Source organism: Beta vulgaris, chromosome 9 (genome assembly GCF_026745355.1).
Source record: "Beta vulgaris subsp. vulgaris cultivar EL10 chromosome 9, EL10.2, whole genome shotgun sequence".
Taxonomy (NCBI): Eukaryota; Viridiplantae; Streptophyta; class Magnoliopsida; order Caryophyllales; family Amaranthaceae; genus Beta; species Beta vulgaris.
In genome coordinates, this window is record NC_079210.1 from 766,264 (window position 1) to 835,866 (window position 69,603).

The following is a 69,603-nucleotide window of genomic DNA, read 5'->3' on the forward strand; positions in this document are numbered from 1 at the left end:
AACCAATGCATACTAAATGAATCCATATCTTCAGTCGCATAACAAACCGTCATGTTCTTGTTATTGGTTGATTATACTGTGTTTTAAATTATGGAATGATAGGCTATAGTAATAATAACAATCAATAAAACAGAGTGACATACAAGTGATACATGATCGTGATAATAACAACTACCAATTTATTGTGTTGTTTTCTCAGCCATTCACTAGCCAATCATGGATGTAATTTATTCTGATCTCTATACGACTATACCCATAGAGATGCAAATTAAAGTACTACTACATCAATGGATAAAGTAACGAGGAGCAATGTCATTTCTCATTTGTCTTCAAAGGCCAACAAACATGATTGAACACCAAAAAGAATAGGCCTATCATATATAATTATTAGGTGCTCCACTTACAAGACAAATTGGGGTGGTTGTAACATCCAGTTGCTGTTGAGGGATGATAATTGAGTTGAATTAAGCCTTTATGCTTTAATTTTAAAAATAAAGTTTGAAGAATAACAGGTTCAAATAACTGAATAAGCATTAATTAGTTTATATTTAAAAGAGTTATCTCAAAATACATATGTATATATATATTTTTTTGATAGTTAATACATATGTATATATTCCTTAGACTTGTTGGAAAATGAACTTTTCATGAGGTTTCTCTAAGAATTAGCGAAATTCACAGGACACCCTCATCGATTTGAAGTTCATGGATGGCATTAACAAGTTACTACTTAGATATGGTAAAAGTTCCATTTTTGAGACACATCATAACCTCGTCAGCTTTATATCTAGTTATTGAGACTCATTTGCCCCAACTTGATGAGTCTAAGCCGAATGCTTGTAATAAGCAAATACTAGCCTTATATGCATGCTGTGCATATAAAATCATTATCAAAATTCTGTAATTTTTCTGTAGTTAGGGGTAACTTGGACAAAGAGAGTGAACACCAAAATCCTCAAGAGTTCTCATATACTTCTAGTAGTTTTATATGCACACAATGCGTGCGAACGCATATAAAGTTCTTCATATATCAACAATAGAGATACGGTGATCTTAATATTGTTGTTTAATTAAAGTAGGTAGTTACCATATATAATAGAGATTTGAATTGATTTTGTGATATTTGTTGGTAGTTGGGGGTATTTAGGTAATTAAGGGTAGACACCAAATAATCAGGAGTTCACATATAGAATAGAGATCATAGAGATACACTTCTAAAAGCCCATACATCGCTCTTCATAGCATTTTGCACTTTGTGTATGTTCCTTTCTCTTCAAAAAAGGGATATCCTAGAGATTAAAATTGAGATAGTGGTAAGTTTGTGTGGAAGAATTAATCAAAAGGAAAATGGTCCTCAGATATAGAACCTTCAGAAGAAATCTACAAAACCCATATATCTAAATCATCTCATCTTCATGCGGAAAGTTCATGTCTTGATTCGGTCATGCATTTAATTGATGTGGATGCAAGTTTTCTAATGGTAAAACACACAAGGTTAGTTGTCCGTGACATTTTGATGAAGTTTGAGTCACTGAAGAATCCATTATGTTCGAAAGCAATTACCTAAGCAATGTTACATATGTTTCATGCATAGTATGGTATAGAATGAATGAGACATGGTGTACTGTTATGGTAAAAGCTTATGATTCTTGTGTAAATATGGAGCAATGGAATCTTTTTATGGTTATTTGTTTTTAAGTTGATGATTTATTACTATTTTACATTTCTAACGTTTTCTATTAAAAAGAAAATGACGTAGGAAGGTTAGCGGAAAAATTCGATGATGAAGTTCATCATAATAGCCTGAAATGATTTCTACTAATCGGGCCGACGGATTCCGATTGCTTATTGTAATATCTTTCTGGAAGCGGAACAGGCCAACGAGTCAAACACACCGCTACGCTGTGATCTATAGGCTTTTTAAGCCATCCGAGTTCGTTTAGGGCCCGAAAACGGCATTTTAATTATTTCTGGATTTTATTATTTCCTAAATTTCATATTAGGGTTTTGTATTAGTGAAAGTATTGGGTCAGACCGTCTGACCAATACATATTGTCAGACGGGCTGGCCAGTACTGTACAATTTTAATTTGCTTTGTTACGCAGAGCGAGTACCCCTACTTCTCTCATATTGAAGAAAGCCACTTTTCAGAATTTGAATTTCAGAAACTCCACTCCACTCGGCGCATCTTTCTCTCTCCTCATCATCTGTTTCAATCTAGGTTTTGGAAAGTTGAGCTATTGCTAAGTTCTTTGATTCAGTGACAATCTCAGTCACTGAATTTCAGAAACTCCAACAATGGCGACAGATAGTTGTGAGGTGATGGAAGAAGACATTTGACTCCAACAAAAAGACCTCATGAAGACCTCATAAAATCAAAAAGACCTCATGAAGACATTGATGAAGAAGACGATGGGATAATTACAACAAAAAAGAAGGGAAAATTTTTAAGAGAAAGAGATGAACTCCAAATCAAATAGGGGAGTGGTCTGACTTTTGAAGGTGATAAAAAATTTGTGAAAGAAATTGCAGCGAAGCAGAGGTGACGGGAGGAGAGAGAAAATGATGTTCAGTCTTCATTCTTTTCCTATTTTTCAATTTCAGTTGGACTTTGTTTTGTTTCAGTTGGACTTTATTTTGTTTCAGTTGGACTTTCTTTTCTTTCAGTTGGACTTTCTTTTCTTTCATTTGGACCAACTGAAAGAAATAATAGGCCAACTGAAAGAAATAATAGGCCAACTGAAAGAAATAATGGACTAACTGAAACAAAATGAAGACTACCTGAAGAAAAATATAGACTACCTGAAAAAGAATAAAGACCAACTGAAACCCAAGTAAGTCTAACTGAAGCACAAAAACCCACTGAAAAACAAAGAAGACTAACTGAAAACAAAATGAAGACTACCTAAAAAAAATTGGAACTACCTGAAAAAAAAATGGAGACTACCTGAAAAAAAATTGGAACCACCTGAAAGTCGTCCGACCAAGATTATGGTCGGACGAGTCCGACACAATACGTTCTCTTTGTATTAAGTATTTAAACATTATTAGGTCATTATTGGGAGGCAGTTTTTGATCTTTAATAATATCTCAGAGTTTCTACTCTTTTCTGGTGGATTACGGATTTCTACAGGTTTATCGCTTGTAAATCTGTTTGTTCTTGATCGAGATTAGCGCTTGCTTTTCTCTGAATTTTCCGACTGCGTCAGAAAATAACATGAGTCTTGAGTAAACTCAAAAAACCAAAAAAAACATAGCTGATTTTGTAAGTTGCTTGAATTGTGATACGCTCACAATTTTATTAGTGAACATTTGAATTTGATTTTTTTTTTTTTTGGGAAGTTCCTTCTATGTATATTTGGGAGGGGTCTTATACTATATTAGCATCTAATAAATTCGAATGTAATTTTGATAACTTTTGATTATCTTGTTACCGAGACAAACTTGTAAATTCGCCTAAGTGGGTGAAAATTAAATTATTAGAAAGAGAATTATGGGGTGATTTTCTCTTGAGCATTCATGAGAACCACAGTGAGTGCACGACCGCTTTAATAAGCTACATTAATAATGCAGAGTTCACGCAATAATATGAGTGTAAATGTAACATGTGTTGTGGAGGCCTCAACATAACTTAGAGTTCAAGATCAATTCACTTTAAGGGGGCGTTTGGTTGGTTGAGTGGAAAGGGAAAGGGTTTGAGAAAGGGTTACAAGGAGAATGGAAAGGTTTACCCTTTGATTTTCAAAGTTGTTTGTTTAGATATTATCAAAGGAAACCCTAGTATTTCCCACCACCACAACTTTTCCCCTAAAACTACCACCACCCATGTAAAACTACTAACTTTCCCCCTCCTCCACCTTCCCCTCCCCGCCGCCGCCGTCGCTCTTCCCCTTCCTTGTCGCCGGTGCGCCGCCCCTTTCCCTCTTCCGTTGCCGGCGCGCCCCCCTTTCCCTCCTCCGTCGCCCCTTCTCCTTCCCTTCGCGGCCACTGATTTTTACAGTAAATCATCTTTTCTCTTTCCTCCTCTCTTGTAGATCTAGACTTTTTCGGCAAGGAAGAGGTGTTTTCCATGGATGGTGGTGGTTTTCGTGTGGATTGTGGTGGTTTTCGTGTGGATGTGGTTTTTTCGGGTAGTGGTGGTTAATTTCGGGTTGATGGTGGTGCTTTTAGGTGGTGGTTTTGGTGTGGATTGGTGGTGGGGTGTGGTTTTAGGTGTGGAGCGTGGGGTGGGCTGGTGGTTTTGAGTTGATGGTGGTGTTTAGGTGGTGGTTTTGGGTGTGGATTGGTGGTGGGGTGGTGGTTTCGGGTGTGGAGCGGCGGTGGGGTGGTGGTTCAGGTTGATGGTGGTGGTTTTAGGTGGTGGAGTGGTGGTTTCCGGTGGAGGGGTTCTAGGGTGGTGGTTCCCGTGGCAAAGTGGTTGTGGTCAAATATGATGGTCAAGGGTTTTCCATTCCCCCATTTCTAAGTGGAGGGGGTGGGAATCAAAATAGAAGGATTTGGGGTAATGGAGAGGAAAAGAGGGGAAACAAAACCCCCAATCCAAACAAGTTTTAAGGGAATGGAATCAACTAATTCCCTTACCCTTTCTTGTAACCCCCTAACCAAACGCCCCCTAAATCTTTAAAAGCGTTAGGACCTTATCGTTCGCTTCAAGCTTGGGTTATTGCCACTCCATTAAGCGTTCAATCTAATAATATACTTCATCCCTTGCAATTAATATGAAACTTTCAAATAAGAAATACGATGCAATTAGAAAAAAAAGAACAAAGTAGTTGCTAAGTGTTCGTCTCATTTTTGCCCGAGTTTTCTCTTTCTTTTCTTTAAAGCCATTCATGGGAGATTATCTTATGCTGGTTCATATATTGGTTCAGTAAGAATTTTATATTAGCCAAGCACACAGGGTGCTCGTCTCGATTCGGTTAGAAAAGAAGAAAAGATTGATGATGGGTGACACAAGGAGGTCAAGTTAGTAATATGAGCCTGGCACAATTCTAACTCACTCAGATTGAACCAAAGCTTCTTCATTGTGTCTATTACTGGTTCTTCCTCCCGAGTTGAGACCGATCATTCAAATAGACAAGGTAAATTAATGAGTTCGGATATTAATGAACTCTATAGAAGAGTCATCTATCAAAACATCACTCTGAATTTGGAATCAAATAATTGTCCATCTTCCCCATTGAACCAAATATTTGCCAAAGTGCCCCGGTCTCTATGTGCAGTGGGTTATAGTTCTCCAAATACCGAACTCTTCATAATATTGACGTTTAATAGCTTTATACATTTTGTATAAATTGTTGCAACTTACAAGAGACTTCAGGGTAAATCCTACTACCCTTGTGTTTAACATCTTCAACAATTAACCTATCTATCATCTGTAAAATCTTGTACAAGTTTGTATGAAAGAATCAATGGGTTTGTTTCTGTTCAGAGAGATCCCTTGCGACATTTATCAATGGGTTTGTTTCTGTTCAGAGAGATCCCTTGCGACATTTAAGTACACAATCTTCTAAAAATTGGGTAAGCTGAGAAGTATACAATTGTGGGTCATTCCGGAAGTGATCTACATGAGGTGTGGAGATAAAGTTGCAAGATCTGACCTCATGACCAGATTTTCTCTGCTGCTCTATAAATGACTCAACAGAGCTTGCAGGGATAACCCTGTCCGAAGAGCTGTAGATATATAACTGCGGGCAGCTTGGCTGCCTAGACGACAGCAGTCTCATAACATCAGTTAGTCTCCTGCAATGATTAAACAGTGATAAAAAGAGTATAAGCATGTTGCTTGCATCAAAACTTCTAAAACTATGTATCGAATAAGATAGAAGAAAAACCGAATGCTAAGAATGCAGTATAGTACAAGAAAGAGTTAAGATTTAAGATACATCTAGCAACCAGTTAGCTAAGGAGTACAGATACATCAATGTACAATATGCACCTAAAGTCTCAAGCATAAATTGACACATTGTACATTCATGTGAGAAGTCACAAAACATTATTGAGAAGAGAATTCATGGTTTGAGTGTTATGTTACCAAAAAGCTACATTTAGGCTCTATGTGGTTGAATGGAAGAAAGTTTCCAGTGGAGAATAATATTCAATCAATTGCAAAGAAAATCACAATTGTAGATCGGTTTTCTTTTGTTTTGTTCCGTACAATAAAAATTAGAGAGAAAAGATATAATAAATGAGAGAATAAAAAGAGGAATGTAAGGTTTAATGTGCCATCCTTCATCTGGAAAGAAAAATGCTTTTGATCTCAAGAACTATCTTCCACCCTTGGTAAAGCTACGTTCCACCTTATACATATCAAACAACGGACATCAGGTTCCACGAAAATGTTTTCTCCTAACCAAACACTCTATTAGTATTTAATATATCGGTCTTAATATCAAGGAGTGAAGTGGAAACATGATCTTTTTTTCATTCAATAAGAGTACGAGACAAAAATTGAGTTATCAAATACGTAATTGAGATAACAATGATGAATTTATAGGTAAAATCGTGAAGAAACTTCTCATCCCACTGTCCGTAGGAATACTTATCCACCATCAGATACCCATCGTTCTTCATAAGTTTCCATTACCACTTTAAAGGTAGTATTGATTGGTAATGGAAAATTTATGAAGAGCATCACGTGTATGGAGATGATGTTTCATTACCATGGACATCTACATAAACTCTCTTTTACAAAATTACATATAAATCCATCACCATTTGCCACCATCGAGCGCCAGTAACCAAACAGCCACTTAAGCATAGCAAACGGCATAAGAAATGTAAAGCCCAGAAGAGGATAGAATTAGTAATTACCTGTTCACTGGAGGAATGTTTAATACAACTTTAAAGAAATTCTCCAAAAGTACAAGTAAAGCTGTTTCAGTCACTGCAGGTTTTGGCTCAATAACAGTTCTTGCGACAACAGATCCCTCGGCTGAATCACATGAGGTTGATAACCCCTTTGTAGCTACACTTTGCTTTTTCAGAAAAGCAGCAGAAAAACCTGAAGCCCATACCTGCTTATAAAGAGAATATTGTTAGGAAAATGGAAAACTCCCAAAACACTTGAATGTTAATACTGTGTTTGGTTTGCCAAACTCATTCCCAGAGCATGTACAAGCATTAACGTATGAGCAAGGTGACAAAATTCAAACATACAAGAAAAGGCATTAAGAATCCCTCCAGATCCCTCTTTTCCGTTACATATCTCCAAATTTCAACATCTCACTAAGTAAAACCATAAAGTGCCAACAATCCCTCTACTTTTCCCATTACACCAATCTGACTTGGTAACTATAGTATATTAGTATTACATATCAGAAATACTAGCTCCTAAAAGTAACTGGAGAGGTACCTGATCCAGAGAAAAGATCCAAAAGCTGATAAATTGCAGTTGACAATTGACATACAAGAAATATCATAAATTTAATGAAAGAGGAACTAGAGCTAATAGCATAGGACTAATTCACTAGACAAATCAACTAGAAACACCATTTCAATTTCCGTTCATATATGAAAATTCTAACTAAATGTTTCAGCGTATCACCTGAGGATCAGGGGCTGCAACTGGAGCCGAATCCACAACACAGCCTTTGATTCTGCCTACTAAAGAAGGGTCCTGTTTCTGAAACTTCTCTAGAGCTACTCCATATCTGTTTAAAGTAAGTAAGAACAGATAATAAGCAAATATACAAGAAAACCAAAGGAATTAAATAGGGGAGAGCAAGAAAAAGAAAATTGGAAACTCACGTTAACCAACCAGTGTTGCTGAAGGTGTGGAAAACAAGATTCTTGCCATGCTCCTCCTCTAGCCAATCAGCTAGATGATCTACGAGCAACTCCACATCCTGCTCAGCTTTCCCACCAATCTGGTAGCTGAGAACCTCAGACATTGGAAAAGTGAAGGTGATTACATGAAAGCCCTTTGAAGTATACCATTCTGCATATTTAGTCAAATGCTTCTGCTTTGCTCCCAACCATCCCAGCAAAACCACCACTGTCCTAGACTTTGCAGAGGAACAACTTGACTTGCCAGCAACATCGACTGTCATAGGTTCTGGCAAATGCCATCTGTACAAATCCTCGGAAGGCACACTTGGACTAGAATAAGAATACGATTTGGGTTTCGAGGCCTTGGCCAACTCAGCAGACTGGTAAAGGTTAACAAATGCATGAGATGATGCCACCGCATTTCGAACAAAACCACAACTCGACTTTGGCATCCGATCATAGTTGATATTAGGCACTGGTACACGAATTCTGGACACGAAGGATAATCTTGCAAGCTTGGAGACTGAAATGTTAGACACCCATGAAATTTCTGAACTTGAGGCTGAGTCATGGGACCGTGAAGCCAATGATTCAGAAGCAACAGAAGGTTCAGTTTGTTTAGAATTCGTTAACTTGTTGGGAAGATCAGTTGTAACAGATGCCACAGCTACAGCAGCAGCTGTAAATAGAGGCCGTTGAACTCCAGACAAGGAAGCCATGATGCTGAACAAGATCAATATCAAGCTATATGCTCATAGAAACTCAAATAGATCACCAATCAAAGTAACCCACGAAGCGAAGATAACAGCCAGAGATCACCTACAAAGATTCAGTACTTTAAAGATTATATCAAATCAGATGTGACAAGTTGACAACAACAGGAAAAATGATATTTTTTTTTCTGATGAATGACTTGGTAAAGAGCTTCGCTTCCAAGAACAAGGGAAAAGCAACTACTAAAAGCAAATTAAACAAGACATGTATACATATACATTGATCATTACCTGGACTTTTGACCGCGTTCAATAATATCGGGCTGTCAAGATTGTCGACAGCCCGATCTTGCTATAAACAAACCCCAAGTGGCTAAAGAAGATTTCCCTAAAACGGTCAAAGGCCTTTCTTCCTGGCATATGAACAAAAAAAAAAACGTTTAAATCACACATAAATTGACACCAAAAAGATCAAGGTGTAAATCAAAACTTAAATCTCAATAAAGTATATATAGTAGTTGACTAGTTGGGTCCAACCTTCCAAGTCATATATGATATACTCTTATATAACTAATTACTTAGCAAGATTACGTGACAAAACATGAGGACCATATTCTTTTCCAAAAGACACACCTAATATTTTAAAGGGTAAACAAACAAGCAAAGGTCATGTGAATAAACCAGCCAACTTATTGCAGTCCATGAATAAAGGGGCCCTCTTTAAACCACACATTCACAAAAAGAACTTGAAAAAGACATTAGTAACCTCCACCAAACAACCATTTCTCCGAACTCTTATTTTAAAAAAAAAACTAGTGATTTACCACTACTATATGTGATTCATGTGAATAGTGCATATTAATATAGTCGCGTTTTTTTGTGTTACCACTATTATATTATATATTTATATGTGAATAGCGCATATCATAGTGGGCGTTTTTGTGTCAAACTTCCCAAAACACCTATCTTATTTAATTTGTGAAATCCCAAAATTTCACAAGATGCCACTTTTTATCTCTTTAACTCCTTTTCTTTTGGGTGGAGAAAATTTATGGGTAGTTGCAATTGGCAGTTAAAGATATTGAGATAAGATTATCAACCTAAAAATCATAGCATGGCATTATGGCATATTCATGTCATATCCTCACATACCCATATCCCTTAATATGGCATAATTCAAATAATGGGTATGCAATTGCAACTTGCATTTAGAAAGACAAACAAAACAACAAATCATAATCATGAAGAATCTATGATGATGATGATGATGGTGATGATGGTATGATGGACTAAAGGTGAATTAAGAACAAGAACAAGTAATAAATTGTTGAAAAGGAGAAAAGCCCAATTCTTGATGGTGAGTTGGTGATGGTGAACAGGTAGGACCCCTATTAAATCAAATTAACTCAGACCCACAACACAAACTTTGCCCAATATAACCCAAAATTTTCATAAATGTGATTTTTCAAACATTCAACAACACCCAAAATTGAAAATAGTATCAGCATACAAATTGATTTAAAAAATGTGAAAAAAAGCTCACAACTTTGAGATTAACATAGAATAATAAAAATTGGGTTTGAAATTTGAATCCAATTTGAGTAAAGAATAATCAAATTCTAACAAATTGAATCAAAATCAATGCAACTATCTCCACCCAACATAGAAAGAAATTGACGAACTCTTGAAAATAAAAACGAGAAATTGGGGAAGAAAAAACTAACCTGATGTTCAAAATTATGTTATGTTCTATGTTTTCTCTGTCGTTTGATGATTAAACACAGAGAAAACAGAAGGAAGATGAAGACCTGAAAATGCGTTTTCTTCGGAGAAAAAAAGGTTGTGTAAATTGTGTTTAAGATATGGTAATTACTTTGGGTTTGGTGGGTGAGTGACAGAGTGGTGGTGCCGGAAAAAGCGGCTGTTCGCGTAGAAGTAAAGCCCTCCAAAGTATAAATGGCTTGGCTTTAAATTGGACTGACTGATGAATCCCCTAAAGACTTGGAAACAGTAAACTAGTAAAGGAATATCCTTCGAGAATCAAGATGTAAGGCTGTCCAACTTATTATTTCTTTTAGGAAATTTTCACCATATACCTCAACAAAAAAATATATTCATCATATACCTTTAATATTTTCAAAATTCGCCGTATATGGTACACCTCTTATTTTCTTGATAATTTACTATGTGCCCTTAATAATAAACGATTATCAATTTAAAATTCATTAAACCTTGATTCCATTACTAAACTTTTTTTCATCTCTATTTCACTCATTTACCCTAATAAAATAGCATTGAAACAACATATAAATTCATCTCTATTTCACTCATTTACCCTAATAAAATAGCATTGAAACAACACATAAGACCAAAGAAGAAGTAAGAGAGTTATGGTGGAAAATAACTAAAAGGGGCCATTTGTTGTGTTTTAATAGTGTTCAATTACGACTAACGGCTCAAATGGGGTTTAACTGTGATTTAGTAACGGAATTAGGGGGTTAATGATCAAAAAAAAGTTGATAATCATTAATCATTAAGGATACATGGTGAATTATCAAAAAAATTGAGGGGTATGCGGTGAATTTTGTAAATATCGATGGTATATGATGAATAAAAAAATTGTCGATGATATATGGTGAAAAATTTGTTTCTTTTATACACTCAAGTAGTCGGGTATACGGTAAGCATAGTACGTGCAAAACTGAATAGATATAGCAGACACTAATAAATTGTGTGATGTAAGTATAATATGATGAAATTGACAAATAATAATAAAGAAGAATAAGCGCTGAACACACTTGATTCACATGGAAATTTGAGATTTGAGAGGAAAACTACAAATTGCACTAAGTTTGTAATAGGAGACGATGATATAAGAAGAATATTCAATCTTTTTATACTCTCTAACCTTTCTTTAGGGTTCTTTAGTATTTCTAGATGAATTTGTAAATTTTTGTTGGTAATGTGAATGATGAAAAATCACAAATTACACTAAGTTGCCGTTCATTTAGATTGAGAGAATTGAACAGAAATTAACTAAACTTAACTGAGAGAAACTGAATTGTAATGTGGAGAGTAACTTAACTGATGAATTGAAAATAAGTAAAAAAAAAACACAGGGTATTTTCATTGAAACCGTGAACAAACTTGATTAACATGGATCTTCTAACTTCTTTCTTTTCTCTTACTCTCCTATTTGAGCATGAGTTCATGTGACTCCAACCTCTTAAGTCTTATCCAAGAGTGTCTTTGAGTTAGAGTGGTGTGTTAACAATAAGGAACAGAACCTCGAATACAATTGAGCACCGTGGTTACACCGATTATCATTTCAAGTCAGTAGAGTACTCCACGACACACCAATTTTCTTATTGTTATTGTCAAAGGATCAACTCAACCAAAAGCTTAAGCTGATGGTTGAGGTCACATGAATAGATTTATACGCTATCACGCCCCCTCACGCAAGAGCCCTTTGGGCTTGAAGTGTAGATGCAACACAAGTCTCCTTCATACCTGGCGCTAAATATTCCACTGAGAAAGGGGGTGGATGAGATTCGAACCCGTGACCTTTTTGTCAGGCTGGCTCTTGATACCATGTCAAAGGACCAACTCAACCAAAAGCTTAAGCTAATGGTTGAGGCCCGGGAATAGATTTATACTCTATCAGTTATATCTTATTCTTCATATTTAATTAGCTTACAAACATCTATATTTCCAACAACACAACGGAGGCACGATTGCTTTTGTTTTGTTCATCCTTTGCTTAGCATGTAGGGCAGAGTTAGCTACAGACTTATAGCATGTAGGAAATGGAAACTGTATTTTGGGACGGAGGGGGTATAAAATAGTTTAGCACAGTGGGTGTTCTAAGACATATCAAGCAAGTTGTAATTTAGGTATACGTCTTTAAAATTCTACCCAATCTTTGTGCCTGATTTGATTAGTTTCCTTACAAAAGAATGTGATGCTTTGCTTGCGTTAGTTGACGCATTAATGGTCCTTTTTACTTAATTGGTTGTTCGTCTAATTCTCATTCTAATTGTTGTCATTGAAATTTCAGATTATTCGTACTTAGCAAAAGATTCTTAACTCACAAGGACCTACAAGGCACTTTAGCGATGATATGCCATTCGCTTGTTTGCACTTAATTAGTGAACAAGAGGAAGGATATTATCATTTTAATTAGTGAACCCAATTCATAAGAGAAGATGTTTAATGTAATCAAAACAAACATAAGCCGTGAAATTTTGAAAATCTTTGGAGGCAAAGAGAGTATAAAAGAATACATTTTCCGTTGATTTCTATATATGTTCCTTAAGGAGGTTCAAATCGAATATTTAGCCTACTCTGATATTTTGGTGATTACATCGATATGTTAATTTAGCTTTAGCTAACGATTAATTGTTGTAACACCCCCAAAATCCATACACGTCTAAAGCTACGTCGCATCGACTTTGGGAGTGTTACCGCCGCGATGGAACACAAGGCATAATTAGAAATACGGTAACTCAAATTTATTGTCTCAAAACCAAACTGCAGCGGAATAGAAGATGTAATTACAACTCGGGAATCATAGATGACCCCTCTTTACTCAAACTCAAAACATGTAACAATGTTCTATAAAATTCATTAATGATCAAACCAAAAGTTAACTTCAAACTACAGTCTAGCCCCCATATGCTTGATGTCATGCAGCAGCACCAGCTCACCTAGTCTGCTCCCCATTGAAGTATCAATAGTTCATCACAGGACAACAAACACATAATAACACACAGGGTCAGCTATGCTGAGTACGTAATGAACCATTGAAACTATATGAACATAAATGATGCATACATTACAACTGTTATATGAACCTACGTTATCTCACATCCTTTAATCTTTCATTATTTGGCATCGAACGGGCACCGTCATCTTACTAGAATCATACGGGCTACTGAATCCTTAATAGACAACTTGGTCTATTAGATGAAATGCAAATACGGTTTTGTTCCGTCTCACACCCATCACCTTAGTATGCATACCCCCAAGATCGTACGGAACCTTCCGCCTACTTGAGTTATCAAAATATAAGGACACTACTGTCGTCACAGTAGGCCTGCGTAGGAGTGTAGGACAAGTCCTACACTCCCCCCATTGTTCTATACTTGTAGGGAGTCCAACTACAAGTATCGCCATAATCTTCTTTTATTACCAATCATTCTTTTATAACTTTAAGGAGTCATTTACATACTCTCTTAATTACCAAACTCAATCTTATCCCTAGTAACACTCTTGTTACTCTATAGATCAGATTAATATGCTGATGTTACACTACGATAGAACTTCGCATTTCAATGCAACATATTTCAATGCATCATATTGATTTCACGTTATAACGTCTAACAAACAATCACAATCAAATGTTCCCTATCATGGTACTAGGTTCCAATAACATGAATTGCAACCTAAACATGATACTAAGCTTTGAAAGTAAACTGGTACGCGTACGTACCTTGTAGCGGAGAATTTTCGCTGACTTAATAGAACGAGCCGCTTATGAAATTGGGACCTAAATCGTCAAAACAAAGCTTTTAGTGTTACGTCCTTGATAACACTAACAACTACTACGTACTAAGACCATAACGATCTAACGATTCGAATTACGCAATAGTTAAAACCTTATTCCAGAACTTTCGTTATAATTCTAATCTAGTGAATTTAACGTCTTTTAGAAGTCAGAATTAGTGAGTAACTAAGTTATTTAGTAACATTAGTCCACTATTTTACCAATCCAAAATGTCATACGTCCAGCCTGTCTTATGTCCAAAAGTCAAGTCATATGTCCAAAAGGTAAGTCATATGTCCAAAAGGTAAGTCATATGTCCAAGAGTAAGTCATATGTCCAAAAGGTAAGTTCCATGTCCAAAGAGGTAACTTCCATGTCCAAAGGGTGAGTCATACGTCCCAAAGTCAGATTTCATGAAACAGGTTACTCTTGAAACAATAATAACTGTAACTAATAATAAGACACACTTTTCCTACTTTCAACTTATTCCAATTACAAACCTAATCAGAATTTATACTTAAAACAGAACAATAACTTAACTAGTTAACAATCTAATAAATTACTAAACACTCTAATTATTAATTATAAATTACAAACCTTTCTTAACTACGAAAACAGTAAATATAAGAATAATTAATAAACTGACATACTAAGTTAAGTACAAAATTATACCACTGACTTTCGCCGGCACAAAGATTCCGGCGACGGAACTCCGGTGGCCTCTGCTGTCCAAACTCACACACGCGACCCCGGTTCCTCGCGCACAACCCTCGAACACCGCGACCCCCCGTCGCAGCACTCGAACCACACGCACGCCGCACGAACCCGCGGACGAAAGCCTCGACACACCCGCGCAACCTTCGACACGCCCGCACCGAAACCTCGCCTGAAATCGCACAAACCTCGAGCCAAACCACGCGCAGCACCAACCCTCGCGCGCTCGAACCACCTCGTCGCTCGCACCAAACTCTCGAACCGCACAAAACCTTCGACCCCCTTCGCACCACACCCTCGCCTGAGTTCGCACAACCGCAGGCGACTAGAAGGAGGAGGCGAGAGGAACTTCAGCGAGGGTTTGAGAGAGAATCCGAGAGAGAAAGAGAGAAATCTGAAAGAGAGAAAGAGAAAATTCGAAAGAGAGAGAGAGGGGCAAAGGAAGTCGGCTGAGGAGAGGGAGAGGAGAGGTTTTTAGGGTTTTCTGAAATTCCCTTCCTTTTCTTTTTATACTCCCTTCAAAAGATAGTCACCCTAGGTCAAGTGAAGACTAGGTTATTCTTTTAAAACTCCGAAAATTCCTAACAAATTCATACTGACAATAATTTATTCCTATTAATTTGTAAATAAATTAAAATACCTTTTTATTAATTCTTTTATATTTTCTTAATTAGTACGAAATTAGTATTAAAAATACGGAGTATTACAGGCTTCCCCCCTTAAAAGAAGTTTCGTCCCGAAACTTTGAGGTAGCCCGTCTTAACGACGATCTTTTGCACTTCTAAGTCCCAAATTTCACAAGCGTTTTCTAACGTTCACACAATAGATAAGCAGTTTTCACACATAACTAGCATATAACTAACATAATCAACATAATTAACATACTTTAGGGTGAAAGCGCGAAATTCTATCGCATTCTTCCCCCCTTAAAAGAAAAGTTACGTCCCCGTAACTCACGTACCTCTTGGAAAAGCTCAGGGTACTTCAGACGCATTGCATCTTCGGCTTCCCATGTGGCTTCCTCGGTAGTTTGATTTCTCCACAACACTTTGACAATTCTGACGTCCTTATTCCTCGTACTTCGCACTTTGCGGTCTAGGATCTGGACAGGTTTCTCCTCATAGGACAAAGTTTCGTCTATCTCTACGTTTTCAGGTTCAAGGACATGTGACGCATCAGGTACGTATCTCCGGAGTTGGGATACGTGAAACACGTTATGGACCCTTTCTAGTCGTTGGGTAAATCCAGGCGATAAGCAACTTTCCCTACCCTCGCCAGTATCTCATAGGGTCCTATGAACTTAGGGCTTAGCTTCCCCTTTTTCCCGAATCGCATCACTCCTTTCATTGGGGACACCTTAAGCAACACTTTTTCCCCAACTTCGAAATTTTCGTCCCTTCGCTTCTGGTCCGCATAGGATTTTTGCCTGTCCTGTGCAGTCTTAATCTTTTCTTGAATGACTCGCACTTGATCCATCGTCTCTTCGAATCTATCAGGTCCTAACACTACGTCTCACTGATGTCGTTCCAACACAAAGGGCTACGACACTTTCTCCCGTACAACGCTTCAAATGGTCCATCTTAATACTAGCATGGTAGCTGTTGTTGTATGAGAATTCTATGAGGTCCAAATGGTCTTCCCATGACCCTTGGTATTCTAAAGCACATGCTCGCAACATGTCCTCTAAGGTCTGAATAGTTCGTTCTGTTTGACCATCGGTAGCTGGGTGAAAGGCTGTACTCATTAATAGCTCACTACCAAATGCTTCCTGGACCTTTTTCCAGAAATTCGACAGGAATCGAGAGTCTCGATCTGATACTATACTTGTGGGTACTCCATGCAATCGAATGACATTTTTCACATAAGCCTTGGCTAAGGCTTCCATACTCCACGTATCTTTCATAGGTATGAACCTTGCTGTCTTGGTTAGTCTATCCACTATCACCCAAATGGTATTATTGCCTCCCCCTAGGTAAGGCGACAACGAAGTCCATGGATATCGAGTCCCATTTCCATGTCGGAATGTCTAAGGGTTGAATCTTTCCCTGAGGTCTCTTGTGTTCACTTTTGACTTTCTGGCATGTTAAGCATTTGGAAACAAACTCAGCTACTGCTCTCTTCATACCAGGCCACCAAAACATCTTCTTGAGGTCCTTATACAACTTATCTCCCCCTGGGTGGACAGAATACGTCGTGTTATGACCCTCGCTCATTATCTTTTGTTTCAGCTCTTCACACTTTTGTGGCACGCACCACCTACCCTTATATCGTATGCTTCCATCCTCATGGATCGCAAACCCCTCTGCTTTGCCCTCCTTAAGCTTTGCCTTGACTCGCTCAAGTTTCACATCCCCAGGTTGACTCTCCCTTATCTCTTCTAGGAAGTTAGGTTCGATGGTTAGGGCACTCAGCAATCTTTCTACCTCCCCTTCATGAACAACTTCTATCTGAAGTCTAGAGAATTCCTCACAAAGTTTGTCGGCAACGACTAATGTATTCAGGCTATGGCTAGACTTGCGACTTAACGCATCAGCAACAACGTTGGCTTTACCCTCATGGTATTGGATGTCTAAGTCATAGTCCTTGATGAGCTCTAACCATCTGCGCTGCCTCATGTTGAGGTCTTTCTGGGTGAAGATATATTTAAGGCTTTTGTGATCGGTGAAGATACGGCAGGTTACCCCATAGAGGTAGTGTCTCCAGATTTTGAGTGCAAATACTATGGCGGCCAATTCTAGGTCATGTGTTGGGTAATTGACTTCATATGGCTTCAACTGTCGGGACGCATAAGCTATAACTTTCCCGTTTTGCATCAGAACACAACCCAACCCATTTTTGGATGCATCACTATACACATCATATCCTTCGTTCCCATTAGGCAAGGTTAGGACAGGGGCTGAGGTTAACCTCTTTGAGTGTTTGGAAGGCCTTCTCACTGTCCTCATTCCAGGTAAACCTACAATCCTTCTTCATCAGGTTTGTCATAGGTTTTGCTATTTTGGAGAAGTCTTTCACAAATCTCCTATAGTAACCGGCTAAACCCAAGAAACTTCGTATATCCGTGACATTCTTTGGAGTAGGCCATTCACTCACGGCTTTGATTTTCGCAGGATCGACTGATACACCCTCCTTAGAGATAAAATGACCCAAAAATGACACTCTTTCCAACCAAAATTCACATTTCGAAAACTTTGCATATAAGTTGGTTGTCCCTAAGTGTCTGCAAAATGACCCTCAAATGATCCTCATGTTCCTCCTTGTTCTTAGAATAGATCAGGATATCGTCTATGAACACTACGACGAATTTGTCTAGGTAGGGTCGGAAAATTCTATTCATAAGGTCCATGAAAACTGCAGGTGCATTGGTTAACCCAAAAGGCATAACGTAAACTCATAGTGGCCATATCTGGTTCGAAAGGCAGTCTTAGGTATATCATGATCAACAATCCTCAACTGATGGTAACCAGACCTTAAGTCAATTTTGGAGAACATCCCGCACCCTGAAGTTGGTCGAACAAATCATCAATCCTAGGTAATGGATACTTGTTTTTCACAGTGACATTGTTCAACTCCCGGTAGTCTATACATAACCTCAAGCTACCATCCTTCTTTTTCACAAATAGACGGGTGCTCCCCATGGCGACATGCTAGGTCTAATATACCCTTTTTCTAGAGTTCCTCTAACTGGTTCTTTAACTCATTCATTTCTGCCGGAGCCATCCGATACGGGGCTTTCGAAATGGGTCCAGTCCCAGGTACTTAGGTCAACGGTGAACTCTACATCTCTCCTTGGAGGCATACCAGGTATTTCTCAGGAAAGACATCCTGGAATTCTCGGACTATGGGCACATTCTTCGGCCTTAACGGATCATCCTCCACTCTTCTCACTGAACACATAAATAGGGGCCAACCTTGTCTACGTAGTTCTTAAGTTGTAACGCATTGATAACTTTAATTCCTGGTTCTCAGGTATCTCCTATATGACACTCTTTTCCCAAGGGTCCTTTAGTTCCACTTTTTGCGCATCGCAATCTATCTTAGCCCTGTACTTCCCAAGCCAATCCATCCCCAGAATGATATCTAGGTTTGATAAGTTAAACTCTATCAGATCAGAGGGGAAAGTATCCCTCACCTATCTTTAATGGCACTTTTAGGAATCTTTTAGAACAATTAACAGTCTCCCCAGATGGAATGACTATAGGCATAGAAATCGACTCAGACTCGACCAATGTTAAATTTCTAACAGTTGCATGGGCAATAAATGACAAGGATGCTCCAGAATCAAATAAAACTTTAACAGGAGTGGAGTTGATAGAAAATGTACCCGTGACAACGTCTCTACGAGCCTCTTCTTCACTAGCCGTCATCATGTACAGCTTCCCTTTGCCCTTATCTTGGGAACTAGTTGCATTGTTAACATTAGAGACTTGGTTGCTGGTGTTGGTAGCGGGTTTGAATAGTTAGAATTCCCATTGTAATTACCTCCCCCGTTACCATTCCCGTTACCATTTCCGTTTCGGGGCTTGTCCCCATAGTTCCCCTTCCTTTGGCCATTGGGGTTTAGCTCTGATACCAGTTTTGTAACACCCCCAAAATCCATACACGTCTAAAGCTACGTCGCATCGACTTTGGGAGTGTTACCGCCGCGATGGAACGCAAGGCATAATTAGAAATACGGTAACTCAAATTCATTGTCTCAAAACCAAATGCAGCGGAATAGAAAATGTAATTACAACTCGGGAATCATAGATGACCCCTCTTTATTCAAACTCAAACCATGTAACAATGTTCTATAAAATTCATTAATGATCAAACCAAAAGTTAACTTCAAACTACAGTCTAGCCCCCATATGCTTGATGTCATGCAGCAGCACCAGCTCACCTAGTCTGCTCCCCATTGAAGTATCAATAGTTCATCACAGGACAACAAACACATAATAACACACAGGGTCAGCTATGCTGAGTACGTAATGAACCATTGAAACTATATGAACATAAATGATGCATACATTACAACTGTTATATGAACCTACGTTATCTCACATCCTTTAATCTTTCATTATTTGGCATCGAACGGGCACCGTCATCTTACTAGAATCATACGGGCTACTGAATCCTTAATAGACAACTTGGTCTATTAGATGAAATGCAAATACGGTTTTGTTCCGTCTCACACCCATCACCTTAGTATGCATACCCCCAAGATCGAACGGAACCTTCCGCCTACTTGAGTTATCAAAATATAAGGACACTACTGTCGTCACAGTAGGCCTGCGTAGGAGTGTAGGACAAGTCCTACACTCCCCCCATTGTTCTATACTTGTAGGGAGTCCAACTACAAGTATCGCCATAATCTTCTTTTATTACCAATCATTCTTTTATAACTTTAAGGAGTCATTTACATACTCTCTTAATTACCAAACTCAATCTTATCCCTAGTAACACTCTTGTTACTCTATAGATCAGATTAATAATGCTGATGTTACACTACGATAGAACTTCGCATTTCAATGCAACATATTTCAATGCATCATATTGATTTCACGTTATAAACGTCTAACCAAACAATCACAATCAAATGTTCCCTATCATGGTACTAGGTTCCAATAACATGAATGCAACCTAAACATGATACTAAGCTTTGAAAGTAAACTGGTACGCGTACGTACCTTGTAGCGGAGAATTTTCGCTGACTTAATAGAACGAGCCGCTTATGAAATTGGGACCTAAATCGTTAAAACAAAGCTTTAGTGTTACGTCCTTGATAACACTAACAACTACTACGTACTAAGACCATAACGATCTAACGATTCGAATTACGCAATAGTTAAAACCTTATTCCAGAACTTTCGTTATAATTCTAATCTAGTGAATTTAACGTCTTTTAGAAGTCAGAATTAGTGAGTAACTAAGTTATTTAGTAACATTAGTCCACTATTTACCAATCCAAAATGTCATAAGTCCAGCCTGTCTTATGTCCAAAAGTCAAGTCATATGTCCAAAAGGTAAGTCATATGTCCAAAGGTAAGTCATATGTCCAAGAGTAAGTCATATGTCCAAAAGTAAGTTCCATGTCCAAAAGGTAATTCCATGTCCAAAGGTGAGTCATACGTCCCAAAGTCAGATTTCATGAAACAGGTTACTCTTGAAACATAATAACTGTAACTAATAATAAGACACACTTTTCCTACTTTCAACTTATTCCAATTACAAACCTAACAGAATTTATACTTAAAACAGAACAATAACTTAACTAGTTAACAATCTAATAAATTACTAAACACTCTAATTATTAATTATTAATTACAAACCTTTCTTAACTACGAAAACAGTAAATATAAGAATAATTAATAAACTGACATACTAAGTTAAGTACAAAATTATACCACTGACTTTCGCCGGCACAAAGATTCCGGCGACGGAACTCCGGTGGCCTCTGCTGTCCAAACTCACACACGCGACCCCGGTTCCTCGCGCACAACCCTCGAACACCGCGACCCCCCGTCGCAGCACTCGAACCACACGCACGCCGCACGAAGCGGACGAAAGCCTCGACACACCGCGCAACCTTCGACACGCCCGCACCGAAACCTCGCCTGAAATCGCACAAACCTCGAGCCAAACCACGCGCAGCACCAACCCTCGCGCGCTCGAACCACCTCGTCGCTCGCACCAACTCTCGAACCGCACAAAACCTTCGACCCCCTTCGCACCACACCCTCGCCTGAGTTCGCACAACCGCAGGCGACTAGAAGGAGGAGGCGAGAGGAACTTCAGCGAGGGTTTGAGAGAGAATCCGAGAGAGAAAGAGAGAAATCTGAAAGAGAGAAAAGAAAATTCGAAAGAGAGAGAGAGGGGCAAAGGAAGTCGGCTGAGGAGAGGGAGGAGAAGAGGTTTTTAGGGTTTTCTGAAATTCCCTTCCTTTTCTTTTTATACTCCCTTCAAAAGATAGTCACCCTAGGTCAAGTGAAGACTAGGTTATTCTTTTAAAACTCCGAAAATTCCTAACAAATTCATACTGACAATAATTTATTCCTATTAATTTGTAAATAAATTAAAATACCTTTTTATTAATTCTTTTATATTTTCTTAATTAGTACGAAATTAGTATTAAAAATACGGAGTATTACAATTGCAGTTACATGTAAACTAATGTTACATGCTACCCGTTTAAATAAAATTAAGAAATTCAACTACAATAGTAGTTTAGTGCAATAAAGTTTATTAATGTACCCAAATTAGCAAACAAGACATAACGCAATTAGGGGTGGGAATGAGCCGAGCCGAGCCGAGCCCGAATAGAGCTCGAGCTCGAGTTTCATAAACGAGGCTCGGCTCGAGCTCGAGGCTCGTCGAGCCTCAAAAATGAAGCTCGAGCTCGGGCTCGTGCCATGGAATGCGAGCTCGGCTCGAGCTCGTTTGAGGCTCGTGCTCGTTTAAGGCTCGTTTGAGGCTCGAGGCTCGTTTGAACTTTAGAACCACTGCCCATTAGAACTTTAGAAGTATTTTTTTTCTTTTTTTTTTTTTTAGAGAATGTGAGACTATTTGCTTTGGTTGTATTTTTTTTCCTATTCTAATATATAGTATATTTTTATTGTTTTGCCTTTTTTGTATTAATTAATAATAATACTATTTTTTTATATTTTTTCTAATAAAAAAATTACTCGAGCCGTTCGTGAGATTTTCGAGCCGAGCTTTGCTTAGCTCGTGGCTCGTATCGTTAGGTGACGAGCCGATCTCGAACTCGAGCCGAGCCTTGGCGAGCCGAGCCCTAGCCGAGCTCGAACTGTTCATGGACAGGCTTGGCTCATTCCCAGCCCTAATCGCAATACATAATATTCGAAATTTACAAAAATCTAATTCAAATTTTTTTTTTTGAAATCCTTACAAAAAGATCCAAAATTTGTATCGATTCACAAATCTGAATTTTTTGTCTAATTATCATGACTTAGATCAACTACAACACCCTGATCTACAAATCAACCAGATCCAAAATTTGAACTGATTCACAAATCAGAACTTTCGTTATGTTAGAAGTTGCAAAACACACAACGTGATTATGCAATAGAAGCAGTATATACTAAAGAATCTTATCCTTCTCTTTCCCCTCAAAAAAAAAAAAAAAAAAAAATCTTATCCTACCATAGCATATCACTTTCAGGATAAAGCATTAAATTCAGTTTCTTTTTCTTCCCACCATGTATCCTAAGGCTTAAAAGAGTGCTCCACGTATCTCAATCTTTCAAAAATACGGTGTTCTCTGAGGGCCACAGGCCCACATACCTATATCCGGCAATATATCCGGCAAAATAAACCCATACCTGTTGATCCGACTTGACATCCGTTTCCACCTGAAAACAATGTCTCGAATAGAATCGAAACCTGAATAACCCAACCTGAAAGTAAAATAGATCCAAATATGACTCGGATCTGAATCTACCCCATCCGGAAGTGACCCGACTCGAATTGACCCGATAATGATAGCTCCAACCGAACCCAACCCGAAAAATTGTCATATTAGTTACTTTTTAAACAAATTTAAGGAAAAAATTATCATCAAATACTATATATGGTTTAGCCACTATCCATTAAGTATTTAACTTACTCTCATTAGTCTATATATGTGTTTTATTTATTTGCGAGATTGAAAACCTAATTAACCCGACCTGATTTACACAGACCCGATATAACCCAACCCAATATGACCAGAACTCTCATAATCCCGAGACAGACCTGTGCCCGACCCGAACGTAAACCAAACGCAAAATTGACTCGATTATAACCCGACCCGTATGACATGTTTGCCACCTCTACACATACCCTTTGTGTTCAATATGGAGGAACTTCGTTAGGTAGTCAAATCCTAATTTATGTCTAAAATCCCATTAACGATAATGAAATTAAGAAGTGTCGGGGTTTGAAAGAGCAGTGGGTTGCATTAGTTCTTATAAGGGGCTTTAACATATATTAAGGGGTGTTTAGTTGATGAAATACTACCCATAAGTTAATGATAGGTGATAATTCTTTGCAAAGACCGACTACAGGGGTCACTCAAGCATAAGTTGCAGGTACATCACCTAGAAGTTGAGACATACAAATCTTTGATCCTAAATACAATACAGGTAGTCTGCACATTAAAACTAATACACAGTTTAGATTAGAAGATGATGACCTCTGTTGGGCGAGGCGATTTCCCAATTTCTATGCTACTTTCGCCGAATGATAAAGGAGAGTGGAAATGGTGGTTTTTTTCAGATACAAGTACAAGGTAAATATTCATATGGTGGTGTAACATCTCAGGGTACAAGGTTATAAGTAATTACTGTAAAACAGAAACAAGTAGACTTCTGTATGTATCAGGGGTAGGCCTATAACAGGAACATCATGATACAAGGAAAGAAATAGATAGCCAACAACAAACTGCAATGCAAGATTGAGGTGATTCAGAGGTAGTTGCAACCACACCTTTTATTACCAACTGCTAACCAATGGCGAAATTGATTTTAATTCAACATTGAAATACAGAAGAAATAAGAATACAACAGTATTCATCTATATTACTTTCAGAACAAAAAGAACTATATTTTTGTTCTTTCCCATTTTTTGCACACTAAAACAATTGATCTGTAGTACTTCAGATTATCTAACACTAGCAACACTGGTATTTTACCAACCAATCCAAGAAGAAGAAGGGTTTCTTACCTTTTCTAAATAAATTGCACAGTATGTAGAGAGAGCAGAATACTACACCAATACAATGAGTGCAATATTCTTGCCAATTCATGAAACTAGCATAAACCTCCAGCCTCAATCGGATACACTATACAGCTTTGCTGCCAACTCGATAATCAAAGGACCATCATTCAAGTGCCCATATCAGTAGGCATTGGACCCATTTTCACGTCTTAAATAGCATTTGAAGACCAAATCAAGATTTCTCTCTCGTTACTGACCCGTACAGTTGCTCGAAATGATCCAGATTCACAAAATAATCCCAATGCTAGATCAACTAATCTGTAAACCCAATTGCTCAAGCTACATGAATGTCAGAATCAACTTGTTTAGCTCCTAAATTCAATGCCCAAAAACCGATGATTGTTATAAGCATCCGAAAAACAGAGACCCTTCTCATCTGATTCTATGTGGATATGTGCTGAATCAATGAGCACCCTACATGAAAACTGTCTATCACCAACTATAAGGGAACAATGCCCATATAAACCATCTTTAGGTGGTAGATTCAACAGATATGCTCTTGGAGCAGAAAGGCGATTTTCAACAGAAACAAACTCTTCCTTTCTTCCAGCTGACAAGATGAGGCGATGCTGTCGCCCCAACAGCTCCGAAACATAGTTTATTTCTCCTTTACTGAGAGCATACCGTACACGTGTAGATGAGACTTGGCCTCTCTCTTTCTTATCCCGTAGGGCCGGATTAATCGTGTCTTGATTCTTGTCCATAACAGAATTTATTATATATGCATGTATCCCGTATTTGTCACATAACCTCACCAGTTCAGATGCATCACCAGCAGCTTTATATCCAAACCTGTAATTTTCACCTATCATGACAGACACTAATAAGATTGTTGAATCCAAATAATTACATTCATTAATAAAATAAACAACAGAGCTTTGTCCAGGAAACCTGCCACAACCCCACGTACACCAAGCTCCTTAGATAGCTTCTCCACAAATTGCTGAGGAGTGAGATGCCTAACACTTGCAAAATCAATCAAGAATTCCTGTGGAGGAACATTATTACAGAATGGAGCCCACGAAGAAAGAACCCGATGGCGGTCACATTTAGCAACAATAGGAGCCCTGTTTATAAGAAGTAATTGTTCAACAGAAACAAGAGCATCAGAACCTTCTTTTTGTCAATCACATCAAGCAACTACTCGAGAAGTAAAAAAGGAACTGAGCTCAGTAACTATATGTTGCATTAGGGAACTAAAGATCAAAGATCAATACAAGTGTATAACTAAATTGATTAGAAAAACAACACCGGATTGTTTTGGCATGAGGAGATAACTGTTATATAGATGCAACGACAGCAAGGGTGTCCAATAAATCCCCAAACAAACGTTAAAGCTGCATGGTAATTAGAGAAAACATGAATATGCAGTAAATGGAATTTGGTTTACATTGCACAAAGGCATACTTTCACTCCCATAAGCTCTAAATTCCCATCAACATGGAAATAAACGCTCTCCCAAGCATATGAATTAAAAAACCCTGGGCTACGATACACCCAAGCATATGAATCATGAACCACATTGATAGAGAGCAAATTAATAGCATAAACGAAGAAAATTTAAGCAAACAAATAAACCATACAGTAAGCTTTTACTACCTAGGTGGCCAGCCAAACACTTCTGCCATCCCTACAAATGACAAAAGAAATGGAGCACCAGCTTCAGATGCTTGAATGGCAAGTTCCCTGTGACCAATATGAAGGGCGTCGAACTTCCCCAATGCTACTATGCCTCCTGTTAAATGAAAACCAAGAGGAAAAGCCTTTACACAGTGGAAAGAGTTAAAAAGAAAACAGCTAACCGCAGAATCTCTATGAACCACAGATTATCTAGAGCAAATGCATACATTCTAACACTGATGTACTGAAACACAAATATGTGATCGCCTTCAGTATCACAGACTAAGAATGGCTTATTGCTCACCTGGATTGTATGATCCTTCTTGAACCACTTATCTACAACTTAGTCCTTTCTTTCAGTATATCAATCTATAACCTAGAATACTAGTTTTTAGATGACCTTCCTTTCCTATATAGCATAGGATACAGCTTTAATTGACTGACTTTTAATCCTCCTTAGTATACTTAGTACTGATTATAATGTCTCATGCTTCCTGTTAAGAGTTCCCTCATAGTCGCAACATTTGTGCTAAGAATTAAATACTTCCTCCGTTCTGTTTTAAATGAGACATTGGGTGAAATGATACTATTCATTGATCAATTTTGACTCCAATTTATCGCTATTATATAAAGAAAAAACATAGTCAAGTGGGATCTTGTTAGATTCGTCTCGATGCATACTATCAAATTATAACTTTTTATATTTTTTTACGTATACACAACTAAAGATATTAATGACTAAAGAAGCGCATTGGGTTGCGTGAAAAAGCAAACGTTTCATTTAAAATGGAACGGAGGAAGTATGTAATTAATGAGTTATGCACACTTGAGTTAGCAATCACATCTAACTGTCCTCATCCTTGTGTCAGATATTGCCCAAATTATGCATATGATAAACCCTGCGTAAGCACCAGATCAGTGTTACCTAATTCCCTAATTCCCCCGCGAATTGCGAATTAAGAAAAGCGGTCGGTTTTGGTTCATTTTTGGCTCATTTTAGGCGAACTGGCGAATTCAAAAGGCGGATTAGATAGCGAATCAGGTAACACTGCACCAGATTACATAAGCAGTTTTGATCACACAAAGTCTTCCTCCATTATCTTACAGATTAATTTGCGACGCCCAACTGCAAAGTCATAACAATCAGACACCACCGCAATCCTCAATTTTCATTAATATGTATGAACGAAATAGGCACATTACAAAAGTACCAACAAGAAGTTAATTTTTCAGAATAAGCACCTTAATGTAGATACTCCAGAGAACTTTTCTTGTCTATGTGCCAGATTACTTTAATTTGGGATGGAGAGAGTAAGAAGTAGTGTACAGTGTATTAGGATACAGAGAAGGGGACGAAACACCAAGTAGTACATATGGGGCCAAGTGAAGTGCCAATTAAGGGAAATTTGGAGGAGGTTGCAGGCTTTCGAAAATTCAAATTATTAAAACAAAAAGACATTCTATTTACACTACCAAATCAAAATGTATCAAACAAATTAAGTGATAAGAAGCCAAAGGGCACCTGCTATTGATGACAACCCTTCAGATGAAATCTCACTATCATCGTCCTTCTGGCTTCACAGGGGGAAAAGTGCAAATAAAGAAGAAATCAGATATTAACATGATGACATAGCAAGATCAAGGAACGAAGAGAATGTGAGACATCATATCAGAATCATATAGACAGTCTTGTTAAAATAACTAATTATGGTTATTATATGTTTGGAGGAAGGATTCTTTTGCTTCCTCTCTGTCCATTTTCAGTACCCACATAACCTCTATTTGAGCATTAGGTTCTCTACATCTATTTCTCAAAGCACTAGAAGACTTGTCAGGAATTAAGAGGGTTTGAGACAGACACCAGATAGTAAACAACTCCCTCCTTTGCCAATAATAAGCTATATGATAAAAAAAAAAATGCTGAAGTTTTACTTGGCTCCATCAAAGTATAGCACTTTGCTCTTTGTAAACTGGATTGGTCTACTCAAATTTGGAAAAAGAAGTAGCACATTTATCCTATCAACGGTTTACGCTTTCCTAACATAAAATTTACTCCTTCCATGTTATTTGCTTTATGTTATCTCTATTATCTTATGGGCTGATCAGCAAACGCGGACTTAAGTGCTGAAAATCCCCCTGTAGTCCTATAAAAGATACCTAGGTCAGTTCATCGGAATCTTCAATATTAATAGTGCAGGCAAACGTAACTACTATTATTTCTGGACAAAGGAGTACATTAAATAATATTTCTATTGTCACATAATGTCCCTTCACATTCATGAGGACAAAGGAACTCAAATCTGAAATCAAGGGGTTGTGAAGCATGATAAGCTAGGAGAGAATCGAGATTATGAATGTTCATCTCCATTTATGGGGCCTTCTAAGCACCAGCGAGGAAGCAAGAATGCCCATCACTAGAGCACTCCTAGCCCAAACTTCCAACTTTTCACTAGCAAGCAGGTATGAAGTGAAAAGGTGCAGTATGTGAGTCAGGGTGGATTTGTTCACAAAATCAAGTTCAATTTGCTATCGTACTAACCAACTGCCTTGGCAAGTCCTAGAAGTCAATTTATTAACAAGATAAGAAGCTATAGAGGAGCTTTCTTGATAAAACCTAGCGAAATGAAGCTTCTGGTTTATTTCAGCTACATTAAACTAGTTTTTTTTCATTTCAATCACCAATATAGAAGTGCTTGATAAGAATCCCTTCAGTTAACATATTTCTCTTTACAGCTACCTTTTGAAACTATATATGTTTTGTAAGCAAGTATTTCGACTTTCAGCTAGATTTCACCTCCCACTTTCAGCCAACTTTCGAATTTCATTTAAGTTATGGATATCAACTGATTAATGAATGTCGCTTCCCATTTGCAACTAACATTTCAAATTTTCATCCACCTTTTTAGCTAGCTTTTCATTCTCAACTAGTTTTGGTATATACGTCCAGAGCTTTTCAACAAGTATCTTTTCACTTTCAGCTAACTAACCAAGGTTTCAGCTCATTCACATTAACACTTATTGATCTCAAGTGAGTTCTTTTTAGCAAAATAAAGCGAAAGCCAGAAAAAGTACCAGCACGGCTTTAGTTTCATTTGCCTCTACATTACACTCAATGATGAGCTAAAGCCTAAAAAAACACCCATTTTTCCCTAACGGCATCGCCTCCGGAAAGCAACGATTCACTAACAGGATCCTCTCTTTTGACCATATGTATAATCATGAGCCATATTTGGCTTAGCATTGTGAATTGAACCATAGCTTATTCAAAACCACCCACTTTTCATCATCATCTTACCCAAAAAGAGACATTATCAAATCTATATACTGTACAATAGTTTTTTCTCAAAGGGTACCCAACAAGAGACATTATCAAATCTATATACTGTACAATAGTTTTTGCTCAAAGGGTATAAAAATTCCACACTAAAGATTACGCATTGAATGAACTAGAATCTCAAAAAACAGAATTTTCATAATACATCACCTATGTCTTAATCAGTAGAATATAACACTAATACCCACAAAACTTATAAACTTAGAAGAACAATTAAACAATACAACAGTCATCATTTATCTTAAATTAGTCATAAATGTGATCATAACATCAAAAAAATTCCAGAAAATTGGCAAAAAAATAATAAAAATAAAAACCTGAAGGATGAATCTTCTAGTATTGGGACTTCGCGGGGAAATTTAGATTGAAGACAACTGATGAAAGGGAAAGAAGTGGCAATAGAAGAAGAAGAAGAAAAAGCAAAAGAAGAAGTTTTTGCTAGTAATTTTCCTATTGTATTTGTGGTGGGTTGAGAAAGTTGGGGTTTAATATAGGAAGAAATTAAGAATTTGGGAGAAGAAGAAAATTGAATCCCAAATCCCTCACACTCTTTGAGTTTAAGATGCTGCGAAATTCTGCATCCGCAACTCATAGTCTCACACATTCCAATTTCCAGGAGAATAAGCGATAAAACTTTAAAGGGTTGAATAAGAAGTGGTTTCAAGAGTTTTCTATTTAGAGGACCTGTATTTTGTAAACCTCTAGTAGTAAAAACTATAAACTACTTCGTGTATCTGTATATGGTCACACACTCATATGGTGTAGACTGTAGAGTTGAGGATTGGAGGGAGAAAAGTGGTCTGTTTTAGGCTAAAACTTCAGGGGGTTCAGGTGTAGACCCAATTTTTTCGTTTCAAAACTTGTTATTTTGGGTCGGATAAATTGAGTTTTTTGGGCTATTATAAAATGCGGAGAAATTTTAACCTAAAATTTTGAATCAGGGTTGTTCATAAACCGTCTTTTTGCCCAGAAATCGGATAGCGACTGAATCACTGAGCGAAATATCATGTCCGAAAACTCTCTAATTTTCGTGTCGGTGAGCGTCGATGTTGAATACCTATAATTTGGAGAACTTTTCTATTCCTCTCATTGGCGTGTTTATGGGTGGTTAACCATTCCGAAACGGTTTTTTTTTTTTTTGAAATGTGATTAATCGTTTAGACCCTTGTTATCACTAAGTGATTAACTTTTTTTTTTTTGTTATGATTGAGTACTCAAATGTTAAGATGATATATTACTTAATTTATAAATAATATTTTTTGGATTTTCAATCTTCTAGGCGCATATAGATTGATATCATAATAAATAAGTAATGTTGTATAACAAAAAAATGCTAGTGTGTATGAAAATTGAGTGATACTTGTTCCTTATATTAACAAGGTTATATGTCATTTTAGAATATATTATATAAATTTTTCAATGACAGACACGATCATCGATGACATCCAGGACTTTTGCAAATTCTATTTCACATTGTTGTTCGATACAATTTAGCATAAGAGGGTATTTCAATCGGTTTTAATTTTCATGTAGAACTGACATTACCATGACACTGCTCATACAGCTCCCCTTAATGAATAAATTTGCAATAGAAAACAAAAATTAAAAAATCAAGTCCGCAACTTATTACTAAAAGAGAAATAAAACCTAATATATGGATACAAATATATCTCCCAGACACAATACAACCTTATTTAAGTACAAAAATGCCTCGAATCACATCTAGAGAAATTTCTAGCTTATCACCATGAAAAATATTAGGACCAACTCCCACATTCATGTTAAGGATGGTTTTTACCACAGGTTTACTTAATGAAAGTTGTAGTTGTCACCCATCTACAATAAGTAGGTAGCTATTCAAATTGGATATTTAATCATGTTGATCCTAAAAAGTTGTAATTCTCAGAAAACAATGAATTTAGACTTAAGAATCACCTTATTCAGAGTTGTATGCTACTAGTTATGTTGTCTGGAATATCTCTAAATTAATTCTTAACAAATAAAATTAATTTGATTAACCACTCATGCAAATATACACACTGAAATTTTGCCTGCTATTGCGTAATCAACGCTTGAGCCTTTTTTTTATAAAGGACGCAACTATAGTTAGGACACTTCTTGTTTTCCAAAATTTAATAAGAACATAGAAAAGAAATAATCAAAATTCTGAACCAACGAATTTTGATCTGTCCTACCAAAAATTTGTGTGTTTCAATTACACAGTAGAATCTTGTAATTACATTAACTGATTCATCAACTGATGCATCAGAATTTCTAGCAGAATCATCCACTGCTAAGATTTTCTTTGGTATAGAAAGACTAGATAGCAGAAACCTCATTAGTTTCTGCCAAACTTCTTCCATAGATTTCAACTTCAATTTCGTACTCGGACCAGCGGTTTTCCTACTAACGGAGCTGCTGGTGGAGGACTTCATTCTCCTCTTCCTTTCCCGGAAGGCTGGCTTCAGCCTTTAGTACGCGCCGCTGCAACTCTGCAAGGTATGAGGCCTTCACCAGAACTTCATCCGACTCATTGCCCTGTTTGAAATAATTAAGAAATGCATTAATCAGTAACCTCCTTTCAAGTAAATAAATCTATATATATCTAAAACACAAGACAAAAAAATGTCATGCTGCCACATGTACTCTCCCCTCTCCCACACAATCAAATGAAACATTAAGAAATAAAAATGTTTGTTTCAAGACTCGAACCCATGACCTCTTAGTTGATATGTTAATGCAATAACCAACTACACTACAATACTCATGTTGGTATTTGTGAGGGAAAAAATCATTTAAAGACAAGATACTATTTCTATTTTTGAAAACTGCAAATGCACGTTGGTAAATAATCCGAGGCGTATCGCCTAGGACAAGAATTAGTTAATATTTAGATAATGTATAACAATTTTGGGAAGTGAGTTCATGCAAAACATACTATCAAATCAAAATACGCGTTCAAACTCCAAAAACTTATCGATTCTTGTTATATGATCCCTCCATTCTTAAATGTACTTCCTGGTTTGACACTTTGCCTAGAACAGGTGCCGAATAGGAAGACTTTATAAAGGAGAAGAAAAGTATGCAAAGGCACATGGGAGATTGGTGATGTGGGGACTAATCATTAGTAAGAGAAGAGATTCTATACATATCTAAATTGGAATCATCTAGATGTAAAATATAGAAGAGTGGTTGGCCAGCTTAAGCGAATTAACAAAGATGCCTCCAACACTCATGTTACAAATATTTAGACAACTAGCCATTCCATAAGAGAATACTGGGTTGATGGAAGTAGAAACAAGAATTTGTTAACAAACATCCAAAGGAAGGAGTACATATTAGGAATTAGTTAAGAATATAAGTTCCCTTTTAAGTTAGGATGATATAGAAATTAGATGGCTTTCACTTGCATGGGCATCACAGAGCATATGATTCAATTAGAGGAAGTTCCAATGTAACAAATCACAAATAGACATATCAAAACAAGTCAGTGAAATGTAACAAATCAAAAGAAAAGAAGTCAGTACTGCTAAAATGTAACCAATCAAAAGAATAAGAATATAAAGAAGAGTAATAGACAAACCAATTGGAGGATAACAGAAGTTATAGAAAAGAAGAGTCAGTGATTACCATTTTCTCTCCCAGATTAAGCAGCAAGGCAATATTTCCAGAGCATTTTCTGACTAGCCAGCCACGAAGAACTGCAACAAATTTCAGCCAAAAAGGACACAAAGCAAAAGCTTTAAAAGTTCAGATAGTTTGGAAAAGCATGATTCACGAGTAGCAGTTGGTCAAATTAAATAAATCACCAATTTCGTCTTTTCAGAAACAGAACTATGATCAGCAATGAGAGCAAAATAGACAATGGAGGTTGAATTACATGTACCATACCATTCTCCTTAGCCATCCCTGCTCCAACCCAAAGGCAATGAACCACACTATATGGTCTACTTAATACTATAAGTCTGTTATCTAATAACATTACCACAAGCAGAACCAAGAAGATTTGAAATTACCTGATTGCATCACTATTGTTGCATTAGTAGATTTCAAGAACTGTTATCTTTTCATCCGACCCTTTATCTGTTTCTGTATGGTTATGGCATCTCTCTGTCTCAACAGCAAGATAGCAAATTCCTTTCTGGTCTGTTCACCGCAAATAACTGCCAAAACAATTATGTCAGCTATTTCTGACATCCTCTATAAGTAAAAGTGTAAAAATATATGCTCCTTGTGTCCAAAAATGCTCCTTGTTTATGGGTAACCAACTTAATATTCAATATAATGTTAATTTACAGGTTATTTTGATATTCAACAAAGCCACCAAATCGACTATTGATAATCAAGGATGGGTACACATAGGAGATCTATGGTACTTCGATAAGAAAGGGCAACTCTATGTAATTGACAGACTCAAAGAGCTCAGCAAGTACAAGGGTCTTCAGGTTTTCTACTATGATCATAACTGGAATAATTGCATAGTTGTCATCATCTTTCTTTTTCCCTTTTAAGCATGTGTTTGTATTTTTGTAAGATAAAATGGTATAAGAACGTGTAGCTCCAGAGGTGTACTATTGCTGCGGTTGCTGCCTTTCATTGAGTATGTGTAGCCAATATAGGTACTTTAAAAGCCTACCAGGTGAAAGTGATTACCTGCTGCAAAGTTTTATCAAGGATTTGACTCTTAAAACGCGATACATCCTACTGCACTTCCCTCATTTCATTGCTTATTACCCAGAGGTATACATCAATGATGTTCCTTACTTTAAATGACAATGGAAATTAACTCTATGACTTCTCACTTGTGAATTCCTATTTGCATGCATGCACCGGATGCAGGACATTTCATTGCACTTCCGTCATTTCATTGCTTATTACCCAGAGGTATACATCAATGATGTTCCTTACTTTAAATGACAATGGAAATTAACTCTATGACTTCTCACTTGTGAATTCCTATTTGCATGCATGCACCGGATGCAGGACACAGCCTTTGACCTGAAGCCCCATAACATGTGCTTTGAATTTTTTTTCTTGGTCTTCCATACTAAGACACCCAAAACTTTTGTCCAGTGCTTCAGTGTATAAAGGGTCATGTGAGCTTTATCTCCATTAGTCTGTTTCTTCTATGTCCATACGGTCATGTGAGCCGTATGAATGGTGTCACACAGAGGTCCTAATATATGCAGCTGCAGAGTAGATCCTTTAGTTTCCATAATATATTAATGACTTTTCTATTCAATCATGCATCATTTTTTGGGGTAAGGTGAAAATATAAAGGACATTTATGTCATGAATCTGTTCCTACTTCCTAGTCAACAATTATATACTCCCTCTGTTCTTTTTTTACATGTTAAACTTTCAGTTATAGAAAGTTCCAAATTAGATGTTACGCTTTCACTTTGGGTAATAACTTCTCTCTATCTCTCTCCTATCACATGTTCACATGGGACCCTTTTGTTTTCTTTGCCTCTATCTCTCTCCTCTTCAAAAATTATCTAGGAGTCCGTAATTTTAAAAGTGTAATATGTAAAAAAAACGGAGGAAGTAGATAAATTGGATTCATACCTAGAAACATGAATTTGTGGACAAGATATGAAAGCTACATTTCCGTGTTCATTATTAACTGTATTCTGGTTAGTTATCATACTAATAAACCTTAAATCTGGTCGGATCTTCATTTCAGAAAAGAAACTTTTGATCCATTATGGGGCACATTCTAATGAGCTGATGCCTCATGCAGACAGCAGTAAATATCCGTTTAAACAAACACTGCATATTTACCATTAAAGGGGACCTAGAAGAGCTGTTAACTTTTCATCAAGCTAGACATTTGTAAGAGAAAAAGCAGAGGAAGTAATTGCTTGTTTCTACCCAGTGAATTGTATATATATCTCAAGAAATTTTGTGTGCGACTAGGCTTCACATTTTTCTTTAAACTTGTTACTCAGAACAGGGTTGACATAGAGTATGTTTCCCTTTGTTGTTTTACATTAGGTTGCCCGAGCAGAACTTGAAGCTGTTCTTATTTCACATCTTGAAATTCTAGATGCTGCTGTAATCCTGCAAGTTTCTGCAACTAAACAGCCACCCGACCCAAGGCACTATGTTTTCAGTTTAGTTTTATCTGACAGTTATATGCTTTCCCGATTATTAGTTTTCCTGATGATGAAGCGGGAGAAGTTCCCGTGGCATATGTGGTTCGATAACCTAAAAGTTCCGTAAAGGAAGAAGATGTGATGAAGTTTGTTGCAGATCAGGTATATGACAAGACGAACACCTTTTGTAATTATATCTTTGTATATAACCCTTTTTTGTCTGAGAGGATGGTCAAACTAAGACTGTCAAAATCAAGTTGAAATAATTTTTTATCATTTGGATACTTTTTCCAATTACTTGTTACAGGTTGCACCTTTCAAGAGATTAAGGAAGGTAATCATTGTAAGCCCTATACCAAAGTCAGCCGCAGGAAAGCTTCTTAGACGAGAACTCATTGAAAAATCGCGGTCCAAGTTATAGAGCTACCAGAAACTGCAAACATCATAACTGATACTGTATATTTGCTGTGGAATACCTCCTTTTCTGAGTTAAATCTAATGCAACCTCTCAGAAAGACATTCTGAAATATGTTTGTGCAGGATATTTTTTTTTTTTTATATATGTATAAACAGCGTTATATTCCATCATTCCTTGTATATGTAATCTGTTAATCAGGAAATGAAGAACATCTTACTAATATCTTAATTTCGATTCTATCTGCTCGTTATTGGGAATGGTGGAAAATAATTCTTAGCAAAGTGTTGTAAGTTTGTAATCATGCTTGATAAGTTAGTTTAAACAGGAACCTTTTTCTCTCACTTTTCAGAACTCATTAGATTGACCAACTTTTTCCTTCACTCTCAAGATAAAGAAAGGAACAAAGGAGTCCCCACAAGAAGTTAGAAATTTAGTTAAATTGGTGTGTCGTGATATGATCACTATTTTGAAAATATGATTTGCTGTGTATAGGGTGCGAAATTTATTTGTAGATTCATTTTCCAAGGTTAATACAACGAACCTCACTCATGCACTTGCGGATGAAGTTATGGATTCACACAAGTCATTATCCAAGCTAAGAATAAGAGAGTAATGTATTTTTGGTATGAGAGAAAGAAGATCAAAAGCTAGGATCAAAGGTCACACTCCCAAGAGAGGAAACTAAAATATGGAATATTATACTCAAAGACATAAACTTTGGCCCAACTACAATTATTGACACAAAATTGATACACTAACAAAAACAACTCAAACTTTTCTTTTTTTAAAAAAAAACCTCAAAAATGCCAACTTTAGATAAATAATACTACCTTCATTTAATATTATTTGCAACAATTTGACATAAAGTGTGAGAAGAAAATGTCTAATCGTTGCAAATAATATTAAACGGAGGTAGTATAAAGAATAAATGCTATGGGCTGTGTACAAATGCACAAATAACCAAGCTTCATTTCATGCTTTGTCTGGGTTAATTTTTCATTATCACAAGTACTAACTAAATGATATTATTAACCAGAGTTACAGATATCTGGAGGAAAAAAATAAGACATGCCATGATTGCCATTCCATAACAGACAACTTACCATCATCCGCCACAGGCTCTACACGGTTTTCATTGTCAATGATGGTGAAAGAGACATTTCCTAGCCACAAGACGGCAGCGAGCATCACAAGTGCACTCTCTTGGTCATCCTTGGAGACATGAACTACATCAAGTGCTTCCTGAAAATGATGCACATAAATAACATGAGAAAATTCCAAAGACATATCAACGTAAATCAAAATTCCAAAAATCTTTACAATCAATTTTTTAATCACCAATCTGGAAATCATTATGTACAAAAGAAAGAAAAAGAAATCAGCTAACATAACATTGCGATAGTGTTCAGCATTATCCACACCAGTAATGCTGTAATTGCTTTGTCTCAGATATTTATAGTCCTCAACACTCTTCAAATTCAATTTCTCTGAGTATCAGGAATAAGGTATTAATAAAAATGATATAGGAAATTAGGAATGGTACATCAACACATCTTCCGGAACAGGAAAACAAAGTCATCAGAATACCTCTAAGAGCAGCAGGAGCTCCGGCACAAAGTTGATAGAATATATGGTAGGAATGTTCACCTACTGCACATTGCACCACCCTGGACTGTTTACAAAACAGGTCAAATCAAAAACTGACAAATACAAGTTCCGCTAGATCAAGGACAGGGGAAGAAGATGAGCAAACCTTTTCAAGTAGGACTGCATCCTCAAAGCAAATTATGCAAGCAATCACAGAAAGAATGAAAATGAGAAACAAAAAGAAAAAGCAATTACTTATTGAGGTCTCAGATATGGCTGTCTTTCTTGAAGTTGCATGTGAAGATTATGGTACGGCATAAAGCCATTTTGCCAGTGAGAGAATTGATTCTTCAACATCTTGAACGCCCTGGACTTCACATCAGATACCATCTCCATGTTAATATCGGAATCAAATTTTAGTTCCATTGGGCAAAGACCAGAGAAAAAATCACCATCATCCTTGGCATATTCAGAAACTACAGTATGGAATCTCTCTCCTAGTACAAATCCCTTATGTTCCTCCACTTCATCTAAGCACGCAGATGGCTTATACAAGAATAACGACTTTGATCTCGATTTGTTGGTCCAGGTCTCATCCATGTCTTCGTTGAGCGAGACTGCACATTCTTTTTCCTGTTTGTCACTGACATTAACAGCACGCATTTCTTTGGTTAAACGGATAACCTCTTCGCAACGATGGGTAAATATGTCTTCAGGCGAGAATTCATTAACTTCGCCTATGAAAGAATAGCCACGTCTTGAGATCTCACCTTGAACGACTAATGCAGGAAGAGGAAGAACGGGACCCACGAAATCTTCACTGTGTCTTACCTTGCTTGACCGCTTCATACTGCAGTGAGAAGGGTTTCTTAACAAGAAGGGAGGTGACTGATTATGGTCAGGAATGACTGGAAATTCCAAAGGCACTTTCTTCTGATCAAATTCAAGAACATCAGCATACTCTGGAAAAGCCACCTCTAAGATATTCATGGGTAACCCAGTCCACATCATTCTACTGACAATCTCATACACACTTGCTGGCATGCTAACATCTTTGAGAAAATCAGCAACTCTTTCTGGATCACAGCTTAATGAATTTAAATTCTCACTCATGAATTCATGGAAACGTTCATTAGAAGATTTCTTCACACCTGAGACAGCCGGGACATTCCTAAATTTTGTAAACAATAATTTGGCAAGGTTATCACTCAAATGGCCATAGAGGTACTGAAGTTTAATGTACCGATACCTCCTTGGAAATTTATTATTCTCATCACCCATAGCGCATAACAGGGAATCTTTAAGAGGAGTCACTTCTTGATGTGCCCTCGCCACATTCCTCGCCAATTTCCAAGAAGCACAATACTGCTGTGTTTCAAGTTTCCCAGTAGACATCAACCGGATAAGTGTAAACCCCCCGTGCTCTCCAGCATTGGGCAATAAAGAAGAAAGATCCTTGTTAAGGATGCAAAATCCAAGAACCAATTCCTGTTTCTGTTGCCATTCGATCCATTCAGGAAGATCATCCTTTGCAAACTCCTCCCTCAAAAGACAACTGCCACAGAGGCAATTTTGACCAGCCAGCGGTAACAGTGACGGAAGTTCCCATGCATAGAAGGAATTAGATAATTTTAAAATTTGACTAGATAAAGATCTTTTAACAGCGGATTGAGGACGCCCATAGCAGAAAAGATTGAACTCTTTGTTCCAAAATGATCCTAAGATAATACCAGAGGCCCCTGCATGCTTATCTTGCGGATTTGATCTCAGCTCACAAAGAGACAAAACAGTCATGTAGCGTGGCTCATGCAGATTGTGGGCCCATCTCAGCACCGGCATTAGTGGTTTACGAACATCACATAAAAATAGCCATTGCTCAGATGCCACGGTATAGAGGAAACCATCACTTCCAGCCTTTGAAAACACAACAAACTTATCCTTCTCATGAAGACAGTCACTCATTTCTAGCATATTAATTCTCAATAAACAGCTCTGTTGACATTTCCCATATCTTAAATCAACCACATAGAGAGCCTTTGTATTAGCCAAGACTAAAATTCTAGGATGCCAACTGAATTCACAGCTAAACCACCCACTCCCTGCCAATTCACCCAGTTCATCCCACACAACACTTATTCTTTTCCCTCTAAACCTTGTATCCAGACAAGAATCCATATCAAACAAAAACAACGCTCCACTTTCCAACAAAACCACACATTCTCCCGGCAAATGTGGGTTCCAACAAGCATGTGCCACCATGCTACTTGTAAATTTCTTACTACCCATAAAAACCAAGGTAGGCTTATTAGAATTGAAACTACTTCGAACGCTGAACCAATTAGCAGCATACATATTACAAGCCAATAAGAGACCAACACAAGCAGAGCCACCCACATGAGGCAAAGCGCAATCAGTGATAGGGCATGCTGTTAATTGAATAATCTGATGATCAAATTTAATTGGGGAAGTCAACACAGAGCCAAAATCAACAGCCAACTTGGAATCCCTTACGAATAAAACAAGAAATCCAACAGAATCTAGATTGGAGCCCGTCGGGAAGAAAATAAAGACCTGGTTCTGGTTGTTGGGACAGTAGAGGGGCTCAAGACGATTGTTGGGGAGGACGTTACGATGGTGGTTGGAATGAAAGGAAGCAGAGATGACAGTGGCAATGGTAGGAGGGACAGCAGAGTCATGGGTAGCAGAAGTCCGAATAAAATGTGGTAAAGATAGTTGGGGAGGAGGAGGGAGAACAGGGGGGGATAGATCACAAGAAGAGAAGATAAGGGACAAAGACTCTGGGACGGGGTTGAAACACAGAGGTCCCAATAAAGAACTCGAATTCGAATTTGAATTTCCGTTCGTAAGGAGGAGGGGAGGAAATTGGACTGAGGAAATAGGAAATAGGGACTTCCATTCTTCTGAGTATTGCATTTTTCTTCTACAATAAAGACATCAGGATAAAAATTAATCAATCTTCATATTTGATTTCAATCAAATACAACATAAATTCATACATATTAATACATAGGCCCTGTTTGGCAATTAGCGGATAGCTGTTAGTTGTTAGCTGATTGCATTAGTTGATTTAACTAGCTGTTTGTAGTAGTTGTTTGTATAAAGGTGTTTGGTAAGTAGCTAATATTTGATTGCTACATAATTGTGTAAAATGACCAATAAAGACATGTGTATAATATGTTGACCTTTTATTATTTATTAATGTAATTTTCAACAACTTTAGGACATAAATATAATTAATCCACTTATTTCCAAACCTCTAATGTCAAAAAACTTCTCACCCCAACTTTTTCAAAAAGAGCTTTTTCGGCTCAATAAGCTAATTGAAACTTCTCTTTACCAAACACTCAAATTACATGATTGACTAATCAAATCCTCTAATATAAGTTCAAACCTCTAATTTTGCCTCAAACCTCTCTTCACCAAACAATGCCATACTCCAAATTACCAATTAATAAAAACGAACACTTTAATCTTGACCTAAATTGCAAAATCACTAATACTATTTATATATACATACATATAACTATATAAAGCATATAAAAGTATGAAAATTGAAAAAAAACATTAAAAAACCTAAAATTTAAAAAGAAAACTTACTGTTCAAACTGAGTGTGAACCAGTGGGTGACTGGCTTAGCATGCGGTCGCCGGTTGGTCGCCAAGCAGCAGTGAAGATTTCTGGCTCCAGGCGATCGCCGGTCTCCGGTTGCCGGTAGAGTTTGTAGAGAGAGGGTACTGTGACTTGGCTGTGGAGTGTGGACAGAACTCAGGAGGCGTTAAGCAGGAAGAGAAAGAGGGGGAAAATACATATTTTTTTTGTCTTGTAATTTTTAGATTTTTTCCCACTTTAAACACCTTATAAAGTTGATTTAGATAAAAACCAAAATTCAATCCAATATAATCCAAATTGAATTAGTAATTTGGATTGGACTGAAATTATGTTCAGGTTGATTTTATTTTTTTTGAAAAATTGTATTTTCGAATTGGATTGGACTAAGACTGATTGGACACGAAAATCCAAACTAAAACGAACAATAAATCGGTCCTATAATTAATATTTATAATTGGGTTAAGTGATTGTTTTTAAAAGGCTCAAATGGTGCGAAATCCCTTTCTCTTTCCTTAAAAGTAAAATTCTAACTTGCTGCTGTAAAGTTAAACCTGATATATAGTTGAACATGTTATGCTATTATTGAACCTTCTATTGTGAGGAATTATGAGTTTATAATGAATTTCTAGTTGTTATAATTTATTAATGGATTTTTAATGAGTTATTTGAATTACTTCTATTGTCGAACACTTTATTTTGATGCTCGTGCCAAATTTATTTCATCGAAAAAATAGAATTTAAAAAAATGGATAATTTGGGTTGTTTTGGTTTGGATTCAAACTCTAATCGGTTTGGTTTTGAATTGGAAAATTAAAAACCAAATTTGGATCGGATTGGCGTAATCCAAATCGTACACCAAACTTTCACCCCCTAATCATGGATTTTTACCTAAAATATTCTAATAGATGGTAATCTAAGATGTTTTTTTTTTTAACAAAGTGTTTATAAAATGGTTGTTTAGAAAAAGACGACATTATAAGGTTGTTAAACTAAATTAATCCTTTTTAATCATGAGATACAACTTTTAAGTTTGCGATATGATCGATTATATTTGATCCCTAATTTATTTAAGTTGTGGATAACAAATTATTACAGTTTGACATTTTGCATTATTGTCAAATTTCACTTTGATCATCTTTTGTGATTTATACGTGAATAAAAACATTTGGGTCATCACCACTTTTTGCTTTCATGTGTTGTCTTGTGCATGTACTTCATCTTCCACAAAATTGGTCTTTGAGGATCACACAAATCAATTCTCTCACTACAATTCCCACTTGGGCCCAGTGCTTTAGCTTAAGTAAACTGGCTTAGTTCAACGATCTAAATTCAAGCTAGTTAATCCAACGGTTGAGCAACTTGCTCAATAATTTTTTATTTGCTTACAAGCCCGTTTTTTAGCACCATTAAAATCGTTCTAACAATTTAAAAAAAAAGAAAGAGCATTTCCAAACGAAGGAAAAACTTAAAGAGGTTGGGACAGAGCCAAAAATATAATTTAGGAGGGGATTAATAAGTTATATTTTCGAAGGGGGTCAAATATACAAATTAACCTATTTTATTTATAAAATTTACATTTTCAACCTTAATATTTAGGAAAATTCAAAAGTTGACCGAGACAGGGGATCCACCAACTCATGAAGTCGATGACATGAAAATATCCTTAAAAAGCTACTTTGAACTAAGTACAAGAAGTCAACTACCATGGAAAAAAGACTGGTTTATTTATTGACCTTCAACTTTTTTCTGATCCAAGAAGAAAAAATATGTGGGATAGATACTAAATGTGCAACACCCTCTTCATGAATCTTTGTAGCAACTCACATACCCTAACTGTAAAAAAAAAAAAAAATTTGATCCTACATGAAGCCATTTTATGGAAATACTTTTCAGCCAACACCAAAGTGAAAATTTCTTTTCTTTCTAACACCATATTACAAAATCATTCATTATATTCACAACAAAAATCGATTCGACACACGAAAAACAGTAGTTATATTCTTCTCATAGAAAATATAATCAGCTTGAACATTTCAATGCACTCCTACTAATATACCAGTGTGGCTCAAGACAACAACACACAAACCAGTGTCATTGCCTTTATACTGTACTCCAGATTCCATACAAAGAGAAAATTTTCAAAACAAAAAAACAAAGGAAAAAAAAGAGCTGAAAATGATACACATATACCTTATACCCTACCATGCAACTTCTTTTTTTCTTGAGCAAGATCAGTGCTGAAAATGTGATCCAAGCTCAATTTCATAATTACAGAGGCCTTTATGTAATTTTGGTGTGACAATTGAGATTTGAGAAACCTCAAGTTCATTATAACTAGTACTAGCTTAACCTTGTGCTGTTTCTCCTAGTCCACCATTTCTTTTTTAACTTTTCACCCACCTTTTCTTCGTTATCAAGTTTATTCAAAATAACTTTAGTTTCACGCAATCTCGTACCATAATCCTTCTTCCACGTTTCAAACATCTGTTTTAGCCTTCGCAGTTCTCTGTCTGGGTTCAGAGAAGCATCCACCTGACCCGACTTCACTTCCACCAAGAACTTGGCGTCATCTCCAAATACTTGTTTTCTCTGCTCAAACTCCTCAGCCATTCGACTAATCACACTCAAACTAGCACTCATAGGTCTTACCCCATTGCTTTCATGACTTCTTAGGGTGATATTACCTCCGGTATCACCACTGTATTCTCTCTCTTCACTTGCATTAACTGATGCATCAGAATTTCTAGCAGAATCATCCACTGCTAAGCTTTTCTTTGCTATAGAAAGACTCGATTGCAGAGACCTCATTTGTTTCTGCCAAACTTCTTCCATTGACTTCATCTTCAACTCGTACTCGGACCAACGGTTTTCATACTGTCGGAGCCGCTGATGGAGGATTTCATTCTCCTCTTCCTTTTCCCGAAGGGCGGCTTCAGCCTTTAATACACGCCGCTGCAACTCTGCAAGGTATGAGGCCTTCACCAGAACCTCATCTGACTCATTACCCTGTTTGAAATAATTAGAAAATGCATTAATCACTATACTCCTTTCAAGTAAATATAACTAATCTTTAGATAATGAATCACAATTTGGGGAAGTGAGTTCATGCAAAACATACTATTAAATCAAATACGTGTTCAAACTCCAAATAATTATGGATATTTGTTATATGATCCCTCCATTCTTACATGTACTTCCAGGTTTAACACTGCCTAGCACGGGTGCCATAGTAGGAGGACTTAATAAAAGGAGAACAAAAGTATCCAAAGCAAATGGGAGATTGATGATGTGGGGTCCAACTGTTAGTAAGAGAAGAAATTCTATAGATATCTAAATTTTAGACATCTAGATCCAAAATATAGGACAGTGGTCAGCCAGCTTCAAGCGAATTTCCAAAGATGCCTCCAACACTCATGTTACAAATATTTAGATATCGCGCCATTCAACAAGAGAATACTGGGTTGATGGAAGTCATAACTGGATGAATGTGGGATCGAGGTGAGAGTATTAAGGGAATAGAGGAGGTGGGCTATAGAGTAAGTAAAAAGGGGAAAAAAGTAGAAACAAGAATTTCTTAATAGACATCCAAATGAAGGAGTACATGTTAGGACTTGAGAATAAAAGTTCCCTTTCAAGTTAGGATGATATAGAAATTAGACGGCTTTCACTTGCATGGCAATCACAGAGCATATGATCCCATTAGAGGAAGTTCCAATGCAACAAATCATAAATAGACAAATCAAAACAAGTCAGTGAAATGTAACAAATCAAAAGAAAAAGAAGCGAGTATTGGTCCGTTCAGAAGCATTTATGCTAAAATGTAACATATCAAAAGAAAAAGAACATTAAGAAGATAAAATAGAGTAATAGACAAACCAATTGGATGAATTACAGAAGTTATAAAAAGAAGAGTCAATGTTTACCGCTTTCTCTCCCAAATTAAGCAGCAAGCCAATATTTCCAGAGCATTTTCTAACTAGCCAGCCACGAATAACTGCAACAGAATTCAGCCAAAATGGACACAAAGCAAAAAAATTCAGATAGTTTGGAAAAGCATGATTCATGTGTAGCAATTGGACAAATAGACAAATCACCATTTCCGTCTTTTTGGATACGGAACAATGACCAGCAATGAGAGTAAAATAGACGATGGGGGTTGAACTACATCTTACCATTCTCCTTAGCCATCCCTGCCCCAACCCAAAGGCAATTAACCACACTGTATGGTCTACTTAATACTATTAAGTCTTTAATCTAATAACGTTACCACAAACAGAACCAAGAAGATTTGACATTACCTGATTGCATCACTATTGTTGCATTAGTAGATTCCAAGAATTGTTTTCTTCTCATCCGACCCTTTATCTGTTTCTGTATGGTTATGGCAGCTCTATGTCTCAACAGCAAGACAGCAAATTCCTTTCTGGTCTTTTCACCGCGAATGACTGCCAAAACAATTTTTAAAGCTTTAATATTTCATAGTGTGGTGATATGGTCTCATTGCCTCATTCTCATCTGCTTTTAAAAAAAGAACTAGTGAACTAAAAATGTGATGAATATTATATACAATTTCATGCTGATGCGGATAATTGTCAAGAAAGCATGCTGTTGAATCAAAATATCAAAGAAAAGGTCCAAGAAGGAGAAACTTTACATGACTGAAGTGTGCAAATTCCTTTTCTAGTTTCTTTCACAAAGCTCCGAGCTATATAGCCTCTGAAACAGCTTTGAACACGCAGAATGCCATGAAATGTACGATTTCTTGTGTCTTCAAGCACTCCAATCTGAGCATAAGATATACTCCCCCGTAAATATGGAAAACTATCACCAACATATTTTTAAAAAAAGGAGGTAAAAGATTATCACATTTTTTGTAAAGCTACTTATAAAAATATCAGGCAAACAAATACCATATCTATCCAAAGACCTTCCTTTCCAAGATACAGAAGAAATCATAGAGAGAAGTCCTCTAGAACCTTAAGCTTCTTGTCATATCTCATAATCATAGCAAACAATTTATTATTTACATCTATCTAAAACAACCCTGAAATTTTGTGGAGGAACAAGCACTACATTTCAACCTTGAGAAACTACTGATTGACCAACAACAGGAACATCCATCAAATGTTCATATTGAACAACGCCTCTCTCGGTTGCAAAGACAACTTGAAGGTTCACAAGATTTTGGCTAAAATTTCAGGGAAAGTATGCTAACACTATGGCTTATCTAAGGTAATAGGAAGTAAGGAATACTAGGTTTTATCATGAAATCTTTAAAGCCAATAGAAAGAAGTAATCATATTTTCTGTATAAAATGAATTAGGAATTTGGGTTACGGACCAATTTGAAATCAAACAATTCTATGACAGAAAATAGTAATCGCTTCACATCTACCCAGATAGACGCAGTAACATCTCTTGCATACAGCTTGTTCTATCTGAGAGGATGATAACACCTTCCTAACTTGCTCAGTCTCCCACCAAGAAATAAAGAAGGGTTTCTTTGACATCTCGCCCTATCGATATCCTGGCTCTCATTCAAGACATATTGGCCTATTATCCGTTGGGATACTTACAAAAATATTTGTCTCCTTTCAATTTGGAAACCCGCTGAAACAAATAAAGCAGAGTTAGTCACATCCATTCCTAAATTGAACAATTCTCAAGACCGAATCAATTCCCATCACCAACCTACTAGCCTTTGTAATACTAGTTATAAAACAGTTGACTAAGACATAGTCAGTAGACTGCGACCATTACTCAAAAAGTCTCTTGTATTGTCCTAGTTTTAAAACCACGTGCCTTGATAACGAAGCAAACACAATCAAATATATATGATCAGAATACATATGCAATTAAGCATAATCATATATTACTCCCTGTCTACCCTCAAAATCTGAGATGAGAACTCCAATAGAAGGTTCGATGATCTATATCAAGATTCAAGGCTGATAGGCACACCTCATTCATGAAAATATATAATCCTTGATCCCAAAATTAGACCAACAGAAAAAAAAACGATAAACCAGCAGCTTTTCTGTTGCACTTCTCTCTTCTCCTTGAATCCCTCCATTACATCTCTCTCTGTCCAACAACCCCCTTGTAGATTTAAAAGCTTCTCATGGTGCTAATTAAGGTTACCTTGTGTTAACACTTAGTATGCATAAAATCTTGTTTATTTCCCCGATGGGTTGAACACCACAAAAAGAGATACAAGGGTAACACGCAAAAATCTCTGATGCATGTCATGCATCTCTCCCCTCCCTCCCTTTCACTATAGGGAGTGATGCAGATACGGTGGAGCTTTGAGCCTTTGCAAGGCAAGGGTGAGATTAGAATAAACATTGAGCCTTCGATAGCTTAACTTTTGACATGAAGGTAAGGGTGATAACAATTTTTAAGAGGATAGTCTTACACTAATTTATGGGGACAAGGCCAAGAAATCATGAAAACATCACTAATGTTCCACAAGTCTCAAGCTCCCTAGTAATTACAAAGCTTGCTACATGGTGCTATTTTTTATAGAAACCTCAAGGATGTCCTTTCTATGCGGATTTTGGGTTAATTTTTACCATTTGTGGTGATTTTTGTTTAAAAAAAGAATTCAAGACACTTTATGTAGTTCTGAATTTAATCGTATCGCTGATAAGCCATAAGCCTTTCATGTGAGACCGTTTGATGCACATAAGATCTCTCTAGGGATAAAGTATCATAATGAACAATAGTTCTTTGAATCAAACAAATTTATTGTACCTAACTGCCTATATATGTGTGATAGGGTATTAGAACATTCACCTAGAACAGCATACTTTTTCTTACTTCACATTAACCTCATTTAAGACACCACTGCTTCACTGAAAAAGTGAAAAAGAAAATAAAGGGGAGGGGACAATTGGTAAAACAAAAAAATGCCCTATATATATTTTCAACTATGAAAGATAAGTTCTACACCTTATAATACTTCACATAAGTTTAGACAAGTTCATACAAGTATAAGTTCAATTCACAAGTAAGAATAAGCTCAGGTAAACTGAGAGTTTTCATCCTCTAGGTGAATAGAGCATACTCTAACTCAAAATCTAGTACTCCATTCATCTACTATTATTAGCTTGCGTTTAAGGTATGAAAATGTATAAGCAAACATCATTCATCATGATCGCAAGAAACCTCCCAGATTCTTTCATATCAACCCAATTACAATCTAAAATTGTGAGATCTACATATTCTTCTAATAAACATTAGATACTTGACAGATTAAAGAGCATCTAAACAAGAAAATCTGACCAACTTTATTGGACATAAGGAGTAATAATAGTGGTTATAATAATTAAACAAAATAAATGAAGGCAAACCAAAAGATAATCTTGCCTGTCCTGTTCGGAAGAACAGTTTTGTGTAACCAACTTGATACATATCAGGTAGGATATTGAACTGATGAAGAATAGCAACTGAAACACTCAATGGATCTTGAGTCGCGACGCTATCCAGAAGAAGAAACCCATACCTAATTTAACAACATGAAAATTAGAAACACTGAGAATGATATGGACATATATGAGGAGCTATTCCATGATGATTGAAGACAACAACAGCAAGTGGTCCATACCTTCTCGCAAATTTCTGGTGCGTCATTCTAGTAGGAAAGCCTGACCTCGAAATTCTAACTACTTCAAGAACACCACAGCATCTGAGTTGTTGCAGTACAAGTCCTTGTTCATAAATACCAGGAGACTGCAAGTTGTTTGGCTTAATGCATCGGATGAAATGGGGTGTTGTGTTTTCTAGGCGTTGCATTAGCTGGAATAGTTGACCCTATATACACAATTTATGCAAATAGAATGATTAACAGTTGAAGAAGCTTACACTTGCAGTTCTTTTGATTTCCTCCAGCCGTGAAAAAAAGAAATTGAATGAGATTTGAGATTCCAGGTTATTAATAATAACCAAGCATCTCTCTTTTTCTTCTTCACAAATTCTTAGATGCAAAATTTTAACATTGTTTGAGGTGCAACTGCACAAGAGCTTAAGTACAGCAATAAACAACCAGCAAGCCACTTAGTGCTTGAACGGTTTGATACTGCAACCAGATTACCAACCTTATATATAAAGCAAACGACAGGACATATACCTTAAATTTTGTGGCAACACTCAACTTTTGTGAATCAGCTCCCCCAGACTTGAATAAGGGGCCAACAACAGGTTTTTCCGACTGTACCAGCATACTTGAAGCAAATTTCTGTGGAAGGAAAGTCTCACAAGAAGACAAAAGCTGAACAGAGCCTAAATGCATCAGGTCTCTGTTCTTCTCCAAAAACCCTGTTGTGTCATACATAACCTGAAACAAGTAGCAGTGTCCCACCATAAAAATTATTGAACATATCAGCAGTAGGTTTACAAGTTATGATCTTCGATTTATCACTTTTATTCTTCAAATATTGGAGGAAATATATTCCTCATCAATATGAAAGAAAGAAATGAGTTCGCTTATCACAAACTTGATGACCAAAATCACGAACAACTAGTATATGATGATGACAAAAGCACTACTTTTCGACATTCATCATCTCCAACATTCTCAATTGATCAAAGAAAGCACATGAGACTACAAGAATGCCAATGTTCATTACCTCTCCGGCATAATGAGCCACTGTAAAAGCTTTCTCACGCTCTCCTTTGAAACATGAGTTGGACTTCAAATGCTGCTTCAGCTTATTAGCAAAACTTAGGTCTGTGCCATTTGGAAAAGTAGACTCCTCATCAAGCAAGGACAGCAACCCAAGTGGTTTCTGCAATATGAAAGGAGTCAACTGCCACTATGCCAGTATATTTATGCAGCATATATCATTTGGAATCATATTTTGCTAAAGGCAGTAAATTATGGCTTTGTTCTCCTCACCTTATTTTTTATTTTAAGAAAAATAAGTTGAGTTGAGGGATAATATATTTATAATACGTTAATTCAGGGCCACTAAGTTCAGAGCCAATAAGGGATACCCTTTACAGCTATAAAGTTCTAATAAGTTAAGCTCATGGCGAATAAGTTCAGATAACTTCAAGGCTAATAAGTTCATTCAAAATCAAACTATGTGAAATTCAGATGAAGAGGACGCTCCCTAAGTCATCTAACCACATATGACAGAAATCCATATATTACCTTTTCAAAAAGATTGAGACAAGCTTGGTTGTCTTCAAATTCAACTTTTGTCCAATCAATTCCATCCTGGATGTATTCCTGACCAAAAATAAAGAAGATCTCATATATATATGTTTAGAAATATTCAAATGCTGTGTAGAGGGTACATCAAATCTGTTGTCAGTCTGATATTGACACTACTATCCTCGTCATCATTGAAAATAAAGGAAGAATTATGTACGAGTACGTTGAAGCAAGCCAAAATCAACCAACCCATGAAGCCACTGTAACTGGTGCCTCATTAATCTTTCACAAGTAAACGACCAAAAAATTAAGTATCCACGTACAAAACTTTAAGCAAGTATTGTAGCTGGAAAACTTTCCAAAACAATCAGCAGTTTAGCAGCACACATGGGCATGTTATCTATCTCAATTCTATAAGGATGCATTATAGTCTCAGATATTGACATTTCAAACTTTCCTAACAAACTCACCTCCTGCTCTAATTTGAATAAATGACGATTGAAGTGCTGCTGCAATCTCTCATTCGCATAATTGATGCAGAATTGCTCAAAGCTATTTTTCTGAAACAAAGGGTGCACAAGATGAATATTGAAGATAGTTAAAGAGGTGAATTGGAAGACACAAATATAACAACGTAAACCTAATAAATACATGAATAAAAGCATACATCAAATGATTCAAAACCATATATGTCAAGAATGCTGATGGATTTTCCAGTGTGCCTTTTGCCTACACCAAGAGACTTGTTGATTTGTTCTACAAGCCAATCAAACAAGCAAGAATAGATAGATTTTGCCAATGCATCACGAGTATCAATCGCCTGAAAAAGAAAGTACACTTAAGTCAACCCATGCTCATTCTATAATCCCTGATACTGTTTAAAGTATTTATCCAACCAGATTTTAAATGCATGAGACACGATATATCGCATAGCCAACTGTTTGGTTAACAACAAATGCCAAAAAAGAAAAAACCCAGACAGGCATCATGTCCTCATATATCTAAGGCGTAATTTTGGCATCTAGCTCCCTGTGACATGGTGAGACCCTCTCTATTCCTAATATAATAATATTCCTAACTGTTAGAAACATCATCCTGCTTCCGCTCATATACGTTTTCGATGTTAATACTTTGATAATTCAATCTAAAAAGACTGTAGCATGCATTACAGACCATAAATGGAGCCCAACAGAATTCAAATGAGAGACAAACTAGGCTACCAAAATATTAGGATTCTGAAAGTCTGTCCATGTGCAACGATTTCAACCATAACCATCAGAAAGAAATACAGTGTAGTCAATCATATATAAGTAATTTGGAAAGATTGCTGCTCTTAAGATTTGTACAATAACTGCCTAAATCAGAATAGCTCATAAGATTAGACCTTGCGTACTTTTTAATAAAATTCTTTGCATTTAAAAAAGAGTACCGAAACTGAAATAACTTCACTCCTATTGTAGGGCTTGACTGTATAGTCAAAAGTGTATAACTGTATACACCTGATTCTACCTTGCCTTAGAAGAAGCTTCGTAAAATACATAGGTGCTGATATAAAATTTTATGATTCACATCAGTTACCTGAGATAGCTTTAGCTTCTGAACGATATCATCATTTCTCACTCTCATTTTTCTGGTAGACAAAGCAAGCTGGAGCTCCTTAACTTTGCAACCGATCAATTTCGCAACAGTAAGAAGTGCTGGAAAAGGAAAAACAAAATAAGTCAAACTTATATCAAAAACAAAAACATTTTAAAAGGCATTTTAGAATTAACAGAAGGAAGATTTTTCTTCCGATGGTGATGCAAAAAGAGGCACTTGCATAACAAGAAAAAGTACTCTCTCTTTGATTCTTAATTTTTTTCTCTTCCTTTCTCCAACAATTACTTATAGAAAGGTATCAATTGGCCAAAAGTGAATAAGGTTAGTGAAGGCATTACCATGATTGAGGTAAAACATGCTATGGGATGTGTACAAATGCACAAATGATCAAGCTTCATTTCATGCTCTGTTTGGGTTATTTTTTCATTATCACGAGTACTAACTAAATAATATTATTAAATAGAATCACAGATATCTGGAGGAGAATCATAAGAAATGCCATGATTGCCATTACAGAACAGACAACTTACCGTCATCTGCCACAGGCTCTACATGGTTTTCATTGTCAATGATCGTGAAAGAGACATTTCCTAGCCACAAGACGGCAGCGAGCATCGCAAATGCACTCTCTTGGTCATCCTTGGAGACATGAACGACATCCAGTGCTTCCTGAAAATGAAAATAATGCACATCTATAACATGAGAAAATTCCAGAGACATATCAACGTAAATCAAAATTCCAAAATTCTTTAGAATCAATTTTTTTAATCACCAATCCAGAAAACCTTATGTACAAAGAAAAAGAAAAAAAATCAGCTACCATAACATTGCGAAATTGTTCAGCATCATCCACACCAGTAATGCTGTAATTGCTCTGTCTCAGATATTTATAATCCTCAACGCTCTTCAAATTCAATTTCTCTGAGTATCAGGAGGACAAAGGTATTAAGAAAAATGATATAGGATTGGTACATCAATACATCTTCCAAAACAGGAAATCAAAGTCATCAGTAACAAAAGTCTCAGAGAAAAAACAGAGATCGATCAGAAGATCTTCAAGCAGTCAATCTCTATGAGGTACCTCGTTGTGCAGAATATTGCAACAAGGTTTTTGAATACGCACTAAGAGATTAAACTTTTGCAAAGACCAAAAAAAAAAGTTGAAAGTCCCCAAAGTAAACGGGAGATAATAGTATTAAATCAAACATATAAATAACCGATAGAAGCTCATCGATATATACTAAACTCTCAGAGCTGCAAATAACCACACAAGTCTTTTTCATTCCACTGAAATTTATGTTTTTGCAAAATGAAATGATGGAGTTTAGACACATGTGATATGAGTTCAAGATGCTACGTTTACTAGAAATATGAGCGCACAACGAGGTGACAGCCTGAATCTGAATGTTTGCTATCATGATGAGATTCCAATATCAGGAGAAAAGAACTTTGACATTATAAAGGGGAAATTAGAAAGACAGTATCCTAATATTCAGGCTATGATCAATGGCATAGTAGACCCCACCTAAGTGGGTCCAGGAAGAATTCATTTCTTCTAGATTTACACATCTAAACAGGATATTCTTACTTATGACTTCTATCAAAGATTTTCCTATGCCAATGGGCAAGACTAGAATACTTCACACAGAAATGTAAAAGAAGTAAAAGATCTGTAGAAATATAACAAAAACAGATGAGACATAAAATATAGACGGGAAATCACAGAAGAACACGGATACTATGTAAGGACAACAACAGTGCATATACCTCTAAGAGCAGCAGGAGCTCCGGCACAAAGTTGATAGAATATATGGTAGGAACGTTCACCTACTGCACATTGCACCACCCTGGACTGTTCACAAAACAGGTCAAATCAAAAACTGAGAAATATAAGTTCAGCAAGATCAAGGACAGAGGAAGAAGATGATCAAACCTTTTCAAGTAGGACTGCATCCTCCAAGCAAATTATGCAAGCAATCACACAAAGAAGGAAAATGAAAACAAAACAAAAAGCAAGTGATTAGTTGTGAATAAATGTGTCAATCTTAATTATTATTGAGAAAATAACAAAATAGAGAAGGAATGTGCAGATTCTCAAAACTTACATGTTTGGATCTTGGCCCCAGATATTTTCCCAGTTTCACTGAAGAGGATCTCAATCAGCTTCCCCTGGCCCACATTAATTGAAGACATTGTATGCTCTCAATACTATGCCTCACTTTCGGGAAACTTGAAGCCACTCAATCAAAAAAAGTTGACTTACAAATCGACTGGAGTTGTCATTTCTCAAGGTCTTTGCATTGCCAAAAGCTTCCAAGATGGGATTAGTTTTTAAAATTTCATACTCTATCCCACTACCACCTCCCAATGCTGCCAAATATTGCATTGCTATCTTTGCTGTTTCTGTTTTTCCTGCTCCACTCTCACCGCTGCATAAACATATGAAGAGGTTCAGCAGCAATACGCTGTCTGCTCATATTCCAATTTTATTGAACATCTTCCTTTCAATTATTCAAAATCAAGTACAAAATTTCCCTTCATCATCTCTTGACTGAAAAAGGCTCCAACTCAGCTTTACAGTTCAATAAGCAGACAAACGAAAACTGCTACAACTGCTTACCAATGAACTTTTATAATCACACTAATTACCTGGTTGTTGACTTCAGACGAGTGTTAACATGTGCATATTTGAGTGAGATTTAACCAAGAGATGTAAGATTGTGGGACTTGGGAAAGATGAGAAGGTGAGCTTGCATTTAGCAAAGAGCGAGAATAATGAAATAGAAATTACGCTAGCTTAGGAAGAACAAAGGGAATACTAGGTATACATCATGTGGAAATTAAATCAGGTTATTTATCAAATGAAGTTGACCAAACAGGCACAAGTATCAATGGATGAAAGCATAATTAAGTTATCTATATGTACCAGTACTAGGCCTGGTGTATTGTAGTTAGTCAAATCCAATGATGTAAAAGAACAATATCTTATCAAAATGTATCAGAGCAAAAGGCCTAATAGACAAGCAGAAACATGAAATGGCAAATCAGATCTACATTATTGCTCCATAAAAGAATCCATTGTCCTGCTTGCCAACATATACAGAATACACGAGCATCAACAAGATAGACCTCCAGAATACAAAGAATCACATAACTAAGGAAGTACAACAATAAGCAATTTATCTGCATTGCAGAAACTAATCTCAGAATACATCCTTTCATGTCCTAAGAAAAAAAATTATGATAGTAACACCCACCTAATGATAATTGACTGATTCACTTCATCTGGCAACCAAAAAGAGAAGGCAATGTAAGAGAGTGATAGGATGTACAAAAAGAAACACATAGTTTATCGTAATCATCTTACTACACAAAGAAATGGACATAGCCAATCACCTCTTTTCATTTCTCGAAGGGCAGTATCTGCAATTGCATATACATGTGGATTCTGAATGGATTTACGCTGATATGCTTCAATATATTCATTTCCATATAGTTGAACTTTTTTGAAAGGATTGACAGCAATAAGCACAGGACCTGCTTTAGTCTAATATACATTGAAACAACAGTTGTGAGAAAAAGACCACCTATACAAATGCTTTGCCAACAGCCAAAAGAAAAGCACTTACATAAATCAAATCTCTGTCATATCTGTATCGAAGATTGTAGAGAACTGTTGGTTCACTCAAATAACTTAGTTGCATTAAATCATCCACGCCATCAAGAATATCAGGATTTGCTGGTAATAAGCAATCATTTTGCACCTTTAAAACCTAAATTTGGAGGTCAGGAAAAAAGTTTAATCAACTTTAAAGAAGCACAATTAGATAGAATCTCCAAATTTGAATCACTAGTTACCTTTCCTTCAGGTAGACAGATAATACTTTCTGTTGCTGAAGCAGATATAATCTTTCCAAGTTCCCAGTTCCCATCAGGGTGTTGGTACCAAGCATGAACATTCTGAAAGGGCAAAGACCAAGAGTAAGCAAAAAAAAAAATCATTTCTAAGATGGCTTCCACACCAGAAACTCGTGTTACCATTTCAAGATGAATAGACACAAGTCACATAACATCACGAAAAACAACATGTCTTATTCTTAAACCTTATCCAATAGCTATATGTTTCATAACTGAGTTTGCTACAAGTGGCAATATAATTGCTGTAAAACCATTTAAACGTCATACACTGAAATGAACAAAATAAAAACAAAAAGCTTCTTGATATATAATTGTAAGTTAATTGTTAATTGAAACTGAGTAAGACTTTTAATACCTATGAACAGATATATTCCCATACAGACCATGCTATACAGCAGTAAGGAAAGAATAACTTGATGGAACTAGCTGACAACCAAGTGTAAAAACAAATAATAATTCACAGAAAAAAATTTACTTTGGTGGCTTGAAATACTTCCCAAGCTACAATGTGGTGACCCCAGTGGCCTATGATTAGACATTAAATGAAAAATCACAAATTTGGTGAATTTTCTAGGCTTTATGAGGCAATTTGACAAATATTGGCGATTGACTTACTTACCTGTATAACTATTAAGCGGCATGTAAAATCACACCTCTATCTTCACTTGAAGACGGGATTATTATTTTCATCACCACATTATCCTTGATCTGATAGGGAGTTCTCCCACCATACTACTAAATTACATAAAATCACGAATTCACTCCTTTTCATCAGTATCTCAAATTGACATGTGTGAGGCAAAATTGAATCTTCTAGTTAAAAGAGAATTGCCTCCTTGAATTATCTTTTTCAGAAATTCCTCCTGAGTTTACATATTACCAGTAACATTGTTCTTGAAGAAATAATTCAACAGTATTTCGTTAACAATAAGATTTAATTTTACACCACAGCATCAAATTCAGATACTCAGAGGAAAGGGAATCCATATTTTACCTAATGCAGCATAATATCTGTCGCACAAAAAGTTCAGAAAATAAATTATCTCGACTTTCAAGAAAGGGGACATGTGAGATTTACATAGCATATGAACGTTTTAGATTGTTGAAGGGAATTCATTAGGACCAAATTAATTGAAGCACCTCATAAAACCTATACAATGAACTGGATTGTAAATCTCTACTGATTTTCCTATGATAAAGCTATGAAAGTCAGGCGACTACACTATAATTAGGCAGTACAATATCTGTTGCTTAGACCTTAGCAATCCTGTCCTAGTTTCCATGCAGTTTCCTACACAGCTTAAAGTTTCATGAAGCATTGATGTATTTAAATTAGTACAGCGAAGCATAAAATGTTGAGCATGTCCATAAGTTCAACATATTGACTCAAATCATGCAAACAATTGTATTTAGTAATTAAAGCAGCACAAGTGCTACAACATATAGGATGCTTTGTTGTTGTATATCAATTCTATCAGTTTAAAAAGTAGGTAATGCATTGAAAATACCAGCAGTGAATGAGCGTGAAACACGTTTTTGGGTGGGAAGGAATTATGTCAATGACACTCTCATTAACATCGAAAGGAAACAAGAGAAAACCAAGAGAACACTGGGGGCAAAGAGGGGAAGACAGTGAACTAAACCAAATAAGTAGGAAAGATAGAAAATTCTTTCCCAACTGCCATCCTCGACCTCAACCAACAAACAATAGAAGTACTATAACCAGTGTCATAAAATTGGCCTATGTTTAGAATTGCGAATTAGAATGGGCGATTGGGAACAAAGTTTTCATTTTGCCAAATCGCCGAACAAGGGGGCTCCTTCCTAAAAGCAATACTCTAAAACCCAAATTCCGTTTCTAAACGCGTTCCGCGTTCCCGAGTGATCTGCGAATTATGTGAAACTGATCACATATATTTCCGTTCCATACAAAAGAAAATAAAATAAAGCACATGCCTAATCAGAACTTGTTTACAATTTTAGGATTGAGAATATAGACATCAATTCTATATGATAACGTCTAAGTTGGCTTAGCAACCAACAAAGTTTAGAGGAAGGGAGAAACTATGCAATAAATAATAATCCTGATATAAGTGGATCACCAAAACAATAAGAAAAGAACACTAAAAATTTAAGAGATGGCCCACTGAAGTCTCCTCAAAAGAAAGCACCGAATGTAATTTGGAATCGAGTAGACTAATTATCCACCTATCAGGAAGGCCACAACAATTGTTGCAAATCATACGATGACTAGATGAGGTGGTAAATGAGCCTTGTGCTTATCTTATACTGATAATCCTTACAGCAGTACTTGCAAAAATGAGGTTCATATACTTGAACCACAATTCTAGCAATATAGGCTCAGACAAATTGATTCAATAAGACATGTAGCTGTAGCCAGAATAATTACTTTTCCATACATCAATAATAACATCGACTTACAGAAGGAAGATCTGACCTTGACTACATAATAAATATCTCAACAACAAAGAGGCAGTCAGAGCTGACAATCAATGAAACCTGCTTAAGTGAGACATAAACCAAACATAAATGAAAAAGAGTGGCTACTCCATTCAAAGGCAAAGAAGCTATGCTACTATTGCTGCAGCTAACACGGAAAGGAGGGTGATGCAACAATGAGAACTTGTAGCTTGTAGGACACACAAGCATCATGATCATAAATTTGGAAATTCTACAACAAACTACAACGTCCAAGCAAAGCATTCAAGCACAGGCATGATTACAAAGTGAAATATCAGAAAGCATGAATCCAAAGCTAAGCTTCAAAGTATCAGGAACAGCTAAAATTGATTTAGGAAACTCAAGATGGATAATGCAACCCCAAAAAAGAAAACGATCACTATGCACATATCATAGAATTCAGGCTAGAAAGGAGAAGGCAACTACCTTCTTTTTTGCATAAGAAGTAGTATCATTCCACTTTGACTCAGCAATAGATGGGACCGAAGGCAAAGGCGAAGAACCAACATCAGAATCTTCATCTGACACTGGCGCACCCCTTTCTCCATAAGGTGAATCATCATTAACCTGATCCCCTTGTCCAGCAACATATTCAACCCCTTCTAAGTTGCCATAGTCAGCAACACCCCCATTTGAATGCCCTGTCCTCTCAGATGACTGAGAAGCAGCTGGTGATGATTCCATCAACCTAATTCCGGCTGGCAACGACTTAATTGAGTTAAAAGAGGGTGGCACCCGACCTTTGGGCGCCTTCTTCCCCGACGAATTCCGTGATCCTGAGGAAGATTGAGTCCCAACAGGAGCCATATGCTAAAAGATCAATAATTCCTCAAAAAAGAAGTTGCCTTTTTTCAGCAAAGGGACTATCAAACTTTAGCAGAAGGACCCACTTTGATCACTTATCTGTTCAGCACAATAGGGGAGGAGGGGTCCTAGGTACCTTCTTCAATCCTTCAGTAATCTCCTTTAATCAAACCCCACATTTTTCAGCCAAGATTCATATCTAAAGAAATACTTACAATTGTATATAGTATAACCCCCCAAATTGACCCACTTGATATTCAATACAACTACTTGTCCCACCAATATCAGTTCCAAATCAGATGCAGCCACAAACAATGAGACACAAATTATACTCCCAATTCTCAAATACCCAGAATAATTCTTTGCAATTACCAAAAATGGATAATCACTTGAATGAAAAAAATGATTGCAGAACTTACAAAATTGGAGTCCCAAATATGGCTTTGAATAAATACCCACCAAAAAGATAACTCCTTTTTGAGTAAATAACTTCTCAGGATTGAAAGTAGATCTCAGAATTGACAAACTGACAGTTAAAAATACCCAAATTCTTGGAGATAACACAGCAACAATTCAAAATTTACCTGATTTCTCAGCTAAATTACAGCTTTTGTGTCCAAAAATCAGAAGAATTCTTCAACCCACAAACAAAAATAACATCAAAAACAAAAAGGAACAGTGAAAGTAGGTGTAGATCGTTGAAAATGTAGAGAAACTTGAAAGAATACTTAAAAAGATTGTAACTTGAAAATTGGGTTATTCTTTGAAGAATTGAATTAGAGTTTTTGTGTGGGAGTGAGCAAGCTATAACAATAAGCTCTGTTTCTATCTCACTCTCTTTCTTTCTCTCTCCTGAATTGTGGAAATGAAATGCAGAAAAATGGCAAAAGAAAAATTGGGTTTTTTTTATATTTTTAAAATTTGAAAAGGAAAAAAAATTATGAAATTCTGGGTTTTTCGGTTTCAAATCTGGAGATTTTGAGGTGGGAGTAATTATGCCGGCTCATAAATCAAAAATTCAAATTGACTCCTGTCTGTCTGGTAAGAGTAAGAATATGGAGTTATATATTCTCGTAACTGCCCTTTTGTTTCTTCCTAAATAAACTATACATTTTGTTGTCAACTTCTTTCAAAAAACAACATTTTATTGTCGTATAAACTAATAAATTTGGGGTGGCAAATAAGTCTTTCTTCAAAAAAAAATCCATAAATTCTAATATAGATGTCTCAAATTTAAATTATCATTTATAATTTTTTCGTGATAAAATACCTAATATATTTATATTTTTTATAAAAAATCATATGACCTAATTATAGGCATCTCGAGTAATTATAATTTTCATTTATTTATCCTTTATTTTGGGATTATAATACTTCTTTCGTTTTGTTTTAAATGAAACATCGGGTGAAATGACGATATTCATTGGTCAATTTGGCTCCAATTTATCGGCATTATATAAAGAAAAATATGGTCAACTGAGATCTTGTTAGATTCCTCTCGATGGGTACTATCAAATTATAACTTTTTATTTTTTTTTCATGTGCAAAATTAAAGATATTAATGATTAAAAAAACGCGTTGAGTTGCGTGAAAATACAAACGTTTCATTTAAAATAAAACGGAACGGAGAAAGTATTAAACATAACTTGATTTAGTGGTTAAGACTCTCAGTATATGCAAGTTTGAAACCATTGGATCAAATCTTATATCATGTATTTTCTAAATTTTTATTATATGCAGGATACATGATTTGTGTAGAAAGGTCTTTTAATATATTTATATAAATGTTGTATAATAAACTTAAACTCAATCATACTAATAAATTACAAACTATTTTTTTCATTCTTTTTATTTTTTGAAAAGAATTGAAAACTGAAACCAAACTGCAACAACGAACCAACTGTAAATTCTTTCTCTAGGGAGCATATACATAACATTTAGCAAAGAATATTACGAGGTGCATGAAAATTTTGTACTTGATGATTCTAAACTTATATTACAATTCAAAAAAGCTTCTTTTTTCTGAAGCTGTGGATTTTAAAATTTTGAGTAAAACAACAAATTCTATGAATTTTTTTCTCCAAATCCCCAATATTTATTGATCATATCATTTGAGTAGTTCTAAGCACCACACGTCTACACCACAATGCTCTTCGAGTTAATGAAACTTGTTTCTGTGGCATGCAAAAAGGAGTATACAAGTCCAAAAATATGGCTTTCAAATAGAAAATATGTTAAAATTTCCATGCAATAAATATGTGGGTGGCTTTTATTGGTAATTTTATGGTCAAAACTAGATGACATTTTTAATTTTGGTGTTGAATGGTGCCTGAAAATTCCACCTCTTAGCCAATTACGACTGGTTCGACTTCCTCAAATATGTTGACAAATTCCAATTTATTGCACAAACAATGAAACAAAGGCATAAAATTAAATGCATCCACATTTTCTATGATGGTGATATCTTATCACAGTTTTTTTGTTTTTCTACCCCATTTTCTGGTTGACAAATGTTTTATAGTTTTTTTTAAGTTGAAGAGCATCAAATAATAATATACTCTGAAGTCTTAACTACTAAAATGATTAATCAGAAGGGTAGTAGTTAAAGACTTGAAATATACGGTATGCTTATTGCTTACAAGCTACAATATGGATTGTGAAGGTTGGCATATTACATTATTCTGGATTTTTTGTGTTGTACTTTATGTCTTTTTAGAAAATCTACATCGTAATTCCACCTTTATCAAAATCTCTACAAATAATTTTACGGTTTTATATAATCGTCTTTATAATGTCTTTGTCTTTTATATTACTTATTGATTAATTCCATTGAAAAATTATTAGATATCTAAGAGATCGTTTGGTTCACTTCAAATTCTACTGGAATTTGGATTTCCTAGGAAATACGCAATAGGATAGTTATTTGGTATGTAAGAAATAGAAAATTCATGGAAAATAGAATTCTCAAGGAAATGGAAATTCCTATGAACTGTAGGAAATTAACCACCACCACCCCCACTGGTGATTAGAAACTCCCGTATCAATTACAAATTCATATGCTCAACCAAACACCAAAAGTCGTTTCCTAGGAAATAGATAAGGGAATTAACTTCCCATGAAATAAGACTTCCCATTGAAATTAAGTTCCAACGATAACCAAACAAACTCATATTTATAAACTCATTTTAAGATTAGCTAATTTCATTAGCTTAAACTACTAATTTTAAGTGGGAAGAAATTGGTTAAAGTTTGTACTTATTCTTCACTATATAACCAAAAACTTTAAACACTGAGATTAGTTTTAATCTAAAGTAAAATGTTTGGAGAACATGGATCATCTCACTGACAATTGTTGTTAATCAAGATGTAAAGGTAGGATATCACTAAGACACTTAATAAATCATAGTGGTGTTGTGGAGACTTAGAATAAAATGAGAGTACAACATAGATTTTTAATAAACACAACTCATTAGTAGAATAATTGCTTATTGTTCTACTGGTATTATCGTGATTTTACATATACGCAACAATAAATCACGTGAAAAGAAAAAGGTAAAATATAAAGTAACCTACTGTTGCGATTTTGGCCAGAAACGTAGCAATAGTTTGGCCTATTGCTGCGGTAGAAAACCGCAGCATTAGGATAATTACCTGTTGTTGAGCCCTTAATTGTTGCGCGGTCAAAACCGCCGCAATAGGCCATTTAATGATCTGACCACGACAATATATAAGCCATTATTCTACTAGTGACCATTGAGAAGTACAATGTAGGAAAACCCTAGTTTTTGTATATTTATACATATATGTATATTATCAGACCTATATACATAATCTCCTTATGTGTTTTACACCCTACGTTCCCCAATAGATTTTCCATTTCTTGTAACACCCCCGCCGACCCGAACCCTTTTTCCATTCGAATAAACTCGGGTTTTCGGGGGAAAACGGATCCACGAGGGTTCGATCCGACGGGGAGGTGTTACCGCCGCAATTATCTCCTTGGAAACAATTGCAAGGCTAAGTTACAACACACCAACTTAAATTCATTAACAAAACAACTAAGTAAATTGTTTATTAGACATCACTAATTAATTAAAAGTTTCAGAGTTCCAGCGGAAGCTAATCATAGGCTAAGTGGATGACAACTCTAAGTGATCTCCCTTTTGTTCCCCCGTTCGATCACCCACCTGCACAAATACATTGAAAAGAGACAAGAGAGACAAGCTCCCAAAATCAGATAAACTGAGTAATTCCAACTCCATCCCGTAAAATACTTAAGTTGAAAATACTTTGTAAAATAGTATACTAATAGTTTTGGAAGTCATAACACATGTACACATATATATACACTGAATAATCATTTCATTAATTCAATTACCAATTATTCAGGAGAGGAAAGAGAACGCCAGTAAGCCGGGGAAACCCCCTGTAACCACTTACTTCAACATAGTAGGCCGGGGAAACCCCCTGTAACCACCTACTTGTAGGCCGGGGAAACCCCCTGTAACCACCTACGAAAAATCATATTGGCCATAACAGAGTCCCTAGTGTGCACACCCCTTCTACTTGGATCACATCAAGATAGAAGGAAGACTTAACAGAATAATCAGCATAGTAACCAGAGAACCTGTAGGGGCCGCTGAACCACTCATACAGGGCAACCTGTTCATCATTTCCCTCCGATATTTCACTTTACGTGATTAACATCTTTTAATTCACGTCATCACATAATTCACATATACATTTACGTCATCTTATTCAATTACGTCATCTTATTCAATTACGTCATCTTGTTCAAACCAGTGTGAACATATTCAATCCATCATAATCTCAAATCATTCATAGAGATTTCAATAACTTATTTCATATTTCTAATCACTTGAGTTCATTTATCGTCTCAGATTCTAATCATTTTGTTATCACAATTTCTTATCAATTCCAACTTCCATAAAGTTCAAAGTTAATAATGATAATAATATTCATAAAGTAATAATAATAACAATAATAATAATCATAATAATAATAATCATAATAATAATCATATCATTATTAACTAACATTAACCGATAACGTTATAGTAACATCGTTGTCATATCGTACATCGTCCTTCGTCATTATTCATAAATCATAATCAGAATCCAGAGTTGTTGTCCATTTGTTATTCGAATCCATAATTATAGTCCATAATTATAAATTTTATAAGCACATAATAATCAGTAACCAATTCATTTTACACTAGCGGGATCTATGTTTAGATGGACATCGGAGATTACCTCGTGACGCGTGCCCAAAGCTAAGTTCACGAACGTGTTAGCGCTCTTGATAGTCCTTGTCTACGAAATCGGAGTCTACAATATTAACGAGATTTAAGTTAGTTCCTAAATAACCCCTTTTTTTTATAAAGTAAACAATTTAAATGATTCAAATAACTTTAAAGAAATTCTTAATGAACTTAAGAGAGTTTATAAAGTTTTATAGTTTTCACATTATATATGAAATCATTTTAAGTTTTCATAAAATTACTTCAATCTTAATTTTATTAACTTAAACAACTATTTTAAACATAGAAAAATAACTTTATGTTACTCCTTGGTTAATTTAGAAAATCAGAAAACATTATCAAGTTTGTAAAAGATTAATAAAATACACTAATTAATTAATGTGGCTAGTTTAGGAAGTTTATAAGTTTTAGTTTTTTTTTTTAAAATAAAGGTGAAATAACAAAAAAAAACATTTAAAAGGGAAAGGGGGGGGGGTCCTTTTACTGATTCAAGAATCAGTTTCAAAAACAGAAAGGAAGGAAAAGGAACGAAGGAGAGGGGGAGGACAGGGGAGGCGACAGGGGGGGTACGAAGAGGAGGCTCGACGCAGGGGGTTTGGCCGGCGCACGGCGGTTCTCAGGCGAAGGGGGAAAACAGGCGGGGTCGAGGGCTGTGCGACAGAATGTCGCGACAGAGCGATGGCTGGGCGACAGAGTTGGGGCGAGGGTCGCGAGGGGTTGCGCGCGAGGGAGGCGCGACAACCTGGGCAGAGGTGACGTTCCGGCGGTTTCTGGGTTGGTCGGATTTTCTGGGTTGGTGGTTCGAAGGTGGTGATAATGGTGGGTTTTGAAATTTTATTTTTATTTTATCTCTAAAAATCAGAATTTCAGAAATTAAAGAGGGAGAGAGAGAATGAAGCAAACCTTTGAAGTGGTTTTGCTTGAGGAATCTGATGAGAATGAAGTCAGTATTTATAGAGGGATTTGGTCAGAAATTTTCAAGCTTGGTTAAGTCCCCATTAATGGAGGCTATGGTGTAGGGAGGTGAAGCTATCCCCTAGAATCTGATATTAGTTGGGGAGATTAAATTTTTTTACTGACAAGTATTGCAAGTTGCTGAACTAATTAATTGTTTTACTGCTGATTTTTTTTTTGAAGAAGAAGAAGAGGAAGGAGGGAGGGAGACGTGAAAGAAGCTGATTTTCACTCTCTCTTTTTTTTTTTGTTTTAACTTTTCTTTTTGGTAAAAGACACATGGACTTGAACTATGGACTAATGTTTGGGCTTGGATTACCAATGTGGATGGACAATGAACCAAGGTATCCATAAATCAATTTAAAGAGTTTGATAATGAAATGAATAATAAGTAAATTATTTAGTTGAAACTTGTTAAATAAATCAAGCTAAATTAAATTATTATTTTAATAAACGCAGTTGACAAATGAAATCTCATTATCGCAAAATAATTTTTTTTAAGCGAAAATAATATTAAATCTTAATAAATAATAATAAAATAAACTTTGAAAATTTGGGGTATTACATTTCTCCAATCCAACACACGTTTTGTATCGTTTATATCTTTAATTACATATTAGTAAAAATTATAAAAGTTTGATTAATAAGACAAATCAAATAATTGGATTTAAAAAGTTCGAGGATTTTTTATACCTATGAAATAGAGCCCAGATTAGAATGAAAAATCTAGTAATGAATGGAGGGAGTACTATTCGTCTATTCTTATAAAAATTTCCCTTTTGCGTTTGTGAAAAGAATAGCACTGAGCCACTATGTAAAAAGTTAAAAACCCTAGCCGTTTTTCTCTCAAGCCTCTCACCCTAGCGAAATCCTAGCGGCCGGTAACCCAACAGGGGTTCGACGACCGCCTGCGCCGCTTTGGCACGGTGGCCTTCGAGCCCCTCCCCCTTTTTCCCTTTTCTGTTAACTCTAGTTCGGTGGTGTTTTGAAGCGATCTTACTTGAAGTTTTGTGTTCGTCCTTTGGTTTCTCCGGTGGTGGCGCAGTAGTCTAGCCTAGCCGGCATTTGTCATGTCTGATCCCCCATCCTTGTTCGTCTTCCTTCCAGGTTTGTCGTCCTTTTCCTAGGTTTCGTTCGACGGTGCTTCACCCCCTCCCTTGCTCCCTGTCGTCCAGTCCTCCCTCCCCGTTCCCCTGGTTTAGTTTTAGGCGGTTTCTCGGTTTGGGCTTCCCCTTCCCCGTTCCCCTGTTCTAGTGTCCAATTAGTTAGTTCTTAGTTTCCCATCCCCTTTCCGCCTGTGTTTGGAGCGCAATCAATCGTAGTATCCCTTCCCCGTTCCCCCTTGTGTTTGTTGTTGTCTGTTTGGTTAGGCTGTCAGGGAGGCATTTGTTAGGTACGTGAAGTGTGAATTAAGTCGACGTGGAGCTTTTGCAGGTTATTGGATGATGTCTTTGCAGGCGTGGTTTATGAGTCTGTTAGTTTGTTTAGTTTACATTATCTCCTTTAGCTGTAGTTCAGGTTTATTCAGTTCTTGTTTCAATTATGAATCTGTAACGGTTTCAGTTTTGGAGTTGATAAGAGGAGTTTTTGTCGTATTAAAAGTGTTGTGGTTCGATCTGTTGGCTTAGAGATTGCCAGGTTGGATCTTAGGATCCGTATTTTGGGTGAATTTCTTCGTTGGAATTCGTCCTCGGTTCATGTGATGCCTTTCAGAGTCATCACAGTTCAAAAATGCATCTTGTGGGAGGCTCCCCAATTTATCTTGGGGCATGTTACGACCTCCACGCATTTTGAGTTTCAATCTCGTGAGACTAAACTCTGGAAACCCTCTCAGAAGGGTCAGAAGACACCAAAGGACGTGACTTCATTGTTACTTCAATCAGTTGAATCCCAGGAAGCTATTTTCGTTCAAGGGCCTTGGGATTTATCATCTAGAAGGCATCTACATCTACTAGATGAGTTGCGGCACACCTTTTCGGCATATCGTCTCGATTTTGTCTTTCAACACGTTCTCTCTCATATCGGGTCTTCTTCAATACCTCCAACCCATCCTTCTTCAAGTTTACATTGGACAAGATTTGTAATATAGCTTGGTTTTGTTTCATAGTGTCTGTAAGAGCAAATGCAGCTCCTTTAATTTTGTTTGCTTGCTGTATGTCTGGTTGTATTAGCATTAGGTTGTACTTCTTTCTTTTTTAAAAAAATTAATGCACGTTTTTTCGTTGTCAAAAAAAAAAAAGAATAGCACTGAGCCACTGACCATTAATATTGATAATTTTCAATGTTGTTGCTTGTGACAGTGAGATTAAGATTTGAAATGATCATATTTCTTATCTTATAAAAATGTATAAGGGTAGCTCAATGCCTAGAGCAAACAACCTCATTTCTTGTGGTAGCAAGTTCAAAATTCAAGGGAGCTCGAGTGGAGGTTTGGGAATGAGAGGTTGTTAGTCAGCCTGGCTTTACTGTTAAGATAAGTGGATCAGACCTATATATACTTTATAGAAAAGATTTGAATGGTTTTTGCTTTAATAATCTCAACTACAGATTATACTAATCTCAATGAGATGAGTGTTCTTCCCAAAATAATATCGAGTAATCGCTAACTTGAAAAAAGAATGAATGACATTGCTTTTATAATCTCTATTATTGATTATTTTATGATAATCTCAATTATGATGAGTGTCTTCTCTAAATGATTAAGTAATCAATAATATTTTATGATAATCTCAATTATGATGAGTGTCTTCTCTAAATGATTAAGTAATCAATAACTTGCTTAGCATATGCTATCTCTTTTTGTTGTTTATTCAAATTTTTCCCTTTTTATCTCTCGTCTTCTCGATTTGGCACGTTATTATTTTACTTTCATAATCCATTTGGTCGTGGGACATTTTGAAAAACAACCTTTATATATAGTATTATTATGAAATAATCTATAAAAGTTCTATTATGGTTAGAATTAGGGGTGCTTATCGAACGAGCCGAGCCCGAATAGCATTCGGCTCGAGCTCGTTTAACTTTTCATGGGTTCGGCTTGGCTCGGCTCGTGAGCTCGACGAGCTTGGGGAAGTCGAGCTCGACTCGAGCTCGTGATTAGTTTTTGCTGCTTGACTAGGCTCGAGCTTGTCTCAGGATCGACTCGAACTCGGGTTCGATTATGGGCTTGAGCTCGTTTGAGAAATTTATTTTGCGAAAAATCGGTATATACCTTAGTTGAGTTAATATTTTAAAAGAAATACTTAATATAATTTTTGATATGTAAAATATTTTTCTAGTATAAAATGATAATCGAGTTGTTCTCGAGCTTTTCGAGCCGAGCTTTGCTTAGCTCAGCTCGGCTCGTTTATGTCTGGAGCCGAGCTTTGACCGAATCGAGTCCGAACTGTTTGCAAGCTTGTCAGGCTCATTATCACCATAATCAGAATGATTCTCTAGACCTTTTCTTGTTATTTTAGCTTAATAAAATAGTTATGCATCTCTTTTTCCTTATTAATTTTGAAAAGAAGTTTCCTTTTCAAGTTTTTTAGGTGGAATTATGGCCAAATCCACTATGGTGACCAATCACATATGATTGCAAGTTCAACCTTTTAGGACATGTGCTGTGGGGTTTTCACTTCCAAACCATATGCGGATATCAGTCATCAGATATGCCCATATCTACGCAAAGTTATAAAGCTCGTATCAAATACATGATCCATGTGACCCTTTAGGTGACATTTATGTGAGTGTCGTGCTATATCTAGTTCTAGCAACAGAGGACGACCTATATCTAGTACTTCAAGAGAGTAAGAGAGGATAAACTACTAACACTTATAGTTCAGTTCATTTTGGACACTACTCTAACTCTGGTACTTTGAAACTAGAAAGTGTCTATAAGTGTGGTAGATACTAGTCTACTACACACAATAATAGTGTATGCAATGTATGTACAAATTTTGGTACAATTAGAACATCTAGTTAGATCAAATGAACAGTTGTACTTCATAAAAGGGACTCAACATAAGGGTATGAATATTGGTAGTCTTAAGAGGAGTCTTGAGCAAAGACTATGTAATAATGTTGAAGAAAAAGGTAGGAGTCTTGAAGTGAGTTTGATAATCAAAGACTCCATCCAAGACTATGATATGTAAGGAGTCTTGAAGTTGACATTTGTCTTTTTTTTTTTTTTGTAAAATCAATTTAAATCATAGTTTGTAAAGAGTCCGAGGGATAAAATATAGAA

The 69,603-nt window shown here is 36.4% G+C and overlaps 4 protein-coding genes across 7 annotated transcripts; all 4 read right to left on the reverse strand.

Moving 5' to 3' along the window:
* Positions 1–4,749: 4,749 nt before the first annotated feature.
* Positions 4,750–10,522, reverse strand: LOC104902544 (uncharacterized). Of its 2 annotated transcripts, none has more exons than XM_010690346.4 (6): positions 10,208–10,521; positions 8,775–8,896; positions 7,750–8,589; positions 7,547–7,652; positions 6,814–7,016; positions 4,750–5,742 (listed from the first exon to the last, which is right to left on the reverse strand). In XM_010690346.4, the coding sequence occupies exons 3-6, from the start codon at positions 8,487–8,489 to the stop codon at positions 5,472–5,474; spliced, it is 1,320 nt and encodes a 439-aa protein (XP_010688648.1). In that variant the 5' UTR covers positions 8,490–8,589; positions 8,775–8,896; positions 10,208–10,521; the 3' UTR covers positions 4,750–5,471. The 2 variants fall into 2 exon arrangements, with proteins under 2 accessions (XP_010688648.1, XP_048492334.1); XM_048636377.2 differs by lacking the exon at positions 4,750–5,742 and adding an exon at positions 6,085–6,299 and having other exon boundaries at positions 10,208–10,522.
* Positions 10,523–24,192: 13,670 nt separating this feature from the next.
* On the reverse strand, positions 24,193–30,458 carry LOC104902545 (FAD synthetase 1, chloroplastic). Its single transcript, XM_010690347.4, has 5 exons — positions 29,770–30,458; positions 27,641–27,693; positions 26,098–26,233; positions 25,390–25,565; positions 24,193–25,303 (listed from the first exon to the last, which is right to left on the reverse strand). Exons 1-5 carry the CDS (start codon positions 30,054–30,056, stop codon positions 24,804–24,806), a joined length of 1,152 nt encoding a protein of 383 aa, XP_010688649.1. The 5' UTR covers positions 30,057–30,458; the 3' UTR covers positions 24,193–24,803.
* Positions 30,459–31,504: 1,046 nt separating this feature from the next.
* Positions 31,505–60,191, reverse strand: LOC104902546 (myosin-1). Of its 3 annotated transcripts, XM_048636268.1 has the most exons (24): positions 56,478–56,514; positions 56,334–56,383; positions 55,799–55,900; positions 55,570–55,713; positions 55,337–55,487; positions 55,198–55,225; positions 54,204–54,369; positions 54,046–54,109; positions 53,874–53,887; positions 53,708–53,792; positions 52,761–52,861; positions 52,471–52,609; positions 51,920–52,038; positions 51,009–51,161; positions 50,812–50,901; positions 50,339–50,416; positions 49,812–49,970; positions 49,313–49,519; positions 48,791–48,996; positions 48,553–48,688; positions 45,840–45,969; positions 45,484–45,630; positions 45,109–45,179; positions 43,157–44,191 (listed from the first exon to the last, which is right to left on the reverse strand). In XM_048636268.1, the coding sequence occupies exons 1-24, from the start codon at positions 56,497–56,499 to the stop codon at positions 43,526–43,528; spliced, it is 3,228 nt and encodes a 1,075-aa protein (XP_048492225.1). In that variant the 5' UTR covers positions 56,500–56,514; the 3' UTR covers positions 43,157–43,525. The 3 variants fall into 3 exon arrangements, with proteins under 3 accessions (XP_048492227.1, XP_048492225.1, XP_010688651.2); XM_048636270.2 differs by lacking the exons at positions 43,157–44,191; positions 56,334–56,383; positions 56,478–56,514 and adding exons at positions 31,505–31,990; positions 58,766–60,191; XM_010690349.4 differs by lacking the exons at positions 56,334–56,383; positions 56,478–56,514 and adding an exon at positions 58,766–60,188.
* On the reverse strand, positions 37,939–41,431 carry LOC104902547 (hypothetical protein). Its single transcript, XM_048636272.2, has 3 exons — positions 41,174–41,431; positions 38,326–40,496; positions 37,939–38,198 (listed from the first exon to the last, which is right to left on the reverse strand). Exons 2-3 carry the CDS (start codon positions 40,487–40,489, stop codon positions 38,086–38,088), a joined length of 2,277 nt encoding a protein of 758 aa, XP_048492229.1. The 5' UTR covers positions 40,490–40,496; positions 41,174–41,431; the 3' UTR covers positions 37,939–38,085.
* Positions 60,192–69,603: the final 9,412 nt, after the last annotated feature.

Excerpts from the sequence above, each read along its gene's own strand:
- LOC104902544 (XM_010690346.4), bottom strand. The coding sequence starts at position 8,489 with ATGGCTTCCTTGTCTGGAGTTCAACGGCCTCTATTTACAGCTGCTGCT. Across the intron at positions 7,653-7,749 it reads AGCAACACTGGTTGGTTAAC|ATATGGAGTAGCTCTAGAGA; the intron begins GTGAGTTTCCAA and ends TACTTTAAACAG. Across the intron at positions 5,743-6,813 it reads AACATTCCTCCAGTGAACAG|GAGACTAACTGATGTTATGA; the intron begins GTAATTACTAAT and ends TAATCATTGCAG.
- LOC104902545 (XM_010690347.4), bottom strand. The coding sequence starts at position 30,056 with ATGTGTGAGACTATGAGTTGCGGATGCAGAATTTCGCAGCATCTTAAA. Across the intron at positions 25,566-26,097 it reads GTGTTTGGCTGGCCACCTAG|GGCTCCTATTGTTGCTAAAT; the intron begins GTAGTAAAAGCT and ends TCTTATAAACAG. Across the intron at positions 25,304-25,389 it reads TGTACGTGGGGTTGTGGCAG|GTGAAAATTACAGGTTTGGA; the intron begins GTTTCCTGGACA and ends CTGTCATGATAG.
- LOC104902547 (XM_048636272.2), bottom strand. The coding sequence starts at position 40,489 with ATGCAATACTCAGAAGAATGGAAGTCCCTATTTCCTATTTCCTCAGTC. Across the intron at positions 38,199-38,325 it reads TCCTGCATTAGTCGTTCAAG|TGACAAACAGGAAAAAGAAT; the intron begins GTGAGATCTCAA and ends TGTTAATGTCAG.
- LOC104902546 (XM_010690349.4), bottom strand. The coding sequence starts at position 59,146 with ATGGCTCCTGTTGGGACTCAATCTTCCTCAGGATCACGGAATTCGTCG. Across the intron at positions 50,417-50,811 it reads TATTCAAATTAGAGCAGGAG|GAATACATCCAGGATGGAAT; the intron begins GTGAGTTTGTTA and ends ATTTTTGGTCAG. Across the intron at positions 49,971-50,338 it reads GTCTCAATCTTTTTGAAAAG|AAACCACTTGGGTTGCTGTC; the intron begins GTAATATATGGA and ends TTCATATTGCAG.